General features: G+C 37.7%; 4 protein-coding genes across 5 annotated transcripts; 2 read left to right on the top strand and 2 right to left on the bottom strand.

Annotated features, from left to right (window-relative positions):
- Window positions 1–1,296: 1,296 nt before the first annotated feature.
- Window positions 1,297–13,567, top strand: LOC590268. The gene is made up of 2 exons (XM_789877.5): window positions 1,297–1,789; window positions 9,845–13,567. The coding sequence occupies exons 1-2, from the start codon at window positions 1,756–1,758 to the stop codon at window positions 11,623–11,625; spliced, it is 1,815 nt and encodes a 604-aa protein (XP_794970.2). The 5' UTR covers window positions 1,297–1,755; the 3' UTR covers window positions 11,626–13,567.
- A 1,639-nt stretch (window positions 13,568–15,206) lies between these two features.
- LOC100889820 lies at window positions 15,207–40,840 on the bottom strand. Of its 2 annotated transcripts, none has more exons than XM_030995216.1 (8): window positions 40,604–40,840; window positions 26,146–26,401; window positions 24,869–25,002; window positions 23,144–23,337; window positions 22,237–22,411; window positions 20,346–21,144; window positions 19,616–19,819; window positions 15,207–19,096 (listed from the first exon to the last, which is right to left on the bottom strand). In XM_030995216.1, the coding sequence occupies exons 1-8, from the start codon at window positions 40,643–40,645 to the stop codon at window positions 17,355–17,357; spliced, it is 3,546 nt and encodes a 1,181-aa protein (XP_030851076.1). In that variant the 5' UTR covers window positions 40,646–40,840; the 3' UTR covers window positions 15,207–17,354. The 2 variants fall into 2 exon arrangements, with proteins under 2 accessions (XP_030851076.1, XP_011673912.2); XM_011675610.2 differs by lacking the exon at window positions 40,604–40,840 and adding an exon at window positions 28,608–28,874.
- Window positions 40,841–45,657: 4,817 nt separating this feature from the next.
- Window positions 45,658–58,065, top strand: LOC105442931. The gene is made up of 3 exons (XM_011675605.2): window positions 45,658–45,746; window positions 46,632–47,575; window positions 58,039–58,065. Exons 2-3 carry the CDS (start codon window positions 46,715–46,717, stop codon window positions 58,063–58,065), a joined length of 888 nt encoding a protein of 295 aa, XP_011673907.2. The 5' UTR covers window positions 45,658–45,746; window positions 46,632–46,714.
- A 1,323-nt stretch (window positions 58,066–59,388) lies between these two features.
- LOC100889961 (leucine-rich repeat transmembrane neuronal protein 4) lies at window positions 59,389–63,110 on the bottom strand. Its single transcript, XM_003726682.3, has 3 exons — window positions 62,987–63,110; window positions 60,448–62,215; window positions 59,389–59,996 (listed from the first exon to the last, which is right to left on the bottom strand). Exons 1-3 carry the CDS (start codon window positions 63,019–63,021, stop codon window positions 59,736–59,738), a joined length of 2,064 nt encoding a protein of 687 aa, XP_003726730.3. The 5' UTR covers window positions 63,022–63,110; the 3' UTR covers window positions 59,389–59,735.
- Between the last annotated feature and the right edge of the window lie 1,895 nt (window positions 63,111–65,005).

Genomic DNA, 65,005 nt, shown 5'->3' on the forward strand with positions numbered 1-65,005 from the left:
CCGCCCTGCCCCCCCCCCCTCCTTGGACCCGCCCCTGAAATCATGGTTTAGCCGCAGACATCTAGCCTGATACTAAATAGGCATATGCGCTATTTAGAGTAATTAATAGCCAATACTTGGCTTAAAATGTGAATGTTATTTCTATTACAGTTCAACATAAGAATTGTTGTCTGCTCTAATTCTGTATACGATGGTGTTGGGGTAGTAAACTTGCAAGAACATGGTTATTCAAGTATAGTCCACTCATTAATATAAACAAAGTGTTGCCCTAAAGTAAATAACAGAGGATATCGGATTTGGTTTCATGTATATGGCCAGAAGTGGTTTATTTGTGACACACGTACAATGAAGTAACATCACGTCCTACAGTCCATACATATAGCTAGGCCTTGTGGATTTGTATAATGCAATGATAACGATCACAAATTACTTTTCACCTCTTCCCAGAACTCAACCTTCTCTTTAAGTCTATTCGTCTTATTATATAGATCCATACCATTGAGTCTATTACATTGTGGACTAGTGTAAACTGGCAAAATGATCTGAACCTTTTTGATGCATATATATATATAATCTAAGAGGGAAAGAACATCGACCTAACTTATCTATTTTCTTTTATTTATTCATTGTGCGTGGGTCGTTCGGATTCTCCACTCCAATGCTATGCTGTGTTTTATCTACTCACCTCTATAACAATGATTTGAATTAGTCATTTCTTTTTGGGAATCAAAAAGGTGTTTTCCCAAACTTTTATTTTTGGGTCGGTTCTATATTATTCGGGGGTGCTATTTCAACACCTCTGTCATGACGCCACATCTTTTAGTGGAAGCTTTACGACAGTGGACTAAATATAATTCGGACATCGGTCTGGTGGATGGATCTTCCGGAAACCTTATCCTTCCGGATACTGTACTCATTACGATAGTCCTGCAGAACGTTTGACCTTTACGTTAAAAAAAAAAAAATCTAATTCACATTTCACATTTCAAAGCTAAATTTCCCCCTCAAAAACATGTCGGGGCTATACTTGTCACCCCTAGATCGGTATATCCCTGTGTAACCCCCCCCCCCCCCCCCTCCCACCTCTCTTCGCTCCGCCCTTTCTCTCTCAACGTACACACGCTCACTCGAGTTGTATTTAAAAACAAATTGTTTATAATAAAATCCGGGTGAAGCTATATAGTGAAGATCCAGCTGACGCTATGTACGTCATCTATTATCTTTTGTTCATGAACAATACATCGCAATTTATTGCCGAATGACTCTTTTCAGAGAGTGAGAGAGAGAGTGAGAACTGGAGGGAGAGCGAGAGAAAAAGACCTCATGTTGTTATAGCAAGAAAAATGTAGGTCCACTGCTTATGTTCAGTGAAGGTAAATCCTTCATTTCTGGCTTTGTGTCCGGGTTCCACTCCCAATCTTGTTATAAATACATGCATGACGTATAAAGTATAGTATGGGACCAAGCAGATTCAGATAGTAGCACACCAACATCGAAGCCGTGTAAGTGAGCACACAAAAACTAGTCCGGTGAAACACCAACGCGGTACTTGCAGTGCAGTCTTCCGGATCCGGCCGCCTAACATTTCCGAGCCAATGCAACGGGCAGCTATATAGACTCGGAATCTGCTCAATCAATATCATTATCGCTTAGAGTTATCATCAACATAACACCGTTTCTGGATACACGTTTTTTTATCATCATCAAGCTATCACTCATACGTTTCATCATCAAGACGGATTGAGAGTTGTTATAATGGGAAATCATGGCAGCAGAGACGAGCCCGATGGTAAGAAATATTTTGGATCCCTTTCTTGATTTGTGTCAACCGCGAGTTCAAGTTCAACATGCAGGCTTACAGTTAAACCTGGCATTGTTGTCTGTTTCCTCGAGTACGAGTATCGATGGAAATCGATTTTAGGCCATACGTACCAGATATTAATCTGTTGATAATTATCTGACTATATCATTACGTCATACTCATACATGCATGGGAGGAAGCATTTTCCCGGTAGACGTATACGATAATATTACATTATTGTATAGCGCATTAGTTTGATTTGTCGCTTTAAAAGTAACCGCAAATTCAAGTTCAGTATGCGGTTCAACTTTGTATGCATTCAAGCATTTATGTCTAAGAAATTCAAGTCGTATTTATGGGAAGGAACCTACTTTGTTATGCATGAAACTTAGATATACAATACTCTTCCATTAGGCATAGTACATTATCACGTTATAATTTATTACGGATTTGTTTTCGATTTGGTAAATGCAAGTTAAAGTCTAAAGTACAGGTCTATTTGGCATGAATGTGTTCATATGAGGTGTGTAAATGAACAGAACGTTTAAGCTTGGTCGATCGAAGCTTCGACAATATTGTTCTCTTCTTGTCATAGTAATCATAACTTAACGTCACTGTGCGTTATAAAAGAGCTTTACATTATGTTTAGTCGGCTGTGACTTAGGCAACAGATTGTGTTCTAGCCCACTTTGACTGAGCACGTTGATGAATACTCCGTACTACAACAGTGTCGAGAGTGGCAGATATTGATTAATGTTTTGTCAAAGGGCGTTGTAGAAGGTGGCAGAGACTTGAACCCCGAACCGTGTGGTCATCAGTTCGCTATCTTATCCACTAGAACATAACACCCTCATGACAGACCACGACACCCATTCAACATGACAAAAAATAAATAGAGACGACAGAGGGAGAGAGACACAGAGACATAGACAGACAGACAGACAGAGAGAGCCAGAGAGAGAGAGAGAGAGAGAAGAGGGGGCGGATAGAGGGAAAACTAAGCTAGACGTGATTGACAATTTAGATAACCCTTTAATCATTATTATTACTTATACCGCGCTTTCCTAATAAGGCCCAAAGCGCTTACAATTACATAAATACATGTAATTAGAAATACAATCTTACAACTACAAATTGCAAAACAGACGTGTTTTCAAGGTATTTCTGAAGGTAATAACTGATAAAGACTGTATAATTCTAAGTGGTAGATCATTCCAGTATTTTGAAGCAGATACAGTAAATGTCCTTTCATCGGCTAATGTGTGAGTAAGTGAGTGTGTGAGACGAAGAGGGTCACTGGCTGACCTCAATGCCCTGGTAGGTGTATATGAATACAAACAGGTATTTCATATTGTGGAACTTGATTATTGAGTATTTTGTAGACAAACAAGAGTAGCTTCAAAACTATTCTTTGCTTCAATGGAAGCCACTGTAATAAGCTCAAGGGTGACTGATATGGATGGTCCCTAGAAACCTGAAATATCAATCGGGCTGCCCAATTTAGTAGCCGTTGCACACGATCCAATTTAGTCGAGGGAATCGTGGAAAGAAGCCCATTACAATAATCAATACGGGATAGAATTAAAGAACGCACAGCATTGTGACAGGCAAAGTAGTCAATAATAACCCAAGTTGTGGTTTGGCCAAATCTTCTGGTCTTCTTTCACTATTATCTGAATACTCATGACCTCATATACTATCACATTGTACAAGAGAGAAGATCTGCACAGTAACTTTATCCACCACCTGTAATATTACTTCACTTATCCAGTTGATATTTTTCGATGGTTTCTAGAATAACTTTGATTTTCATTATGTGAACATTATTTTGCGCATTTGAAAAAAAAAGAAAGAGAGCATTTGCTTCTTAAGAAAACCTTTTAACAAAATTTTCTTTATTTCACATTTAGGGTATAAAGGCATTAAACTGCAGTTGAAATACTTGGAATAACACAATAATATAGGTCCGCTAAATTTTCATTTTCTTTTGATTTTTTTAATCATGTGACTTCAAACGAGGGAAGTACATCGTTTCAAGAATGTATACTGGATACCTTACTGTTTGCTACTACCATTCCACGTAACACTAGGAACGGACACATCACAGCATTTATCAATTTTAAGAGCAATCAACCCCCGTACAGAACAAACATGTTAAATGCCTAGGCGTTCATGTTTATGGACCTTTAAAATGGAAAATTATCTGTTCGCTTGATTTTTGGTGATGATAAACGCACTCTATACCACAAGTTGTTAGATAGAAAATCATTGCACCAAGTTTTGTAACAGATCTATAACATGTATAATATAGGGCAAGAACTCTTGGAAGTTCATTGTGAAATAATGACTAATTGCTGATGACCCAGATATTCTAAATAATCAATAAGTATATCGGGCAAAGTTCATGGGACAATAGACTCACATTTGTTTTCTAATCAAACGAAGGCGTTGCAGCAAAATTCTTTTCAAAGTCTGGTTCACTAACATATTCACATTTTATGCACACTGTTTAAGTTGCTCTTCAGAACCCCGTATGTTTGCCTCATGCTTGCCCGACGTAGCAACAAGTAATGTATGCAGACTAATATCCAACTATTGTAGTTCATTGATTAATACATGTAACGGGTTAATGAAATACCTAATCACTAGGTCCCCAGCAAAGAAATTTGAATATGTTAATATACCGGTCTATTCAGACGGTCTTATAAGGAATCCTTGAAATAGAAGTGAATTATATTGTTTAGGATGTGTGTCTTTGCAAATCATGGAACATATACATTATGCAGTGCAGTGTCTTGGGTTACAATTGCATTGTTTCATCTCATGTTCAGCTGCTCTTGACCCATGTGCAGTCAAGTTAGATTTGTGCGAATCATTAATCACTTTGTGGGGGTAAAGCTGTCAAATGATAGTGCATATACCTTTTTCAGTGTATATACGTTTCCAGGGCCTTGTCTTATAAAGTCTCCTATCTCTTATGTACATAAGAGATAGGAGACTGCAAACTTGCGATTTATTGGAGGACTTACGATTGATTTGGATCTATCGTAATTCTTTATAAGGCGGGGCCCGGGCCACATATCATATTCCTCATTGTAGTCATTGAGTTATCTATAGTTAAGATATTTTAAGAAACGATTCTCATAATAAATAATACGTAAATTTGATATACTCAATAGACCGTATTGATGACGATCATTACGGATATCATATCAATGGTCATTTCTATTTTTATTCGGGGGGACCGTTATGACGAATATTATGATAATTGTATCCGTTATCCCGATTCTCGGAATCCTTTTGTAAGTTTACAGTTACCATTGTGGAAATATTGTAAAAGATAGAAATAGATCCGTTTTCAACTGGATTTCCGTAGGCTAGCTATAGGCTATCCCAACATCATTATTAATATCACTGGTGATAATCTTCAGTGGCGTAGCTAATTAGGTCCAGCCATTGAGTGTGGAACAGATATCCGAGTGGAGGGAAATCGGTCTTACCCCTACCCTCCCCCTCCCCGCAGTCACACCGATTAGGCCTACTCAAGACCGACCAAAGACCGACTGCAGACCGGACACAAAATATGTACATTACACCGAATTACCAAGAGGTGGTTGGTATGGAATTGTTTAAATATTCTGTCGGTTTGTGAATGAGGTATTAATACTAGGTGGATAAATACAATTAAGAAGGTCATAAATTAATCAAACAAGGTCATTGATTACCGGGAGGGTGTATGAGGAGTCTTTTTCGCAACCCCGTTTTCCCCCTGTTTTCTCTCGTTTTTCTAGTCATCTTGTTGTTTTACCATTTAAGGAGGGGCACTTTTCCCCAGTGTTCCCTGTAGCTACGCCTCATATTTATATAGACCCCCGCTCCGTTAATCGCATTTATTGCCAACCAAATCGTAATTAATTGGCACCCTGTCCTTGCATTAGGTTATTGTTATTGTCTTTCTTTCTGCCGCTCTTACAATGTTAACAAAAAGCGGAGATTTCGGTTCAATTTCCTTGTGCTACATGTATGACTTTTTTTTTCAAATGACTTTTACATGGTATAGCATGATAAACTGTCTGACCATTTAAGGATTTCTAGCCGGACGAATCCTTATATGGACTGCCTTTAGTGCTGTCTAATATTCTGATCGGAGCAGATTACATTTCCTTTTATGTATATGAAGGAGTGCCTCTGTATTGAATAATTTATGCCTCAGTGGGCTATTTTTTACTGAAATTATGCATTCCAAAATGTAAATTTATAAGGAGATCGGTGTTAATTGAGCGAAAACAAATGCGGAAATTGATTATATGACATAAGTAAAACAGGAACAGAATATATGCATCAATGATATATGTTCAAAACTTTCCGAAACGGAAAGTTACGTTTAATAGTTCAGATTTCACATCACGCTTTCTGCTTAAATATATGAATAGATTATTCATCACAAGTGTTCTTAACATCCTTGATTGTGACATTTTCTGATGGAACTGGTTGTGTTTTGGAATATGAAACATGATACATGTCCCTGCATGTAGTATTAATTAGTGAACTAGTTGTTTTATGTTAGATTATTTAAAAGCAAGATAATCTCCAAACTATTGATTATGGTTGCATATTATCAGATAATGAAAGATACAGTCTGATATCAAACAAGGAAATACTTTGTTCCCTCGACATGTAATTTTGATCCTTTTTGTTTGTTTGGTTTCTACGAAACATTCGTTACTGGGTTGTGACTTATGTTGTTAAAGTTCCTCGTATTACAGGTCAAGTTCTGCTTAAACTTACGTTTATTTTTAGAAGGGAAAATTTCAGGAAACATACAAGGAAATAGGCAAGTTTGTTATTGTTCAGAGAATCCGTGCATCTATTCTTTTTTTTTTATACCAAAGAAGTAGTTTGAATTGCCTGTCTATATAACAGCAAAGTAAATTGATATTTTAAAAAAATGCCTATATGCATTACCATAGGAAATGAATTCAACACTATCAATATTAACAAAAAGGTGATTTAAAAAAAATGGTATTTGACAATTGTTATTACTTGAAACATACATCAGATATTCGGTCTTGGGAGAGTTTACCAGAGTTGAAAATCACAAAGTCACAGATTATATGAAACACACGGTGGCCCATATTAAACATTTGAATAAATTTTCCTGCCAGTACTTTTTTCATGAATTGATTGTGACGTGACAATATGATTTATTCTTGAAAGATAGCTTTCACATCTTCTCAAACTGTTTCGATTGATCAATAAAGCTTTGAGAAGATATAATCCTTATCTATCAAGAACGAATCACATTGTCACAATCAAGTCATGAATAGAAATTTTATTGCAACGCTGTGGGCAACCAACGGTGTATGGTATAGTATGTTTTTATTCAGAAGCTCCAACGATTTCCTTATATAGATATCGACTGTGTTTTTGAAGGAAAAAAAGTGGTATTTATTTCCGCCTCGCCTGATCAAGAGCACGATCTTTTCTATACCCAAATAAGCCTACATGGTATTAAGGAACGGTGTATTGTATTCCTCCATTGTAGCAACGATTAGAGTGTACGTTAGACACACATAAGAGAATAAAAAGAATTCACATCTAAGTGTTATTGTTGCTCGGAACCTATGTCATTCTATGGTTTTATTCGAGAATTGCAGCTTTTAGACACCGATCAACAGTGCATCAGAAGATTATATGAACCAAAGGTCAAAACAAGTGCTTTTCTTTGTGAAAATCTATCGACGTACACGAAAACTTTGTTTTCACCGTAGGTACTGTATATGCCATGTCTCTATTCGCGGAATTCAGAATATATAGGCCTATGGTTGTACAGTCTATAGCGGCCGCCCAAGGGAAACTGAAGACAGAATATGGTCTTTGTAGACAGGTTCCTTTAGTACATGTTTCAATGAGAAACCATTTTCAAGGGAAACCAAAAATGTGGTCTTTGTAGACGGGTGGTCACTAAAGCAGGTGTGATTGTGCTACGATTTTGTTATGACACCTTTTATACACAATAAACAATGCATTGGAAGATTCTATCATCATAGGCCAAAACCAGGCATATCTCTTACTGAAAATGTATCGACATTTAATACGATTTACGAAAACCTTTATCCATCGTACTCGTATATCATTTCGTTATTCGCGGTAATAAAAAGAATGGTTTTCCTGATATTTTGTTATGATGCAGTACCAGGGTCCTTAACTGCAGGTTACCGGGTTATATAGGGTGTAGAACAAAAGGAAAAAGAGTGCGAATTTTCAGAGTTAGGGAGTAGAATTATGATATTTGAGGGAGTAAATAATGATGATAAAAAGAGTGGATTTCAAGATAAGACGCAAGCAAGTACAAGGTCATAGGAATTGGTGAGAAATTTTGATTGATTCGGTGGCGTATGCGGCAAAGGAGTAGAGTTAAGATATGCCTCTACCCCTGTTTGTAGGCCCATAAACTATCAAACAAATTTTTCTCCCGTGGAACTTTGGACTTGAAATTGCAAGTGAATATTTAGATATCTCGTTTTTTTTAATAATAAGCATACCACAAGGCCCATTTCCTTTCCTTTACAGAGGTACAATTTTTCACAATACACCCATGCACCTCTATAGCGAATAGACCTATACGCCATTTGTTAGAAAGTACTACCCCCCCCCCCCCCCCCCACTTTGTTTCCCCCTTTTCACTTGAACAATGGACGATTTAACCAGGGCATGTGAGTTCACCTCCCTGATTTAACACAAAAACGCCTATGGGGATATGCCTCTCTTAAACTTATTTGAGTTAATTTTGCATTCCCTTACAAAAAAACAGCACGATCCAAGCTCATGTTTTGAATGGTACTGGAACATGTTTGCCTTCCTCCACAACCTGGTTCTATGATTTCACACTTGATCGCATACATCTCGTCTGTCTAAAGTCGAACTTTGGAACCATTTATTCAATGGTCTGCGTATCATACATAAAGGAAAGAGAGAGAGACAGAGAGGGGGGGGGGGGGGGAGATAGAGAGAGAGAGAGAGAGAGAGAGGTGGAGGGAAGGATCGAGAGAATATAATGTTACCCGTTAATTGTTACCTTCTTTCCGTTTATCTTTCTCTCTCTCTCTTTCTCTTGTTTCGTTTTTCCTTCTTTCACTTTATAAACAGTTCTGAAACTGGTGTGAAAATGATTTTTAGACTCACAGGCCTGTCCAGGGTAGAGTCGACATCCACTACCCCAATTCCGTTTGTAGCTCCCCCCCCCCCCCCCCTAAAAAAAAAAAAAAAGAAAAGAAGTTAGATTGTCCACTAAACGCTCGCTCCAGTTTGCCAGCTGCAGGGAATTTGCAACGATATATAAACTTTTGCGCTTTTAAAGTTAAGGTATTTTGCTCTAATTTTTGCCTTTCCACTCCTCGCACCTCTACCTCTTTCCTCTCCCCTTTCCAACCCGTCTGCCATTGTCTGGATAAGTAAGTAATAATACCCATGAAATCCCGCTAGGATTTTTAGGCAGAGAATTAAAACCATGCACGTATCAAGTGAAAGAATGCCATGCTTTTTGCCATTGTGTCATCCAACACTAATCTCATAGGCACTTTTGAACATAGAAAATATAACAGCGTCACCGAGGCTTTATCATTGAGAAGTTATTGTAAAATTCGGGACACTTTCTGCCTCATGATTCTTTTAACTTTGTTGATATTCAAAAGATTATCAGATTTAGGCAGAAGGAAAGAGAGAGAGAGAAAGAGGAGGGGAGGACATAGGGGATTTGTAAATGTTTTGAAAAGTGTGAAGAAAATCATAACACATTCAAGTATTTTGGTCATAATCACCATCCCCGTTGCTTTTCTCCCTCTTTTAAGTTTCCCAATGAAATTTTTGATCATAGGCGCAAAAGTCGAAGAAATTCTAACTTGTACCAATTATTTATTTCTGTTAACAAAGGAAAGGTATCATTTGTCAAATATGGGATATAATTTTACACGCTTTTATAAAGGATTTTATTGTTATTTCTTTTAGACTAATCTTGATTTTTTGTCGTTGTCTGTTGAACAGGAAAAGGCAACGAGGGAACTAAACTCAGAGGGCGCTACACAAGTCACATGACTGGGTTCGTGAATAAAGGTGGTTCCAAGCATCCATGCGACCTCACAGTCACCATTGAGACAGATGACGTCATCCATATGATAGAGAAATCTCCTCGTCATGAGGCTGCGATCAGCGGTGAGCTCAACTGTGCAGTGTTATCCAAGGATCCGGTCCCATTTTCGGGTGGCAAGTTCTACGTTCAACGCTCCTGCCAAACCAATTTGGAGTTCAAAAGCATGGTCTACGAGACGCTGTTGCCTTTCGGAGAGAAGGACTTCTTCTTTAAAGGCATTAGAGTGGCCCACGAGGACACGTTTGTCGGAAATAGTGCAACCGACGTCTCTTCAATGGGTATTGTCATCAAGAAAGGGCCCAATTTTAAAGCCGAGACCTTAACTACTGGCGATGTCTCCACGAAACTGGCGGATGTTGCCAAAGAGCTTGCAGACATTGAGATCACAGGACCGGGGGATGACGAGAAACTGGAGGTGGAGTGGAAGGCCAAGTTGGGATTCTTTCTTGGTGGTGTTCTCATCGATACCTGCGATATGTTCTCTCCTACACAGTTCTGTCCCAAATCTTCGGCGCGTGAGAGGCGCCCTCTAAATCTGAAAGGCATCAAGCCTGAGGTGTACCATATCACGGCCAAAGACGGTGTGCCTCTGGTGATGACTCGCTACAAATGTGGTAACAAGGGACCAATCCTGTTCCTTCATGGACTCTGTGTCACAAGCAGGATTTTCTCATTAGATACCATAGACAAGAGTGTCGTAGAGTTCTTCTGCGAGCATGGGTACGATATGTGGGTTCTAGAGCTTCGGTTCTCGGTAGCCCTTCCTTCACATCGGAAGCCTACTCAAATGCAAGACTCTGCAGAGAAAGACCTCCCACCTGTTGTAGACTTTATCCTGAAGGAAACCGAGTCGCCCGACCTCCAGGTCTACGCACATTGCATCGGCTCTCTCACGATGCACATCGCTTTGTTTGGCGGTCATATTGACAAGAGGAGGATCCGATGCTTCGTTGCGTCACAGTCCGGATTCTGCATGATCTCATCAGCCATGAACCATGCAAAAGCCAATACCAGGCTTGATGGCGTCGCTGTTGCATTCGGATTCTCAGGGCTCAATGCGTATACAGACAAAAACGATCACGTGCGAGAAAAAATAATGTCTGTAATGGCCAATGCTCTTGCGCGATCTACACTCGACGATAAGAACCAGTGCAGTGATATCGTGTGCCACAGGATAACCTCAATGTTTGGACTCATGTGGGAACATCGCAACCTGAATGACAAAACTCATAATACCTTGACCGAATGGTTCGGCTTCGGACACGCCGTGTACTATCACCATCTCGCGGTCACCTTCCGGAAGGGTCGGTTAACCGACTTCAAGGGCAACGACATCTACATACCGGATTTCAACTCGAAGAACCGCCTCCAATCACCACAGTATCGGAAGGCCATGAAAAAGCTGGACATACCCGTTTTATATTACGTCGGATCGTTGAACAAAGGTTGGGATATCGATGCAACGAGGCAGAGCTACGTCAGATGCAAGGAAGCGAACCCTGATCAGCACTATGAGTGGTTCCAGGTGCCTGAGTATGGACACCTGGATTGCGTCATGGGAAAGGATGCCTCCAAAGATGTGTACCCTCGTATCTTGCCATTCCTTGAGAAGTACGCCACACCCGAAAAGGTATGGCAAGGACAGGATGATGGTGATTATTGCTACAGACCGTAATAGGAAAGAAAACATAGACTTAGTCACCAATGTGATTTCAAAACAACATCGTCGTTTGTACTACTGGGCCAGAAGGGATTAGACCACACAGCGAGGTCACTGACAGGTGGCTATCTCATTAACTCAGCTCTCAACTAACATATAAAGAAAAAGAGGATCATGGGGGACCAACAGGCACCGATTGGGGAAGTTTTCTATATAGAGGGAGCAAGTAGCTACAAGTAGGACAGTGTGGCTTTAAGGATTATGCAATGATAATGTTTCACGATTTTTCTAAGTTTGTGCCATTTACCATTAACAGACATGCTCGTGGTTTTGCGTCGTCTCACCCAGCTTAAATCCTTTTTTTCGAATATTAGCATTCAGGAACCTCCCGTTACAAACCGCTGAAATTGATATCTGCACATAAAAAACCAACAACATAATTTGTCCGTCCAGTAAAATGCCATTTCTATAGTCCTCGTTTAAAGCAAAGCGTTTTGCTTGGTGCCGTGGCCTTAATTGTAGCAATATTTTCTTAAATATCATGAAGAAATGTGTGTGAAATTCCCATAATTTCTAACCAATAAGATCTTTTTAGGTACACAATTTAAGATTTATTTTTGTATAATGTTATTTCTTCTCAAATGCCCTACTCTGTAAGCCTGAAACAGCTCTCCAACACCGATTTACTGTGTCATGTTATTCTTAATGGATGTAGAATGTATTACTTCCTGTTCATTCAAATGTTTGAAAAAAATAATATTCAATGATCATTATGTATTTGACATCTTGTTGCATGCATTTTCAACGTTCATTTTCAACAATATTTTGTTGCGTATTGTACAGATGGATATGTTAGTAAACTAAATCATTTAAATTTTGTTTGTATTGATGATTAGTTTACGTGACTGTTGGAAGCAACTGCTTGTAGATAAAGCAACAATGAACATTTGGCTAGTATTCCGTACTAAGTGACTTGGTAATTCAGGATATAAAGCAAAGGTCTACCAAAGCTCACTAGCTTATCGATATGGTTCGAACCCTGGATCCACCGGTTACAAGACTACTGCTTTACTACTGAACCATCACGCATACATTGTCTACACTACTCGTAATCCGTCTCAACTCTATCTGGAAATTGTATCGTCATGCTGGAAAAAACGTTATAATAATTCATAACGTCTTAAAGTGACATTTGCGAATATTGATGTATCTTTAGCAAAAACATGCTTGTAGATAGCAACCAGAGAACCTACAATATAAAGTCTTATCCGAAGGACTTTGTAATCGAGGATCAATGCCATGCCAAAGTTTACAAGCTCATCAGTTTGGTTCAAATCCGGGATCTAACAATTTAATACACGACCACTATTGTACCACTGAGCCACCATTCACATTTTTGGTAATAATTATCTGTTATAAAGTTAATTTTGAGATTATTCTGCATTTCAATTCATATCAGTTCTCAAACACCAACACACCACTAAATTTTATCTTGGGAGTACTAAGCGACAATTATCGCAGGGGTCATTTCCTATCGGGAAAAGGATATTACAGATGCATTGATAATCAAAATAGATCTACACTAGATTTCCTAGAGGCCAGTTTAATAAACAAAACACTCGACGCGTTCACTTCCTTTTGACAATCCTTTTGCAATCAATGAGACCACGGATTTGAACAAAAGTCAAGGTTGTTGATTGATAACTGCTGCGCAATTGTACAAAGTGCATAGTTATTTATTATATTATCATATTACAAATATATTCTCGCTCTACTATTATTATAACTATTGTGTACTTGCATATGTACAATCAGCTGCAAATTTACGTTTTTTTTGTATCCAAAGCATTTGCATTTTGTGCATCTGCGTTAATATTGTAAATAATTTGTTATTGATAATTCTAATTCAATACCATTTTTGATCATCATTACAATAATAAAGAAAATAAATCCTGTATTCGAGTTGTGATGTCTGTCATTATTTATCTCATTATGGTACTGATGGGTACACCCTGGTTTATATGATTACTGACTTGTTTTTGTTCCCATTTAAATTAATTGAATAGTGGTGAATAGATTGAGAAGCAGTTTCGATTGACCGAGTGTTATGAAAGTCAATTTCGCCATTGAACTGTTGTTTTGTAAATGATGAAATGGTGCGTTGTGGATTTATTCAATTGGATTGATTGATTTGTGAGATATTTATTTTGGTTTTAATTAAAATTTTATTATATTTCAAAAATACGTAGGCTCACAAAATCACAATAACAAACAAATTAATACAATGAATATAAATATTATTTGTCTAAAGTTTTATCTTAAAAATCACATCCATATGTATACTTGCGAAGTACACGGGACAAGCTGTTTCTAAAGCTACCTCACACAATAACAAAAGTAATTCTCAGTTACGTCGCTCCAAAGCTTTGGAATAACCTACCAATAGACCTACATGTACGTCTTCAAAGTTCTTTTGAAGACGTACTTGCATATCTTTTAAATAGTTTGTTATTGTGTTTGTAGGGTAGAACTATTGGGAGTTTTCTTTTCATCACAGTTGTAGAGTATATTTACATTGTAGCTGCGCTATATAAATTAATCTAATTATGTAGATAGATAGATGCTCGTATTGGTTGATTATTGGTTATTGGTGGTTATTTTACCTGACTGCTAAGAAAGCACAAATGCTTGTAAGTAAGCAACCAGACGGCCGTATATACATATAGTTAGAGAACGTCACTTCAAGCTTATGATAAAGACGACCACTTTTTGGTATATATACCATGTCTTTATCATACATCTAAAGTTATAGGATTTTAAATGTAAATATGTTTATCTATATAACAAATAGACACACAATCAAATCAAATCAAATATATATATGCTTGTACGATTGATAGATATATAGATAGAAAAGTGTATGATTAAAACGGTTTCATGTCTCTCATATACTTACAGGATAGTTAAATGGGATAATATGCTCAGTTGGTTGTTGATTAAGGCGATTAGTGAGCTGTTTGCTCGGATATTTGTATAGTTTGTTTAATGTCTGGTATTATTGGTGTTGATTATTTTGGCCCCCCCCCCCCCCTCCGAACTCCCCCATCTCTCTCTCATCTCTTTTACCGTCTCCCTCCCTCTCTGTTTGTTGCAATCTCTTTCGGTATGTCTGCCTCACTGATCCACTCTCTTTCTCTCTCTCTCTCTCTCTCTCTCTCTGTCTCTCTCTCTCTCCATCTCTCTCTGCCTCCCCTTCCTATATCTCTCATTTATATTATATTTTTAGGTTTTTTCTTGGGTTATTTAAATATCTGTCTTCTACATCCCCGAAGGGTTTTTCTCACATAATGATAACCAGAACTATCTGACGGTGTACAAGTATAATCTATGACCCCCTCTCTTTATCTCTATATTCATTTACTAGGACAATTAATGCCACAGAAACGAATGCTAATGCGGATTCAATGTTGTGTGTTTTTTTTTACAGATAAGTAACATTTTGATATGGGACTCTGGCTGGCGCTCTTCAAAAACACATATGTATACAGTTGAAGGTGATAAAAACCAAATACAGAAACAAAATAAGAAACACGTCCTACGTATGAATAGATATGATTTATGTTGATCTCATTTAATTGTTTTCATTCATATATGATAACATGCACTTAAACAGTAAACATAGAACAACATACTACATTCGTATGTCAAATACAATTTTAAAATAACGGACCATGTTCCCCCCTAAACGTTAAAAAACACACGAAGAAGTATGCTAAAACAAGCGATGTGTGCTCTAAGACTTACGTACATGTATGTAACATATGTTATAGTTTAGGTCAACGAAAGTAATAATTGTGAAAGTAAAACAAAACATACATGCGGTATGTCTGTGTTCATATTTAGTAAGAGAGAAAGAGAGAGAGATATATAAATATAGAGAGAGAGAGAGAGAGAGAGAGAGAGAGAGAGTGAGAGAGAGAGAGAGAGAGATAGGGGGACGTACAATAATTGAAGAGACGGGAAAAAGAAAGGTGACATGAACTTGAAAATTTGAAGTAGAAGCAAATGGGGTTGGTAAGCAAGAAAAATTGATAAATGTAGTTATGTTGTTGTTATTATTTCTTAGGCTATACGAGTATGAGTTGATAAGTGGTATCGGCTGAGCAGATTCGTTTGCGTTTAAAATAACTTAATATATACATTGCATTCTCCACTCATAAATTCATATAACGTTCATGTGTTAATCAATTATATCATGACAGATTAATGCAATATTAAAAATGAATATAAGCGAACAATGTGAAATACAGTAATAATCGGCAAAGGTTTAATGGATTGAAAACTTGTAATTTACGTAAAGTATAAAACTAGTTAACTAAACAAATATACAATTCATTGGATTTTCAAACAAAGCATGCTATATAAGCTGTCTTTTCTTGACTTTTAAGGTGTCACGAAATGAACCACAACAGACCGATCAAACATATTATATTCCTTTCAGTGGTTAAGAATCAGTCGGCTTGGAGTTGGGAAGGGTTCGGTTTGGCAGTGTGACCAAGGTATTAGTCACACCGACCAGACCGGCGACACCATGCAACAGACCGATCAAACATACTGTGTTACTTTCAATTACTAAGAATCAGTCGTTTTGGAGTTGGGAAGGGGTCGGTTTGGCAGTGTGACCGGGTCGGTTTGGCAGTGTGACCAAGGTTTCAGTCACACCGACCAGGCCGACACAATGCAGTCCGACAAGAGACCGATCAAACATAATTGTGTTAATACTTTCAATTGCTAAGAATCATTCGGTTTGGAGTTGGGAAGGCGTCGGTTTGGCAGTGTGACCGGGTCGGTTTAGCAGTGTGACCAAGGTATAAGTCACACCGACAAGACCGGCGACACCATGCAGACCGACAACAGACTGAACTCAACATTACTAAACCGAATTGCTAAGAGTCGATCGGTCTGATGTCGGTTTTGTTTGTGTGACGGAAGGAAACGGACTACATGAACTGTTCAATAATCAATGTTTTATCATCCACTTCATAAAAAACAACAACATAGAAATCAGGTACTGACAGCAACGTACAATTCAGCCTAGTATTTTAAATAAATATACCATCAAATGCTTTACCCTACCCATGTGCTCTTGTTTCACATTGCATTTTGTTTCCCAATCATGAATTTCAGACAAATCTGCATATATATATATATATATATACCTTGTAGACATTATGTTACATTGCTTTTGCCGAAGATGTAGAGTACCTTTAATCTAGATACATGTGATTGATATTACACTTTAATGAAGAGAATATATATATATATCTATACACTCTGTAAATGAAAAAAGAGGATCTTTTATCCAAGAAACTTTGCCATGTCGCTTTGTATAAAACTATGAAAGGGATCAGTGGCGCAGCCTGAGTTCAACCATAGATAGGGGCACTGGAAGGAGGGGGCACCGGTCTTTATTACTCAGCAAATGAATACAATTATTTACAGGACACTGATTAGATGAGGGTGCGAGAAGAGGTCCAGGCGTCCTTTTTTTCTCATCCTCCAACTAATTTCCTTTCCCTTTCTATCTTTTTTTTTTCTTTTTCTTTCTTTTCACTTTTGCATCATTCGATTGGGGACACATCTGTGCCATTTCTACCCCCTGCAGTTACGCCACTGTGAAAATGCTTTAGCCAGATAAGTGCTACCAAGTTTGCTTCATGTTGACCTTTGCCACTCACCATCGTCTACTTGGGGTGAGCATACTGCTCAAGGAAGGGCATGAACCTTGGGAAAACATCTTGAGCAGCCACGGATCCCATGATGCAATCCAAATGCATGTAGTTCTCAACTTCAAATCGTTCATAATGCTGATTTGGGTTGACTTCCTGACACCGTTTAAAACTGTCCAGAGTGGTCTCTGGATCCCAGCAGACATTCTTGGCACCACTGAAGTAAAGAATCGGGAGGTCCAGGTGCTTTATGGCCGCCAGATACCTTTCGGAGTCTAGTCTGTGCTTTGAGTTGAAGTCGGGTAGGTACTTGTCATGTCCGTCCTTGTCCACGAGTCGTCCCTTGCGCATACTCAACGAATAGTGCTTGAGTCGGGTAGCATGCACGAAGCCGTTCCATTCTTGTAGCGTGTCGTGTGTGAGCTCGTTGACATTTCTGTGAGACCATAGTAGACTGTATGTGAAGGTTACGCGATGACAGACGTCACTGTCACAGTGTTCCCTTATGTTGGTTGTCAAAGTCGCTACCTTTTCGACGAAGAAGTCGACAATGCGCTGGTTCCATGCACTGGGGTTATCCGGGTAGGCAGTTATGCCCTGTACACCAAGGCCGTATAGGACAGTTGGAAGACGTGCTCGCGACTTTGCACAGTTTATAGCACCAACGGTCAGACTGAAACCTGCCTGTGATGACACGAGGCATCGGATCTTGCCTTGAAGGTGACCGCCAAGTAGAGAGGCATGTGCTGTCACGCCTCCAGCACAATGTGCTAGTAGCTCGAGATCCAGGTGTCCTGTCTTCTCTAGGATGTAGTCTACAACTGGTGGAAGGTCCTTCTCCGCTGCATCACCGATGTACCCTGGCTCTTTGTGTAAAGGTAGCATGACCGAGTAACGCATATCAACAACCCAAACATCAAACTCCTTGGCAACAAGGAATTCAACCATATTGGTATCTACGGTATCTAGGGTGAAGATCCGACTCGACACACCCAGTCCGTGAAGAAGTAGAAGCGGACCTTTAGATCCTCCCTGGAATCGAACCAGGGGAAGTTGGACACCATCGGTGGCTTGGATCCTGTGGACTTCTGGAATTGTCCCGCCAAGATTGAGTTGCCGTTGCTCCCTCGGTTCATTCTTGTGGTGGAATGGAACGCCTAAATCAGATGGATTAAAGGTGCCGTATATGTCCAACAGAACGCCGCTGAAGAAACGTCCGAACCTGATCTTCCACTTTGCCTTCTCTAGATGGCTGTCTGTCTGTGTCACCTCCAAAGTCGTAAGCTGTTGCAAGAAATCAGTGAGCTTAATTTTCAGAGTCCCCGTGCCAACATGCTCACCCTCATCATCAGGTTTGCGAACAGTGACCGCGAGTGTCGTGGTATCTCCAACGCCAATCTCTAAGAAGCAGTTCTTATCGACAATCTTGATGCCTCTGAAGTGGTAAGTCTTCTCATGGTCGTGGAGGTCCATCTCGTAGACCATTTCCCTGATGTCAGGACTCTCGTCGCTCTCTCTGAAAAGACGGAACCTGCCATTGGAAACGGTCATTGGATACTCGGACAATCCCTTGCAAGACACCGTACCATGAAGTGCAGCCCGGTGCTCGTTGTCCACAATGAGCATATGCTCAACGTCATTACTTACAATAGTGAGGACGAACTCACATGGATGATCTACGCCGTCTACGGTCAGATGACCGGCCATACGTTCGGTGAAGCGCAGTCCAGGTTTATTCTTATCCTTAACAGATGATTCTGAAATAAAGATCAATTTTGAAATATTTGTATGGTTGGATGCATCCCATTTGACCAATGTGACTATTGTAAAGCAATCTTTAACAAAACATATGCATTTGTCAGTTTATGCAAGATATGCAATCAATAATGTGATTTATTGTTGATACATCTTTCTGTTAGTAAAGCAGTCTTTGTATCCATATCCTTCCAAAGCCACAAACTAAAGCTATTACCTTTCTGTATGATAGGCATTATCGATATGCGTGTATGATTAATTGTGCCCTTAATTTGTGTATGATGCAGTAATTGAACAGGTAATCCTCATTTTATAATTTAGGCCAAGAAAATACGTAACATTCTTCTTCTAGTTTGCACTCACTCAAATACATATTTTTCGCTCGACAATAAATGACCTAGAAGTGTTCGTATGTTTTATAATTGTGGCTTAATGGACTGTTTAGTCCCTAACATAGTTCCTTATACCATTTTGATCACATCTAAGTGAATTATAATTTTAAAAAATCGTTCAATTCTCACCTATTTCCTTGGTGCTTTCGTAATTGATTGTCCATCCATTCCTGTCAGCCAGGAGCCGAACGCACCTCTCTGCAATGGTCCCAATGGTAAGGGTGGGGTTGACACCCACGCTTCTGGGCATGACTGCACCATCAACTACCAGGAGATTGGGGTAGACACCCACGCCCTCTCCTCTGAAAACTGCTCCAGTGTGGTCAACAACACCTGCAAATTATAAGGGGGAAATTATTTTTAGAGGGATGTGACTCATTCGAATCAAGAGGGAAATATCAGAGTTCATGTTTTTCAGGTGTTTAGCACACCGTACATAAAGTCATTCAATTTTGATCACACAATTCGACAACACAACCCCCCCCCCCCCCCCACCGCAAATATTTTACAATTATATTTTCTTCCCGCTTTTTTAAGTGGATATATTTTCTTTTCGTCGTTTAAGGGTTAAAAGTAAAAGTTTAAAGTACAGGTGTGATAGAACTGAAGATAACATGGGCTCAAAATTAATAGGTGACCGGAACAAATCCGGACCCCAAAATGTTACAACTTTGATAGGAGGCTCATGCACCATGCATGCAAGCAGACTACCCCCCCCCCCCTCCACACACACACACAACAAAAAATATCGAAATCTGGGCCCTTGCCATTTGTGTATGTGTATGCGTTAGCCCTGGATACAAAATCAAATAGATACTCGCATCGTAATTTAAAAGCTTCTCAAATCAAATAAACTTGCCAGTTTTCCCGGACTCGCCCATGCCGCAGCCTCCCAGTGGATGAACAGTGACGATACCCTTTTTGTTCTTCAATTGAGGAATCACGCCATTCCAGAATGGGTTTGCCATCAGCTCGCCTTCTAATGTTGTCGCGGCTTTCCTCGCTGCCTCGTAGATAGCCTGAAAATTATCTTCATCTCCGACACCCGGGTAGTCAACCCAGACGTTTCCGGAAGCCTGATCCTGAACGATACGACCATTGGCCGAGTCGTGGCTCATCGACAGGAATGTAAGCGTGTTCTCATATGCTTTCCCAGTGATGGAGCGGATGAACTCTGCAATTTCGTTCTCGTTTGGGGTTGTGTCTATACCGTTGTTAAGCTTGAGCAGGAGCTTGAAGATATGATCCATCGAAGAGGGCGGGGTGCCATCTTCCAGGAGGTACCCGTCGTCGAGCGATGCATTTGGTTTCCTGCGCACATCGAGGATGCTGGTTATACAAGGTCCTGGACCTTGGGTCGGTGACTTGAGGTCTTCCAACTTGATGCCAACAGGTCGAATCTTTTTTTTCCCGTTGTATGAAAATGTCAGGTGATCACCATTGGTTGTGAAGCGTTGGCCGACTTGGTTTGAGAGGGAGAGACCTCGAGACGCGGAGTTAAGAAGGATCCTGGTGGATCCAAGTGATCCAGCGCCGAAGATGACTGTATGGGCCTTGACGATGCGCTCCTTCTTCTCAAATTTCTTCTGATCAAGACTCTGGTAAAAGACCACCCAATTACCTCCTTCATCATGTCGCATCACAGCATTTACTTGGATCTGTATGGGGTCAGGATAAAAATTGGATTTCATTCCATTAGTCTTCATAATCTATGAATCAGTTCGTAAGCTTTTCATCAAATTCTATTCTCAATCATAGTTACAAATTTTGCCTAGCTCCCTCTGCCTCTGTCTCCTCCACCGTTAATCTCACACTTCTATTTCCGCCCCCTCCTCTCCCTATTACGACCGTGTGTATGACTATGACGTTTGTTTTATCTAATCTTATCCTTTTACTCTAGCCACACCAACGAGACCACCACACCACAAAACTGACAACAGGCCGAGAAAACAATTACTTCATCGACACAAGTCACTAATCAATCTGGGGTCGGTGTGGAGTTGGTGTGGCAGTGCATGTGAGTGAGGTATTAATTTAATGTACAGGGCGTATCATAATAAAGGATATTGAAGTTTAATGACGATTTATATGAAAACTACTGATTTCATAATCAAGCATTTTATGTCTGTTGTAAAGGACAGAATGTCCTCTTTTTAATGACACCCCGATCATACTACTACTGTCACAGTTGACTGAATAACAAAGCATTGCTGTCCACCATGTGAAAGGTGCACTGTGCCAAGTTTGATAACATTTCCTTCTTAGACACATAATCCACTCATTGTTCAGCATTTCAATATGTCTGGGCTGACACAAGCACTAATCTTTAGAATTTATCTGTGAATGCTAACTTGTCACGGTGCACCTTTCACATGGTGGACAGCAATGCTTTGTTATTCAGTCAACTGTGACAGTAGAAGTATGATTGGGGTGTTATTAAAAAGAGGACATTCTGTCCTTTACAACAGACATAAAATGCTTGATTATGAAATCAGTAGTTTTCATATAAATCGTCATTAAACTTCAATATCCTTTATTATGATACGCCCTGTATATTAGAAAGTATTCAAAGTCACCAGGCATGTACCAAACCCAAAATATAAATCACCGTTGGGGTTTCCTGCACGCACACCCCCCTTCTCCCGCCACGCCCCTTCATCTTAAACGCTGGTTTCATATAATGACATAATATTGGCTTTGAGTCGGGTTCAATCACTGTTTTTCAATTGTTATTTAAAGCTTCAGTTTACCTCCGTGAAAATTCTAGCACCGTGAGCATGGGCATCAGGAAGAAAGTTCATGTTGAGAGTATTCTTGGCTCCCGTATTGCAGCCACCAACACAGTTGCCGCAGTTGTTGCAGGCTGGTTGTGGGATACCAGCGACGTTGCTCTTCGTTGTCTTGAAGTTGACGTAGAGAGGTGTCCTAAACGTAAAACAGAAAGGGGAACATCGTTTGTGTATCAGGTTGTCTTAGTGGATACGCCTGCCATGGTGGCCATGAGCACTTTATGCACGTCTGTAAAGAGCTAGAAGGGCGTTAACTTAAAGTAAGTGAGTTAACCCTCCTCTGGCTCCAAACAGACTGGATGCAATATGAAAGTCGAAAAATTGGTGTTTGAGGCAATATAACAAAGGACTATTAAAACAACTGATATTTAATTGCTTGAGTTTGAAATGATATTTTTGTTGGTTTAATAAAGTGAACGTCTATTCATTTTTGAGAGTATTCAACCATCCCAATCCCTAGGTTTGTCTATCCCAGCTGTCTATTCTGTTAATTACGTGCAGTGCACAGTAGTACGGGGGAGAGGAGGCTCTAACCCCCTCCCCTTGAAAATCTGAATACAATTACTAATATTTAGGAAAACGTCACCTCGTACTATCGCTAGAAGGTGATGAATTTGTATTCTGTGTATCTCATGTAGAATATTTTCTGGAATTAGCTATTAAAAAATGTGTGTCATTATCTATCAGATACCTTTACTTGAAAGTTGACATCCATGCAAGAAACGTCAACCTGCTCAAGAAATTGCACCCATAGCCTATGTTGATTCCCTTCACGATCTTAAGAGCTATCACAATGTGAACTTCAGGTCTATCGTAATAGAAGTGTTTTAAAATCTATACTTTGCAGGAACTTTTGATTAGCACTCACTTATAGAAGACATCGTTCACTTTCAGATCCTCGATGTCGGTGACGAAGCCGTGAGCGACCTCCTTCATGGCATCGAGCTTGGGAAGCGACGGATAAGCTTCGGGGTATTCTTGAGGATTCATCATCGCCATGAAGTGCTTGCGATCAACTGAGTTTAGGGTCTCGATGTCGTCCCGTAAAGCCTTTGGCCAAGCCTGAGACAAACAAGATATATTTTTGAGTTAAATTATTATATATATAATACCCTGATTAGTCATTTTTAATTCAATCATCATGAATATCAATGTAGCCTAAAAATCCACACCATCTTACATGTATATTCGTAACAGCCCGAGACGATTGCACAGATTACCAGGCCATTATTGACTGCTATGGATAATAGTCCCTTAGAGCGTAATTGTCAGAGGGTTATTGTCTTAGGGGTTATTGTCAAGGAGGGTACTTGTCTTAGTGGGTACTTGTCCTGGGGGTGATTGTCCTAGGAGGGTGGGGGACTTTTCAAAGAGCCTTGTCTTTGGGGTTAATTTTGCTATAGGTAAATGTGTTAAGGCTTAATTGTCGTAGGAAGTAATAATTGTCCGGGGTGATATTGTCCTAAGGGGTTATTGTCCAAAGGATATTTGTCCTAGGATATGATAGATGTCCTGATGGAATCGCTCTGAGGGGTATTGTACTAGGAGTTAATAATTATGCTACGGTAATTATGCAAGGGGTTAATAATTTTCCGGGGGGGGGGGTCATTCTCCTAGAAGGTAATGATTGTGCCAGGGGGTATTGTCAAAGGGGAAGTCGGTCCATTGAAAATCGAAACTGTATAACTTAATACATTACACGCGTTACATCGAAAAATAAGGCCGTGCAAATATATATTAGATTCAATATTTGTATATAATGTCGTCTCGAGTAAACAATATCCTGAACAGAGTAAACAAATGTATTTTTTCGAGTTAGCAATTACCTCAAAACAATTATTTATTTTGAAGGCCCTTGCCAGGGTAATAGCGTACTGTACTCCGAACAACTTCCTGGCATACCTTTCCTGGTTTGAATGGGAGTGTCATGGTCTAATAGTGGTCTAGAATGCAGTGGTTATACATGACGCACTTGAATAGAAGGTTGGGTTAATTGTTTTAGGTTTGGTTCAGGGCGAAACTAATTTTGCATTTTTGTCATTCTCTGAAGTCTTGTGTGGGAGAATGCTGTTAACCATGTTAACCATTTTACGAAAAATATGATTCATCTTCTTTGGAAATCCTTGAATTTCAAATATGTATGAACTAATAGTAGGCTACTGGTGATGACCCCCCCCCCCCCTCCCTCACGTGTCATGCCTTATTGTAAAATGATGTATTGTGATTTTGTTTAATGCCATACAATTATATTACTCCATGTCAGAATGTTATCGCATCTGCATCATGCATATACACGTTATGTGATTAACCATACAAAAACAAATCAATGTAAGAATGCTGTGAATGAATAAATGAATGCATGAATTAATTTTGAGTATTATCACTTTGAATGTACGAATAAGTATGCTAATAATGTAATCAAGTAACACTTTTAATATTACTCAAAGAGTTGACATGTATTGTAATTGTAGACTATACTGTGTAGTGTGCATTGTCATGATCTCGTGCTTGTCCAAATTGAAATCATCAAATCGTGACAAAAAGATAAAAAACCATGATTAGATATGAAGACAAATACATATTTAGTCCTTACTTTGTCTTCAAAAACTCTTGGATCGGCTTCAAGGCAAACGTTGGCGTTGATGAGCGACGTTCCGCCGAGCCCGACCCCCTGTACCACGGCGACGTCGGGACCAACAACGATATCATAAAGATTTGTAGGTTTGCCTTTAAAAAGAAGGAGAACAATTCTACGTCATCAAGAAAGTTGAATATTTCATGTTTGTTCTGTTTATTTGCTCTAAACTGAGATCATCATGGAGATTTTCCCATTTCTGTAGCTAATTTTGCTATAGAGATATATTCTTTGAACAGAAGATACAAGTAACGCGTGACTTTTAGCAGGATAGCACGATTTTGAAAGCTTTAACAATATAAATACACAGGGGCGGATCTACAGAGGGGGGTTAGGGGGTTTAGCCCCCCCCCCTTAGGCTGCCACGTGAAAATGTGATGTGCACTAACACAATAACATTGTGTTAGTAGATGCCAGTAAAACATCACTTACGGGAGTTCAAAATATACTGGGTACTGAGGAACGATTAAAAGGGAAAGAGATAGGCTTAAGTGGAGAAAGGGTCCAAAGACGTAATATCAACAGGCACGTAGCCACGGGGGGGGGGGGGGGGGGGGGGGGTGACACGTGCCCCCCCCCCCCCAAAAAAGAAGATCGCCGGTTGAACTTTTTTAGACCCATCCCCAGGACGTCGATCAATTACATGTATGTGCCCCCCCCCCCCCCCCCCCCCCAAAAAAAAAAAAAAAAAAAAAAAAAAATCAAACTCTGGCTACGGCCCTGAATATCAACTCATTTAAGAAGATGTTGATAAAGATAGGAAAATGCAACTATTGATTGATGATATATATATATTTTTTTTAACGATTAAAAATGATCACAACAATGCTTTATTAGCATATGCCTATTTGTATTATAAGCCAAGGGATTTAATAAGAAGCAAATGGATTACAAATGGAAAAACTCCCTTCCCGAATTTGAGCCGATGATTGTCATAATAGAGACGGTTACAGAATCCTCGGAGGCGAGTAGGGGGAGGGGGTAGTCGAGTTACAAACCCCAACCCCAACCCAACCTCTTGCCCCTGCCCCGTACATTCTTTGACCCCTTTGAAAAACAGCTTATAGCTGACAAGGGCAATCCATCCCATGAGTGGAGAATAAATAAATAAAAAAAATAAAAATAAAATAAAATAAAAGTACATCTTTGTTAAAGGGAGGGAGGGAGGGGGTGGTGTAGTTTAAAGTTATATATTCATATGAAAGAAGAAATTAATTTATATACATGTAGATTACCTATTTGAACGCATTCGCCATCCGAACTGTTATAAGTCATCTGCATATCTTTCGCTGCTCCCACGTCCTCTTCGAAATCGCCCGGCCACCATTCTCTTCCCTTTTCGAACAGGCACACCTTCTTCCCCGCTCGGGAGCAGCGGCTAGCAGCGATGGACCCGCCATAACCAGAGCCGATTACGATGACGTCATAATAAGGTTTTATGTCACTCAAAGGAGACGATAGGCTGTAATTTGAATAGTCAAATCGATCGTCCTGTGGAAAAAAGATTGGAAAGTGACAAGATAACAATCTTAAGTTGCCATTCAAGTTCCTTACAGAAAAGGGGTATTACAAAGGAAATTATAAATTATATGGAGTGAGTATAATAATGATCATTATTTTCACTTTCTTAGAAAAACACTATATGATAAAATGCTTCAAGGAAATTTATTTTACAAAATAGTTTACCTTCTTACCGAAACTCTCCAACTTTGTTTCATGTGATGATGAAAGTATGGAGCTTAGGATGCAAGCTTAAAATTTAAGATATTATTATCATTATCATAACGAAGTTGCTTTGTTTCCTTCTCCGCATAGTCTTTAAACTGAATGAAGTGATTGGGCTTCTCCCGTGATCTGTTACAAGTGCATATCGGTTGATTTACACTTACAATGATTTTCAGCGTTACTTTCCAGTCATTGCTACTTTTGAAAAGTACATGTAGAGCAAATTAAAAATACTATTTACTTTAAAAAGAGTTCATCAACAATCATAGCTGAATAGGAAAACAAGGAGTCTGCCCCTCCCCCACCCTCAGAATAGGAATATTTTAGCAAGATATAACAGCAAACCATGTGTGTGAGTGTGGGGGGGGGGGGGACTGGAGTGGCGCTTATTTTCAAAAGTCTGAGGGGGCATTTCCCCCTCATCGAGCCGTGCCTTTACTTTACGCTTTAACCTTTGACATTTGACCCTTGACAGCGAGAATGATAGCTATCAGTGGCATGTTCGAAAAGATGACTGCCTACGTCTACATTACCCAAAAGTAATTTATTATTCCTCAATTCTTTGGAACAACATCTCATGAAAACATAAAAATACAAAGGCAGACAAAACAAATTTTAAACGATTGAAGACATTGCAGCCGTTGGAACCATGAGTCCTGACATAAACTATTTAATTGTTTAATGTTTCCTCCTTTTATCTTCCTTTAATTCCCTCCTTAGTGTTATTTTGTGTATGGATTATTTTACGCTTTCTCGCTTTTAATTTTTGCATAGATCTGTTAAGGTGTTGTTCGTGCTTTCTATACGATCCGGTTACTCTCATCTACAGTGCAACAAGTGTCATTGATTTAATGCACGACATGTATTGTTTTTACAGTAGGCAATGAATTATATTTGATTTTAGTTTAAATATTTTTTCAGACAGTATTTTTTTCTTTCGGCCTACATTCCAGCCGTTTGTATTCATTCTATACAATCTAGGAGGTACCTTTGGAAGAGACGCAGATTGTGTGTCTGTACAATGCTATCATGAAAGCACAATTATCATACACAGTCGAATTCAATTCAATTTGATTCTTTTTTTATAAATTCAATTCGAACGCACGACAGCTATACGTACAGTGCGAATTCAACGTTGCATACAATTTGAACCTTGATACATGTTCCACATGTATTTGTACAGCATAGTATTCCTATGGACCTAGTACGTCCATGGTGACACAGTACTGTATTTAGGGCAGGATAATACTGGAGTACATACGAGAAGAAGGACTCAGACCGTCCTCGTCAAAACAGTGTTTCAATGATTAACAAAAACACTTTAATTTTGATATTTTCAGAAAGGTTCGGATATGACGTATGTAGTTTTACTGAATATTGAATGCTCATGTAGAGTAAAAGTTCAGTCTCCTATTATTTGCTAAAAAATATTATAACATCAAAATGTGTGTTTGGATAATAAGTATGATAATATACATGTAACGTATAGGAAATATAAGATTATTAGAACTTCATAGTATGCAGGCTTGAAATTCAATAACGGGAAATAACAAAATGTTAAAGCACTAACCAGCTGTACATCAGTATCATATTGTTATGGATTGTATATATCTGTATTTTCACAAGCTAGTACAAGATTTGGGAGTAAACCAATTTGCTTCGCGAATATCATTAAGGAACTGGAGACCATCAAAATTACGAAGTCGGATCTGGAGACCACCATACACACACGTAACTACAATCTAATTCTGTTTTAAGTAATGATATTTTCTCTCTCTATATATATACATGTATCTGCATTCAATTTGCAAGGCTGTTTTGTAAGGTTACTACTTTAGCATCGCGAAAGTGATATAAAGACCATCATACATTCCATTAACTATAGTCCATGATAAACAAGGCAACCTGAAATAAAAGAGACTCCAGTTTTGTATACATTATTACAGGTGGATGAGAAAAATGTCACACTTACCATAATAACAATCAGACGGAACACTGTGTTTTGATTTCTCTTTCCCCGATTATCAAAATGCTGTGTATATTTTCGATCCGCTATCAAAAACACAGATATAATATATGATAATAATAGTATTGTCTGGATATATACTCGTGAAGGTCCTGCCTCGCCTGCTGTCAGCAGGCTAAATCCTGTTCGGATTGATAGTTGCAGGTAGGAATATGATCTGACTTCACTACCACAACCACAATATCAAGGTTGATACACACTAGTGACCACGATTTGGCATCGTCATTAGCGTTTAGATTTTTCTTTGAATTCGTGTTTAGAGTAAACAATTGCAATGCACTCTATATCGGACCAGCATCCTAGAACACGACTGCATTATGCGAAAATACAGAAGAATTTATGAACAGGATTGGACGAGCTGTAAAACTTATACTAACTTTACCGTTTTTTGTTGGGGGGAGGGGTGAGGGTGAGGATGATGGGGAAGGGGGCGGGTGAGGACAAACAAAATCGAGAAATAACGAGATCAATGAAATATGTAATTAGCACGTACGAAATGTCAACGCATTCCAAGGGCAAACGGGCTGGGATTTCATTGTGGCTAAAAGGCGATTAATTTGGGTATGACGTTCATTGGCGTAGCACTTGGGGTGGGCAGTAAAGCTAACGCCCCCATTCGCATTGCCTAAAACAAGACAGGGAAGGAAACGGAGGTGGGAGGGGAATGGAGATAGAGAGAGAAAGAGAGAGAGAGAGAGAGACGGAGAGAAAAGGGAAGGGGTGAGGCGGGAAAAGAGAGAAAGACAAAGAGACAGAGAGAGAGAAAGAAGGAGTGAAAGAGATAGAAAGACAGAAAGAGAGGTGGAGAGAGAAGAGAGTAATTAGAGAGAGATTAAAGACAGGGATATGGGAGGGACAGGAAAAGGGGAGTGACTATAATCTAGATAGGAAATAACGTGAAATGCTCTCAGTCAATATTACCTTGCATTTCCCCCCCCCCCCTTCAATGGGCTTTTGAAAAGAAAAAAAATCTATTTTACGGGGCAAAAAACACAATACAGGCTCCTTGCATGGACTATTATGATACAACGTCAGTTGACAAATGTAAGGTTGAAGAGAATTAACTAAACGCAGTATACTTTGTGCAATACCTTAGTTTTTGTTCTCGTTATTTTGTTTGCCTTAGTTTAGTTCCGGTTGAAAATCAGCGACCGAAAAAAGATCGGGGTCATGATCCGAGCGATGTCTGACGTAGATAAATAAACGGGTTCGTAGTCCTTTATATATCTCTCTATATCTATTATTTTGATTACCCCCGCCAGATCTGTTCAATAAATAACTTCCTTTCCCTCACGTTATTTACGGTTATCATTTACCATAAATCGCTAACTTGTGTATATCTATTTCTCTCTCCTTAAACCACCTTTCTCTCTCTCTGTATCTCTCTCTCTCTCTCTCTCTCTCTCTCTCTAGCTCCCTCTCTCTCTCGATCATTCAAGGATTACCACCACCACCAATAAAAATGAACGCGTTTTAAAAGTAGTACGTATTGGATGGATAAACAGTTTACTTTAATACACGTCATTTTCGTTCTTGTTCGGGGTTTAACCTCGCATAGCTTATATTGATTAGTTCTTACTGACGATAAGGTTTCATGACGATATTTCCATTGTATCCGGTAATCCGTACTGGTACCGGATATAGATCACATATTTGGCATAATTCGTCCTTCGAAGTAATTTGACTGACAAACAAATATTATTAATCTCATTCTCGAACTTATCGCAATTAAAAATAGTTGTCACTGTTCCTCATAATTGAGTGTGTTTATAAAAGGACTTCAGATAATCACCTAAACTGCTGCATTCACACAAAAAAAGTGAAATGGGGGGAGGGGCGTCCATCCTTGTTCTAGAATCTAGAATGCTGTAATACTGTCGATTTAATATATAAATCTCTCTTTATTCTTCTACTTCTACTTTTTCTGTTCTTTCTTCTTCATCTTCTTCTTCTTCTTCAATCTGCTTCATCTTCTTCTTCTTCTTTTTCTTCTCCTTCTCCTGTTCCTTCTCCTTCTTTTTCTTCTTTCCCTTCTCATTTGCATGCATTCTGACTATTGAATTAGAATTATTCGTAACAGGTGAATGAAATAATTTGTAACGCGAAGCACGTAACAAAGATTTGTGCATTAAGTTTGATTACATTACGAAAATGGCGTATAAATAAAATCTAATGTGTACGTTCGTCTTCAGGAATGTTATGCAATCTATGCACCAACGGCGCGTTCCATTAAAAAGACAGGTGGAAGCTCAGGTCTCAGTCTCAGGTATGAAAACAAGACCTATTTATGAAGCATCTCCATCAATGCATTTCTGGAGTTTGGGCGATCATTCTAAAATGAAAGCAGCTTCTGTCGATGCTTAAAATCTCTGTGAATACATGTACTTGGGGTTGTGTGTACAATATCATGGTGACAAATTCGATTTTTCTCAGCTAGATTTGTGTTCTATATATGTCAAATAGTCCTGTAAGTATTTTTCTCCAGTTTATTTCAATTTGATTTGCCACTACTATACTATCAATCCGCTTCTAATATCAGTTATTCAAACAAGTTTGTTTCTTTAATACGTTATATATTCGACAGCGTCTAATACCATGGCTTGATCTGACTGTAGGCCTACTGCATGTGCGAGACATCTGTGAGAGGGACTTTGATGCGGTTGTCAGCGGCCCGCTTGTTGTGGCGCGGTACCGCGATTATTCAGTAGTTTAAGACGCATCGCACCTGCCCTACTCCACGGTTATCTGCACTGCGGTAACATGAACGAAAAGCCTAGGCGATCCAGGTGTGTACAACAAATATATGAAGATTGAAATTGATAAATTGATATATAGTGTGTATATTTTTATTCCTTTTCTTTTTGAAGTATGCCTATAAGCCCGTTAAATTGCAAGATGTGAACCGTAATCATTTAAAGGCCGTGTAGCTTTGCAAATACTGGTTAACGCCATCTACGTCTTCTTTTGGACAACTGCACGTAAACGAATAGATGGTCAACGTCCGCGAAACAGACCGAAGTTCTCCTCACGCTTGGGTTTCGCGTATGTTGTACGCACGTGATTGATGCGGTCGCCTCGTCCGTAGTCGTATTCGATTGGTCCCGAGTCAGGCCGAGGGAAAGACACGTAGTCTCGTCAGTCTACACTCCCTTTAATGTGCTGACACAGCAGACTCTCAATGAGAGTTGTTTTGGGTCAATCAAGTGGTTCACTGTCTCTTTTAAATATAACCAAATTAGTTCATTCAATAAAATTTACAAATAAATCTATGACCAAAACGAAATAAATAAAGTTTAAAAAAAACTGTCAGAACAAACATCACAAATGTTTTTAAAAAATCGGGACAGGCCGAGAAAAAAATAAAGGTAGGGCACGAAACACTAAACATTGTTCCTTTTTGGCCTAAAGCTGAAAGTCTATTTATTTCAAACGTTTTAAAAGCATATGTAATGCATATCAGAATACAGAACCATTTATGCCTAACTTTATTTCAATTTATTTAATTGATTTATCTCATTTGATTATTTTCATTTGTAGGATAGAACATCCTGATCAGAACGAATGTTGTTTTCAATAGGCTCCTTTCACATTAAAAACGCAAACATAGGCCTACAAAGGCGACTGATATTTATTCGTGTGAGGAGAAGCGCCCTCTCTTGTTCGTACATGTACCCATCATCTAAAACGGGGATTCCCACCTCTCACTGGCGCTGTGTAGAGCCATCCAGGCAGGGTATTTGACGATGACGTGTCAATTGAGCAGACGGTTGTTTACATCTCGCTATCTATTATTATTACGACATCATTGTATGCTTGATCCTCTGATTATCACATAGGTAAGTTGATTCATTATTATCTTGCATACATTGTCTTTCCCAAATTATGTTATTTTGATATACGTGTACTGTTTATCTCTAAACAATTACAGTTGATGAAGGGATAAGACTCAAGTCTAGATCAAATCAGGGTCTCGGGTAGAACAAATCCCGTGCAGGTGTCAATTTTTCAGCGGGACGTGTTCATCGGTTTCTAAAATGTGTCGAAGATGTGTCTGAGTAGTGAGAAGTGACAAGTATGAGCACGATTGATGATCAGATCCAGACAAGCATATTATTACTAGCCTGATGTGTAAGGTATTCATACTGACTAAAGGTCACATTAATCATTTGTATCAACGATTTGGGGATTGATAAAAATGCCAAATTGTAGTCGTGTTCTGCTCAAATCAGAATTATTATTTTTGACTTATCCTCACCAGTATTTGACCTCGTAGTTTAATGTTTATCATGATACGTTGGAACCCACATCATTGTGTATTCCAGTAGAACTAGAAGAGAGTAGTCAAGTGTTGGGTAGGGAGGGGTTTCTACAGAAGTATTTCCATGCTTACAAGTCAAGCAAAGAATATGGTAATTTAGGATTGTTAAAAATAAAATAATACTTATTTTTGTCCTTGCCATCCTGAACTGGTCGACCGCAATTAATGCATTAATGCCGTTGATTAGCCAATTTATCTTCCTATATGGTTTAATACCTACAATTTATTCCGGCTATTCTATGGCTCCGGGCTTTATTTCGTCAAAAGTGACGGGGTTAGGTTTGGAGTTGGATTTGGGGGTATGGGGTAAGAATCTGGTAGGCCTTCAGTTTTCGGTCTATGTCTGTAAATGTACTTCATGATATGTAAATCATTTTTTTATCTTGTGCAGGAAATAAACGTTTATTGAATTTAATTCGGCGGGTGAAGAAAATTACCTCGAAGTAATGAGGATCATGTGTCGAACATTCCACAAAACTTAAACGAAAGTAAGGAAAAATCTATAGATAAAAGCAATCGACAATCAGAGGGAAAGAGAGATAGAGAGAGAGGGCATTGTAGAGCCATGTTGTACTAAGATGGATCTGATCCGATACACATAGGTACAGAAAGAAAGAGAGAGAGAGCGAGAAGCAGAAGCGTTTTGAGAGAGATCATTGTATTCAATCATTTTGCTCCAAATAGTTCTCTCCCGCGTACAAAATCAATGGGAGGGAATTATTTTGGGGGATTCATGTAATGACTGACCAATAAGAAGAAACTTCCGGTGACGTATCTATTTCTCTCAATAAGCGAATGGAACAAGTTTAGATGATTGTTATTAAGATGCTTACGTAATGCTGTACTTCAAATTCATGTTTTCAATATGTTCCACTTACACTATGCTGCTCTTTGATTATCCTGAAAGTGATTTAATTGTGACAGGATTTGCGTAGTTATGTCTTTTGGAGGTTTTGTGTATAATTGTTATCCTCTTTCAAGAGACTTTATTTGTTTATATAATACAATATAACAATGATCTACAAGTATATTATAAACAAACTTACTGCAACTGTATCATAAACATAATATGGAATCCAACTAAGATGACATGAATCATAAACTAAAATATTTACAATCTTTCAGGTTTACTCTTGTAAATTATTTTAAAACTTATACACCTGTATTATGAGCTGTTTTTTAAATGGAAAACAAAAGACCAGATAATTGTATTGGATGTACATGTTTCATAATTAATCTTTCAATTCTTTACGGAATCAACAATCAATAACATTTGGGTGAGATAATGGACACAAATTGTTCATCTTGTAATCAAGTATGTTTTTTTGTTCGTTAGGTGACATCACAACTGGAAGTACCAACGGTGTTTGCTTGAATGTTCATTTGCACAACGGCCACAAGAACAGATCAGAGGAGAACAACTCGATATGGCATCAGCATTTTGTGATCCTTTGGCGCCCTCCCCGTGTGACCAATGCGGGAACGCCACCGAAGGCACCATGCGATGTTCTGTCCGAGACAGCAAGAACCTCTGCCAAGATTGCTTCCAAGGAGTGCCGCAGGCAAGACGAGAAGACATCGGCGATCCAGAATGGGTATGCAACATTCACTTAAACCGTAAGGTCGATATCTATTGCGAAACATGCCGGCTTGGCTGTTGCAAAGAATGCGCAGTCGATGTTCACAAAGGTCACAGCGTGGTCGATGTGTTAAAGCTTTTAGGAAAAATTCGACGCGACCTAACTAAGCAAATGATAGAGGTTGGCGTGAGGGCAGAGAGGCTGTCAGAACTACAACGTAAGATTGAAAGTTCCGTAGGAAAAATTGAAGAAGCCCCTAAATTAGTGGACAAAGTTGTTGATGAAATCAAGGACGAAATTGCACACAACCTACACTTAGATGTTCACATAATCCAATGGGAGACACATCTGAATATAATACAGCAGGAGAAAAGAAGGGACAACATGCTGAAACTTGCGAAAGAAAAGGCCGAGCTTGATATTCAGAGAATCCAGGAACTTCAGCGTGGTATTAGTACCGGTCTTTTAGAAGATGCAGAAAAGAGAAAATGTAAGATACAGAAGGCAGAATCGAAACTACTGGTCGGTCAGCAAGCTTGCGAAAGCGCCAATCTAGAGATTAAATTGTTGCTTGAGTCAACTCCAAAAGAGCTTGCATGCCGCGGAAGACGACTCGGTAGCTTGGTAGAGGCATCCTCGGAGTTTCAGTGCCAGAATGATGTCCTTGATTGCTGCAGAGAGGTTGAGGCTGATCTCCCCAAATTGGAAGTGGAGAAAGATAATTTTTTTCATGGCATCAGACCTTTTTCACCATTATTGAAGACTGTGCTCTGTATTTTTGTCGTATTCTACGTTGCAAATGAAGCAAGATGTGATTACAGATATGAGTACAATCGCTTGCTTTCATCTGAATCGATGACTAGCTTGATCATGTTATGTGCATACTTTACTCATTATTTTGTTGTCAAGTGTTTAGTGTTAATGTTGATACTAGATGGCAGTATGGGTGACCACCCAATTAAAAGGAAAGACAAGAAACTGAAATCTTGCTACAAGATGGCTCAACTGGGTATACAATTTTGGCTACTGACATTTGTTTTCCTCATTTTAGTGAGTTCCCCATTGTATCTATTCCAAGTGAAATCGGTGAGTGCAAACATTGTTTCTATTATGTCAATCTTGCATTCCTGCTCTTCCTTGTATGGTATGAGGAATTCAAAGACATTCAAAGACTTTTGGGATTATCTGAAGCTTTATAAAATTTAAAATTTATGTTTGTTTTACAAAATATCCGAGCAATGCACCTGCTTTGCGCATGATAACTATCAACACTTAACAACGCATGGATTGAGTGTGACATAAGTACAATTTTTTCTAGGCTTGAGGCAGATAATCGTAGCAAAAGAATAGCTTATTAAAAGTGACTTATGGTATCTCAAATTAAAATGCACAAGGTTATATACAAAATAGGGATTGTAATTCACTTGTTTCTGATTTCAGTAGCTTTGAGTGTATTTGTGTGTTAATGTAAACTAGTAGTTTTGTGTTTTTAAAATGATATTATGCGTTTAGATGTATACCCACCTTCGTATGCATATGTCAGAATGGTACGATATAATCCAATCATCGTTAAATCGTTATTCGGCCGTATCTAGATGTGTATACATGTAGCTATATCAGTAATGTGACGATGTTGTAACTTCATGGCACACTTATTGTTAAAATCAGGATAGCCTGTTTGACCATTAGAAAAATTGAAAGATATTAATGAAAAGTGGATTTAAACTAAAACACCGTGTAGAAAAGGAAAACGTACGAATTTAAAATAGTTATTTAAGTTGTCAATCTCACCAGCCTTGTGCTCTTCTTGATTTGCTATTTTTATGAACTTTTTTTATGTGTTGTGAAGTTATAATAACATAGTCTTTATAGATTGTATTCAGAATTTGAATTAATGAGAATGTATAACAATGATAACGTTGCTCAATTTTCCTTTACATTAAATTCCAAGGAAAGAAAATATGAGAGAAAAATAGAAAATCCACATGACATGGTAAAAAGAAAGAAACTTTGAGAAGATGTGTTAGCTTTAATAATGCTTCAGTTTAATGAAAACGGTGAATGATAATAAGAATCATTTATCATTTGTTCATCTGTGGATAGGAATTGTATATAGGTCGTACTCGAAATGTAATAACCAAGAAAAAAAGGTGAATATAATTGAGGAAATGTATGTATTCATGTACATAAATCTCGAGTGCATGCATTTTATATTTGTTGGTCAAGTCCGGGCTCTATAGTCCCATACGTGACCGGCCACATCTAAGATATCAGTGTATAGGATAACTGTATCAAGCTGATAGCCCTAATGGAGCTAGAATCAGACAAAACATCAAATATGATTATATGATTATATGTCAATCATGTTCATAATTTCATAATACAATTCACTATTTCTTGATAAAGTATAAGGCTTGCCTTGTAGTGGAATTGCAATACAACATTCAAACAAAACAACTCTCACTGATTTGGTGAGAAATGCAATCTAATATCTTTGACCTGAGTCAATATATTTGAGCTCTTAACACGATATCAATTCACGTTGACAATTCCATAATACAATTAAAAAATACATGGTAAAGTATGGGACGCACCTTGGCCTTGCCTTTGTACATACTGTATCTCATAGAGGAGAAGTGTTTGATGGCTGCAGCGAAGTTAGAGGAAATATATGATTGGATTGTGTACGACGAATAAAATGAACATTAATTTTAGCATGTTTAGGGGATGATAGGTAGGCCTACTGATCATCATATGAATCTTGATTTACTTGTAAAACAACTTAATGATTCGACCACATCTGTAGATCACATCTGTACATATATTCTTCATAATCCATATAGGATTTGTATAACATGTGTCGTTTTGAATCAAATGAAAATGCAGCAGCAAAAAAAATTAAGTGCTGTTTCTTTCTTCAGATTGTATTGCAGTATGGTAGATTCGTCATATATACCCATTGTAGGAATCTATATGATCATGATGAATATCTTCTTTTCTTCTGGTAAGGAGGTTATGTGCATGTACATAAACAGATCACTATTCGCGTAGTTTAGGCGGCGGAGAAAATTCCTCCTCTTGGGCGTCGGTGTATTATAATGAAACTATATGCTGTATAAAAAATTTAAACATAAAATAACAGGCTTACATAATAGGAAGATTGTTTTTATTAAGCAGTGGAGGAAAGGGTAATGAGTCGTGAGAGGGTTACACACAATTGGTAAGAAGACATAACCACCGACAACCATTGATCAAAAGTCTTTTAGCATAACTTGAAGTGAGCTGACAAGAAATTGTAAATGATTAAACTTTATGCTTTGCATCAACTACATTCATGAATATTATACAAGTGTAAGTACTAAGCTGTATAAGGGATTTTAGTCTTCCACTTTAAAGGCATGTAAATAATTACCAATAAAATAGACTTCCCAAAATATATATGTTTGTAATTTTTATTTTTTATTTTTCACGTACTGTCTGATGGAGACGTTTGAAAATGAGATGCAGAAAGACATTCAATTGAACAGGAGGGCAAACTAAAAGGACATACTTGATGCATGGAGAATGGAGTAAATACAAAAGAAAGAGATAGACAGATATAAAATGTTGGTGACAAATGGCAGTATTTATTTCATTGCTTGTGCCTGTATGTTGTGAAAGTGAAGGTATAGTAGTTTCGAAGAAGCCCCAAATGTACTGAGGTTGCCAGACAATTGAGTGCACTCACTCTTTTGTACCGTGATTTGGGGCCGCTCTAGCCCATAACTTTGCAAAAACTTTGCAGCTACAGAAGCCTATTATCATGGGTATTGAATTTAAGTATGATCATTTGAACAACTCACACACAAATAGATAAGTTGTGAGCTTACCCTTTTTCGAGGACGCCTCCTAGATCTCCATCTATTGAACATGACGATATTTTCTTTCTTCCAGAGCAAAAATAATTCAACAAAAAATACAAATATTCAATACCGGTTGAAAGTGGTCATCTATTCTTTTCCAAAACGCCAAGACTATAATGTCATCCCTAGATAGAAACATCTGAGTCAACGAATGTGGTTACCGTCTCAGTTTCTATAGTCGATAAAACTGTAGCTTTTGGCTTTTCGAGAACCAATGGTTATTATGTCACCCTTGCAGTCCTGCTTTTACATGTATGGTATGCGGAATGCAAATTCAGTCAAGGACTATTGTGATTATCTGAAGCTTTATAAATGTTGAAGTTTTTGTTTGTTATCCAACATATTCGAACAATGCACCTCTGTTATGCATAGTAACTTTCAAAACTTAACAATGCATGGATTAAGTGTGACATAAGCACACGTTTGTGTGGGCCCCAGGCAGATAATCGTAGCAAAGGAGTAGCTTAAAAAGGACTGGTCTAAAATAGTGGTTGTAATTCACTTGCTTCTGATTTCAGTAACTTTGATTGTATTCGTGTGTAAATGTAAATTCATGTAGTCTATTTTTGTCGAAAGGATATTATGCATGTAAATGTAGACCCACCTTCGTACGTTTATGTCACAATAATTATAATCCAATTATCGTTAAATCGTTACTCGGCCGTTTCAAGACGTTTGTAGCTATATTAATAATGGTATGATGTTGTAAATTCAACGTACACGTAATGTTAAAATCAGGATAACCTGTTTGGCCCTTAGCGAAATGGAAAGTGGAAAAAACAATGAATAAAAGGAAAACGTACACATTTAAAATAGTTATTTAAGTTGTCTATCTGGCCGTGATGTTTTGATATACGTTATGCTCTTCTTTATTTGCTAATTGACACATTTTTTTTTCATGGATTGTTTCATGTGTTGTGAAGTTATAATAATATAGTCTTTATTTTTAGATTGTAATCAAAATTTAAATAGATTAGAGTATACTAACAATGATCACGTTGCTAAACTGAAATTCCCTTAATATATTTCCAGGGAAACATAGTATTGGAGAAAACCAGATCATCCACATGTTTAATGTTTAATGAAAACGATGAATGGTAATACGAATCATTAACTATTTGTCCATCTGTGTATGTGAATTGTATATAGGTCGTACTTGTTATGTAATCACAAAACAAAAATGTGTAAATAATTGAAAAAAAGTATATATAATTGAGAAAATGTATATATCATGGAGAAAATGTATATATAATTGAGATAATTATTCATGTACATAAATCTCGACTGATGTATTTGATATGTATTTGTTGGTCAAGTCTATAGCTCTATGGTCCCATATGTTACCGATCACATCTAAGATATCAGTGTATATGATGACTGTATCAAACTGATAGCACTAATGGAGCTTCGATCAGACTAAACATCAAATATGATTATATCGTTTCATGTAAAGTAATGTTCACAATTTCATAATACAATTCACGAACACTTGGTAACGAACGAGGCTTGCCATGTAATGGAATTGCAATAGAACATTCAAACAAAACAACTGTCACTGATTTGGTGATAAATGCAATCTAATATCTTTGAGCTGACAAGAAATTGTAAATGAGTAAACTGTATGCTTTGCATCAACGACATTCAGTGTTAGCACTAAGCTGTATATTGGATTTTAGTCTTCCACTTTAAAGGCATGTAAATAATTACCAATAAAATAAACTTCCCAAAATATATATGTTTGTAATTTTTATTTTTTATTTTTCACGTACTGTCTGATGGAGACGTTTGAAAATGAGATGTAGAACAGGAGGACAAAATAAAAGGACATACTTGATGCATGGAGAATGGAGTAAATATAAAAGAAAGAGATAGACAGATATAAAATGTTGGTGATAAATGGCAGTATGTATTACATTGCTTGTGCTTGTATGTTGTGAAAGTGAAAATATAGTAGTTTCAAAGAAGCCCCAAGCGGCCCCAAATATACTGAGGTTGCTAGACAATCGATTGCCCTCACCTTTTTTACCGTGATTTGGAGCCGCTCTATAGCCCTATAAGTGCAGATGTCTAGTATCATGGTTATTGATTTAAAGCATGATAATTTGAACAACTCACACACAAATAAATAAGTTGTGAGCTTACCCTTTTTCGAGGACGCCTCCTAGATCTCCATCTCGCGAACATGACGAAATTTTCCTTCTTCCAGAGCACAAATAACTCAACAAAAAATATAAATATTCAATACCGGTTAAAAGTGGTCATCTATTTTTTCCAACCGCCAAGACTATAATGTCAACCCTAGATAGAAACATCTGAGTCAACGAATGTGGTTACCGTCTCAGTTTCTATAGTCGATAAAACTGTAGCTTTTGGCTTTTCGGGAACCAATGGCCACCAACGGTCTTAGCAAACGAGATTTATTTCGAAATGAAGCTAGAAGAAGTTTTTTTAAAAGTTGGATTAACCTGAGAGTTGCTAAGTACTGGCAGCCATTCTATGTTTTTATTACAGGGAGGTAGCCATGGCAACAGAATTGCCAGATGCGTTTTAAACCCGATTCAGTGAAAATGAAATTACATCAGTTCCTTGCTATTATTTTCTTTTTGCGTGATAAAACGTTGAAGTTTCACTGTTCCTCACACACCCCTTCTTCTTCTTCTCTCTCTCTCTCTCTCTCTCTCTCTCCCCCCCTCTCTCTCTCTCTCTCTCTCTCTCTCTCTGTTTTCCTCATCAGTATAAGTAATCAACATTATCATGACTGTCAGCAATGTACCGATCCAATATCACATGAAGTAAGTAAGTAGTAATATTTATATTCCAGAATACATAGATCATCAGCTGAATACGGACTTTTCTATTAATGAAACTGGAAGGGGAATCCCATGACGTTGATATATTATTATTATAATTATTATTATTACTCACTAAATACGCGTCCTAAATACTCCCTTCTGTCATTTTCTCTGTAAATAATCTTCATTGTGTTTTATTTTTTATGCATTGCGTTTTTGTTTTATTATTTCCTTTTCTTTTCACTCTCCTTTATTTCTCTTTCCTTCCCCTTCGCTGAAACTATAACATCGCATGAATATCCATTTCTTTCTTTCCTCACATTTTAATCAAACACTGCTTCACTTTTCTCTCGTACACACTTGCCATCCCCTCCACTCCACTATCTCCCTCTCCCTCCACCTCTCTCTCTCTCTCTCTCTTCTCTCTCTCTTCCTTCCTCCCCACCCCTCTCTATTCATAATTATCTTTGATTATTTTCTTGCTCCTCAATCACTGTATATCCACCCTTCAGTTTCCATGGTAATGTGCCCCCACATGGAAAGTTCTCAGTACAACATTAGTTGAGTTTAATAAACCTAATTTATGTTTCCTAAGAATTGACGTAATGATACCAACCACAAATTTCCGATTTAGAGTTGCAATGATTGAAGGCGATATTTATTTCACTAGCCAAGAATTACTAGCTTTATTATATCAAACGCCAGTGGCGTAGCATGGGTTCATTCATGGGGGGGGGGGGGCAATCGTCTTTAGTCTTCTAGATAAGCGTTTTTCAACCCCTTTTTTGCAAGTCACGGCACCCTTTTACGAGTTGAAAAGTGATCGCGTCACTTCCGTTCGATATTAACCAAAGAGGAATTGTTTTCCATCCCTCGTATACATACTTTATGATTAAATCGAAATTAACTCTAAGTTGTACTTAAGAACTATTGAGAGCCATTTGTAGCCTTAAACAAATATATATTCAAAAGTGAATATTCAAGTATTTTTAGACTTTGTATTAATTCCACATCAAGAACATGAAATCTCCTTAATAATAAGAAATATGAATGATTTGAATCAACATTTAATGCCTTTTAAAATAACTTTTACAAAATATTTTCATGGATGCTAACGGCTTTCCATAATCGTTAAGTTCAACTTAGGATCTTTGTGAAACACCCCCAGGATGAATGTCACATTTTTCTAGTAAGGAGATTATGTGCATGTAAATGTTATTCTTTATTTTTCACATGCTGTTTCATGGAGACGTTGAGAAATCTGATACGGAAATACATTCAATGGAACAGGAGAAGAAGTAAATAAAAGGGCATACATGATGCAGAGAGAATTGAGTAACTAATACAAGAAATTGATTGAAGGGAGAGACAGACAGACAGATATAGAGAGAGAGACAGAGGGTGGGAGAGAGAGAGAGACAGATAGCTAAAGAGGGACAGGGCAGGTAGAGAGGGAGAGAGACGGGAAGAAAAGGGAAAGGGTGAGGCGGGGAGAGACAAAGAGACAAAGGGAGAGAGAGAGAAAGATAGAAGGTGACAGAGATAGAAAGGCAGAAAAGGAGAAGGAGAGAGAAGAGAGAGATTAGAGACAGGGAGATGGGAGTGACAGGAAAAGGGGTTGGAGGCTAGGGGGATTAATATAATCTAGATGGGAAAATAACGTAAAATAACTTCAAGTTTACTATGCTCTCAGTTTATATTACCTTGCATTTCGTATTTCGTCCATGCCCCCTATTAGCTCTATAAAAATGTTTTTCTATTTTGCAAAAAGAAGAAAAAAGGTATTTTTGCATGGACTATTATGATACAACGTAAGTTGACAAAAGTAAGTTTGAAGAGAACGCGGCATGTTTCTTTTGAAAGTTAGCGACCGAAAAAAATATTGGGGTCATGATCTATTGTGATGAGCGATGAGTCTATATTTTGTAAGTCTGACGTAGACAAGTTTGTAATCATCTCTTTCTCTCTCTCTCTCTCTCTCTTTTTATCTCTCATTCCTTTCTTCCGCCTTTCTCTCTATATATATTATGTTTCCCCCCGCGCAGACCAGTCAATGTTCACTGAATACCCTCCATTACCTCATAATCTGTTCAGTTATCATTTATTGTAAATTGCACCTGATCCAAATATAATCTCCGAGGTAGAACTATGGATCTTTCCTGAAACCACCTTTCTCTCAATCTCTCTCTCTCTCTCTCTCTCTCTCTCTCTCTTTCTCTCTCTCTCTCTCTCTCTCTCTCTCTTTTCTTATTTTCTTTTTCTCTCCTCGCTCGTTCAAGAATTACCGCCACCAACGAAAACTGAACGCGTTTAACGAAGTACTTATCAACAAAACTTGGATGGATAAGCAGTATACTTACATGCTATTCTCATTTTCGTTCTTTTGGGGGGTTAAACCTCGCATAACTTATTAATACTGACTGGTATAACTTTGAGGTTACATGATGATATTACCATTGTAAACAATATTCCGTAACGGTACCGAAATTGGATCTTATATATTAGCATATTTCGTCCTCCAAAGTAATCTGAACTTATCGCAACTAGAAATAGTTGTTCCTGATCCTTTAAATTGGGTAGGTTAAAGAGGACTTTAGATAATAACCCAAACTGCTACATTCACAAACATGGTTCGGAGGGGGGGGGGGGGGGGGGTCGTCCATCCTTGATCTAGAATCTAGAATGGCTGTCATACTGTCGATTTCATATATTTTCTTTATTCTTCTTATTCTGTTCCTACTGCTTTCTTCTTCTTCTTCTCCATCTTCTTCTCCTTCTTCTGATACTTTTCCTGTTCTTTCTTCTTCATCTTCTTCTTCTTCTTCGTCTTCAATCTGCTTCTTCTTCTTTTTATTCTCCTTCTTCTGTTCCTTTTTCTTCTTCTTCTTCTTCTTCTTCTTCTTCTTCTTCTTCATCTTCTTCTTCTTCTCCTTCTCCTGTTCCTTCTCCTTCTTCTTCTTCTTTCTCTTCTCATTTGCATTCTGTCTATTGAATTACAATTATTCGTAACGGGTGAATGAAATAATATGTAACGAAGCACGTAACAGAGATTTGTGCATTAAGTTTAATTACATTACGAAAATGGCGTATATAAAAGCTAATGTGTACGTACGTCTTCAGGAATGTTATGCAATCTATGCACCAACGGCGCGTTCCATTAAAAAGACAGGTGGAAGCTCAAGTCTCAGTCTCAGGTGGGAAAACAAGAGCTATTTATGAAGCATCGCATCACTGCAATTTTGGAGTTTGGGCGATTATCCAAAAAAAGAAAGCAGCATCTGTCGATGCTTAAAATCTCAGTGAATACATGTATTTGGGGTTGTGTGTACATTATCCTGGCGACAAACTGGATATTTCTCGGCTTGATTTGTGTTCAATATGTCAACTAGTTCTGTAAGTATTTTCCTCCAGTTTATTTCAATTTAATATGCCACTACTATCAAATATCCGCTTTTAATATCAGTTAGTCATACAAATTTACAGGGTTTGATTATCTTTTAATACGTTCTACATTTGACAGCGTCTAAAACCACGGCTTGATCTGACTGCTGTAGGTCTACTGTGCGAGACACCGGGCGAGACATCAGTGAGAGAGACTTTGAAGCGGTTGTGCCCGCTTGTTGCTGGCGTAGCACCGCGATTATTCAGCAGTTTAAACCGCATTGCGCCTGCCCTACTCCACGCCGATCAGAACTGCGGTAACATGCCCGAAGAACCTAGGCGATCCAGGTGTGTACAAACAATGTATGATGATTGAAATTGAATGTCTGTGTAAAGCATAATATCCTACATGATATCGAATGTCCATTTGATTTACTTTTCTTTTTAAATTTACTTTTCTTTAAGTAGTCCTGTACACCCATATTCGTGTAATGTGCTGACACAGCAGATTCTCACTGAGAGTTGTTGTGGGTCAATCAAGTGATTCACTGTCTCTCAGAAGAATCACATTCAACTTAGGATTTAAAAACATATATATAACCGAAACGAAATAAACAAATGCAAACAAAAAAACAAGTGTTAGAACAAAAATTACAAATAAATAGAAAATCGGGGCAGGCCAATAAATAATCAAAAACTGATTTATTTTTTTCAATTTTTTTTAATAGCATATGTAACGCAAAATCAGAATACAGAAATATTTATGCATTACCTTATTTCAATTTATTCAATTGATTTATCTCATTTGATTATTTTAATTTGTAGGATAGAATATCCTGATCTGAAAAAATGTTTCAATAGGCTCCGCTCACATTAAAAACAAAACATAGACCTAAAAATGCGACTGCTATCTTTTCGTGTGAGGAGAAGCGCCCTCTCTTGTTTGTACATGTATCTAAAACGGGGATTCCCACCTCCCACTGGCGCTGTGTAGAGCCATCCAGGCAGGGTTATTTACGATGACGTGTACTTTGAGCAGACGGTTGTTTACATCTCGCTATATAGTATTACTACGACATCATTGTATGTTTGTTCTTCTGATCACCACATAGGTAAGTTGATTGATTCTTATCTTGCATATATTTCCTTTAAAAAATGATGTTATTTTATAATGTTCATCTTGAAACAATTAAAGTTGATGAATTTGAGACTCTCGAGTCTAGCTCGTATAACTATAGATCTAAGGGTCTCTGGTGAAATATATTCTAGAATGTTTCGGAAATGGGCCTAAGTATTAGAACTGACTAAGTATTAGCATGATTGATTGGCAGATCAAGAAAAGTCTAGTATACTACTAGAATACGCTCCGACTTCCTTCCCAATGTTATTACTTGTTGGGAAAAAACACCTACAAAAATGTATTAAACTCGTCCAACCACAACAATTTTTCTTGAATTTTTAAAGAAACACTGGTGTAGAAAGTGTTAATTAGCTACCTGAAACTTTCTGAAAATCTCATTTGCTGGAAAGCACAATTGACTTTCAGCATTGAGAACCTGTGTCGTGCACATGGTCGTACTACCAGCTCGTTTTCATTATCTCTCTGTGCTCATTATATATCAGTTTTACATTAATATGAAGGTGTATTTTCATATGAATTTTGTTTTCGACTTAAGGATAACTCAAGATTTCTTGAACGAAATTGAAGAATACCTATCTTTTAAAGGAATATGTCTGCGATATTATGAGGAAGATTAGTAACTCGTAGGCATATCATTTTAAAACTTATACAACTGTATTATCAGCCTTTTTTTCTTCTAATAGAAAACAAAGGACCAGAATTAATTTAATGAAGAGGTGTTTGTTAGGTTGTATCATGAGTTAATTTTTAATATGTCACGGAATTAGGAATCAATAACATTTTGATGAAATAATGGACAAAAGTGTTCATCTCGTAATCAAGTATGTTTTTTATTCTTCTTGTTTTTTTCTGTTAGGTGACATCACAACTGGAAGTACCAAATGTGTTTGCTTGAATGCTCATTTACACAACGACCAGATCAGAGGAGAATAGCTCGATATGGCGTCAGCATTTAGTGATCCTTTGGCGCCCTCCCCGTGTGAGCAATGCGGGAACGCCACCGAAGGCACCATGAGATGTTCTGTCCGAGACAGCAAGAACCTCTGCCAAGATTGCTTCCAAGACATACCGCAAGCAAGACGAGAAGACATCGGCGATCCAGAATGGGTTTGCGACATTCACTTAGACCGTAAGGCCGATATCTTTTGCGAAACGTGCCAGCGTGGTTGTTGCAACGAATGCGCAGTCGATGTTCACCAAGGTCACAAGGTGGTGGATGTGTTAAAGCTTGGAGAAGAAATTCGACGCGACCTAACAGAGCAACTGCAAGAGGTCGGCGTGAGGGCAGAGAGGCTGTCAGAACTACGACGGGATATTGAAAGTTCCCTAGGAAAAATTGAAGAAGCCCCTAAACTGGTGAATAAAGTTGTTGAAGAAATCAAGGAAGAAATCGCACAAAACCTGGAGAAAGAAATTAACAGAATCCAATGGGAGGCACAGCTGAATATAATAAATCATGAGAGAAAGAGGGACAACATGCTGAAACTTGTGAAAGAAAAAGCCGATCTTGATATTCAGAGGATCCAGGAAATTCAGCATTGTATTAGTACCGGTCTTCAAGAAGATGCAGTAAAGAGGAATCGTAAGATACAGAAGGCAGAATCGAAACTACTGGTCGGTCAACAAGCTTGCGAAAGCGCCAATCTAGAGATTAAATTGTTGCTTGAGTCAACTCCAAAAGAGCTTGCATGCCGCGGAAGACGACTCGGTAGCTTGGTAGAGGCATCCTCAGCGTTTCAGTGCCAGAATGATATCCTTGAATCCTGCAGAGAGGTTGAGGCTGATCTCCCCAAATTGGAAGTGGAGAAAGATAATTTTTTTCATGGCTTCAGACCTTTTTCACCATTATTGAAGACTGTGCTCTGTATTTTTGTCGTATTCTTCTTTGCAAATGGAGCAAGAGGTGATTACAGATATGAATACAATCGCTTGCTTTCATCTGAATCGATGACTAGCTTGATCATGTTATGTGCATACTTTACTCATTATTTTGTTGTCAAGTGTTTAGGGTTAATGTTGATACTAGATGGCAGTATGGGTGACCACCCAATTAAAAGGAAAGACAAGAAACTGAAATCTTGCTACAAGATGGCTCAACTGGGTATACAATTTTGGCTACTGACATTTTGTTTTCCTCATTTTAGTGAGTTCCCCATTGTATCTATTCCAAGTGAAATCGGTGAGTGCAAACATTGTTTCTATTATGTCAATCTTGCATTCCTGCTCTTCCTTGTATGGTATGAGGAATTCAAAGACATTCAAAGACTTTTGGGATTATCTGAAGCTTTATAAAATTTAAAATTTATGTTTGTTTTACAAAATATCCGAGCAATGCACCTGCTTTGCGCATGATAACTATCAACACTTAACAACGCATGGATTGAGTGTGACATAAGTACAATTTTTTCTAGGCTTGAGGCAGATAATCGTAGCAAAAGAATAGCTTATTAAAAGTGACTTATGGTATCTCAAATTAAAATGCACAAGGTTATATACAAAATAGGGATTGTAATTCACTTGTTTCTGATTTCAGTAGCTTTGAGTGTATTTGTGTGTTAATGTAAACTAGTAGTTTTGTGTTTTTAAAATGATATTATGCGTTCAGATGTATACCCACCTTCGTATGCATATGTCAGAATGGTACGATATAATCCAATCATCGTTAAATCGTTATTCGGCCGTATCTAGATGTGTATACATGTAGCTATATCAGTAATGTGACGATGTTGTAACTTCATGGCACACTTATTGTTAAAATCAGGATAGCCTGTTTGACCATTAGAAAAATTGAAAGATATTAATGAAAAGTGGATTTAAACTAAAACACCGTGTAGAAAAGGAAAACGTACGAATTTAAAATAGTTATTTAAGTTGTCAATCTCACCAGCCTTGTGCTCTTCTTGATTTGCTATTTTTATGAACTTTTTTTTATGTGTTGTGAAGTTATAATAACATAGTCTTTATAGATTGTATTCAGAATTTGAATTAATGAGAATGTATAACAATGATAACGTTGCTCAATTTTCCTTTACATTAAATTCCAAGGAAAGAAAATATGAGAGAAAAATAGAAAATCCACATGACATGGTAAAAAGAAAGAAACTTTGAGAAGATGTGTTAGCTTTAATAATGCTTCAGTTTAATGAAAACGGTGAATGATAATAAGAATCATTTATCATTTGTTCATCTGTGGATAGGAATTGTATATAGGTCGTACTCGAAATGTAATAACCAAGAAAAAAGGTGAATATAATTGAGGAAATGTATGTATTCATGTACATAAATCTCGAGTGCATGCATTTTATATTTGTTGGTCAAGTCCGGGCTCTATAGTCCCATACGTGACCGGCCACATCTAAGATATCAGTGTATAGGATAACTGTATCAAGCTGATAGCCCTAATGGAGCTAGAATCAGACAAAACATCAAATATGATTATATGATTATATGTCAAGTCATGTTCATAATTTCATAATACAATTCACTATTTCTTGATAAAGTATAAGGCTTGCCTTGTAGTGGAATTGCAATACAACATTCAAACAAAACAACTCTCACTGATTTGGTGAGAAATGCAATCTAATATCTTTGACCTGAGTCAATATATTTGAGCTCTTAACACGATATCAATTCACGTTGACAATTCCATAATACAATTAAAAAATACATGGTAAAGTATGGGACGCACCTTGGCCTTGCCTTTGTACATACTGTATCTCATAGAGGAGAAGTGTTTGATGGCTGCAGCGAAGTTAGAGGAAATATTATGATTGGATTGTGTACGACGAATAAAATGAACATTAATTTTAGCATGTTTAGGGGATGATAGGTAGGCCTACTGATCATCATATGAATCTTGATTTACTTGTAAAACAACTTAATGATTCGACCACATCTGTAGATCACATCTGTACATATATTCTTCATAATCCATATAGGATTTGTATAACATGTGTCGTTTTGAATCAAATGAAAATGCAGCAGCAAAAAAAATTAAGTGCTGTTTCTTTCTTCAGATTGTATTGCAGTATGGTAGATTCGTCATATATACCCATTGTAGGAATCTATATGATCATGATGAATATCTTCTTTTCTTCTGGTAAGGAGGTTATGTGCATGTACATAAACAGATCACTATTCGCGTAGTTTAGGCGGCGGAGAAAATTCCTCCTCTTGGGCGTCGGTGTATTATAATGAAACTATATGCTGTATAAAAAATTTAAACATAAAATAACAGGCTTACATAATAGGAAGATTGTTTTTATTAAGCAGTGGAGGAAAGGGTAATGAGTCGTGAGAGGGTTACACACAATTGGTAAGAAGACATAACCACCGACAACCAATGATCAAAAGTCTTTTAGCATAACTTGAAGTGAGCTGACAAGAAATTGTAAATGATTAAACTTTATGCTTTGCATCAACTACATTCATGAATATTATACAAGTGTAAGTACTAAGCTGTATAAGGGATTTTAGTCTTCCACTTTAAAGGCATGTAAATAATTACCAATAAAATAGACTTCCCAAAATATATATGTTTGTAATTTTTATTTTTTATTTTTCACGTACTGTCTGATGGAGACGTTTGAAAATGAGATGCAGAAAGACATTCAATTGAACAGGAGGGCAAACTAAAAGGACATACTTGATGCATGGAGAATGGAGTAAATACAAAAGAAAGAGATAGACAGATATAAAATGTTGGTGACAAATGGCAGTATTTATTTCATTGCTTGTGCCTGTATGTTGTGAAAGTGAAGGTATAGTAGTTTCGAAGAAGCCCCAAATGTACTGAGGTTGCCAGACAATTGAGTGCACTCACTCTTTTGTACCGTGATTTGGGGCCGCTCTAGCCCATAACTTTGCAAAAACTTTGCAGCTACAGAAGCCTATTATCATGGGTATTGAATTTAAGTATGATCATTTGAAAAACTCACACACAAATAGATAAGTTGTGAGCTTACCCTTTTTCGAGGACGCCTCCTAGATCTCCATCTATTGAACATGACGATATTTTCTTTCTTCCAGAGCAAAAATAATTCAACAAAAAATACAAATATTCAATACCGGTTGAAAGTGGTCATCTATTCTTTTCCAAAACGCCAAGACTATAATGTCATCCCTAGATAGAAACATCTGAGTCAACGAATGTGGTTACCGTCTCAGTTTCTATAGTCGATAAAACTGTAGCTTTTGGCTTTTCGAGAACCAATGGTTATTATGTCACCCTTGCAGTCCTGCTTTTACATGTATGGTATGCGGAATGCAAATTCAGTCAAGGACTATTGTGATTATCTGAAGCTTTATAAATGTTGAAGTTTTTGTTTGTTATCCAACATATTCGAACAATGCACCTCTGTTATGCATAGTAACTTTCAAAACTTAACAATGCATGGATTAAGTGTGACATAAGCACACGTTTGTGTGGGCCCCAGGCAGATAATCGTAGCAAAGGAGTAGCTTAAAAAGGACTGGTCTAAAATAGTGGTTGTAATTCACTTGCTTCTGATTTCAGTAACTTTGATTGTATTCGTGTGTAAATGTAAATTCATGTAGTCTATTTTTGTCGAAAGGATATTATGCATGTAAATGTAGACCCACCTTCGTACGTTTATGTCACAATAATTATAATCCAATTATCGTTAAATCGTTACTCGGCCGTTTCAAGACGTTTGTAGCTATATTAATAATGGTATGATGTTGTAAATTCAACGTACACGTAATGTTAAAATCAGGATAACCTGTTTGGCCCTTAGCGAAATGGAAAGTGGAAAAAACAATGAATAAAAGGAAAACGTACACATTTAAAATAGTTATTTAAGTTGTCTATCTGGCCGTGATGTTTTGATATACGTTATGCTCTTCTTTATTTGCTAATTGACACATTTTTTTTTCATGGATTGTTTCATGTGTTGTGAAGTTATAATAATATACGGTAGTCTTTATTTTTAGATTGTAATCAAAATTTAAATAGATTAGAGTATACTAACAATGATCACGTTGCTAAACTGAAATTCCCTTAATATATTTCCAGGGAAACATAGTATTGGAGAAAACCAGATCATCCACATGTTTAATGTTTAATGAAAACGATGAATGGTAATACGAATCATTAACTATTTGTCCATCTGTGTATGTGAATTGTATATAGGTCGTACTTGTTATGTAATCACAAAACAAAAATGTGTAAATAATTGAAAAAAAGTATATATAATTGAGAAAATGTATATATCATGGAGAAAATGTATATATAATTGAGATAATTATTCATGTACATAAATCTCGACTGATGTATTTGATATGTATTTGTTGGTCAAGTCTAAGCTCTATGGTCCCATATGTTACCGATCACATCTAAGATATCAGTGTATATGATGACTGTATCAAACTGATAGCACTAATGGAGCTTCGATCAGACTAAACATCAAATATGATTATATCGTTTCATGTAAAGTAATGTTCACAATTTCATAATACAATTCACGAACACTTGGTAACGAACGAGGCTTGCCATGTAATGGAATTGCAATAGAACATTCAAACAAAACAACTGTCACTGATTTGGTGATAAATGCAATCTAATATCTTTGAGCTGACAAGAAATTGTAAATGAGTAAACTGTATGCTTTGCATCAACGACATTCAGTGTTAGCACTAAGCTGTATATTGGATTTTAGTCTTCCACTTTAAAGGCATGTAAATAATTACCAATAAAATAAACTTCCCAAAATATATATGTTTGTAATTTTTATTTTTTATTTTTCACGTACTGTCTGATGGAGACGTTTGAAAATGAGATGTAGAACAGGAGGACAAAATAAAAGGACATACTTGATGCATGGAGAATGGAGTAAATATAAAAGAAAGAGATAGACAGATATAAAATGTTGGTGATAAATGGCAGTATGTATTACATTGCTTGTGCTTGTATGTTGTGAAAGTGAAAATATAGTAGTTTCAAAGAAGCCCCAAGCGGCCCCAAATATACTGAGGTTGCTAGACAATCGATTGCCCTCACCTTTTTTACCGTGATTTGGAGCCGCTCTATAGCCCTATAAGTGCAGATGTCTAGTATCATGGTTATTGATTTAAAGCATGATAATTTGAACAACTCACACACAAATAAATAAGTTGTGAGCTTACCCTTTTTCGAGGACGCCTCCTAGATCTCCATCTCGCGAACATGACGAAATTTTCCTTCTTCCAGAGCACAAATAACTCAACAAAAAATATAAATATTCAATACCGGTTAAAAGTGGTCATCTATTTTTTCCAACCGCCAAGACTATAATGTCAACCCTAGATAGAAACATCTGAGTCAACGAATGTGGTTACCGTCTCAGTTTCTATAGTCGATAAAACTGTAGCTTTTGGCTTTTCGGGAACCAATGGCCACCAACGGTCTTAGCAAACGAGATTTATTTCGAAATGAAGCTAGAAGAAGTTTTTTTAAAAGTTGGATTAACCTGAGAGTTGCTAAGTACTGGCAGCCATTTTATGTTTTTATTACAGGGAGGTAGCCATGGCAACAGAATTGCCAGATGCGTTTTAAACCCGATTCAGTGAAAATGAAATTACATCAGTTCCTTGCTATTATTTTCTTTTTGCGTGATAAAACGTTGAAGTTTCACTGTTCCTCACACACCCCTTCTTCTTCTTCTTCTCTCTCTCTCTCTCTCCCCCCCCCCCCTCTCTCTCTCTCTCTCTCTCTCTCTGTTTTCCTCATCAGTATAAGTAATCAACATTATCATGACTGTCAGCAATGTACCGATCCAATATCACATGAAGTAAGTAAGTAGTAATATTTATATTCCAGAATACATAGATCATCAGCTGAATACGGACTTTTCTATTAATGAAACTGGAAGGGGAATCCCATGACGTTGATATATTATTATTATAATTATTATTATTACTCACTAAATACGCGTCCTAAATACTCCCTTCTGTCATTTTCTCTGTAAATAATCTTCATTGTGTTTTATGATTTATGTATTGCATTTTTGTTTGATTATTTCCTTTTCTTTCCACTCTCCTTTATTTCTCTTTCCTCCCCCTTCGCTGTAACTATAAAATCGCATGAATATCCATCTTCTCTCTTTTCACTCCTTCACTTTTCTCTCGTACACACTTGCCATCCCCTCCACTCCACTGTCTCCCTCTCTCTCTCTCTCCCTCCACCTCTCTCTCTCTCTCTCTCTCTCTCCCTCCACCTCTCTCTCTCTCTCTCTCTCTCCCTATCTTCTTCCCCCTCTCTCTTTCTTCTCTCTCTAAGCTTCCTCCCTTACTATCCCTTCTCTCTTCATTATCTTTGATTATTTTCCTCAATCACTGTATATCCAGCCTTCAGTTACCATGGTAATGTGCCCCCACATGGAAAGTTCGGAGTACAACATTAGTTGAGTTTAGCCTAATTCATGTTTCCTAAGAATTGACGTAATGATACCAACCACGAATTTCCGATTTAGGGTTGCAATGATTGAAGGCGATATTTGTTTCACTAGCCAAGATATACTAATTATGTTATATCTAACGCCACTGGCGTAGCATGGGTTCGGTCATGGGGGGGGGGGGGTTGCAAGTCACGACACCATTTTACCAGTTCAAAAGTGATCGCGGCACCCCAATTAGATATTAAACAAAGAGGATTTTTTTTCCATCCCTCGTATACATACTTTGTAGCAAAAATCTTCTTTAGTCATCAGTATTAATAACATGTATGATTATATATTCGGTCATCTCGTTGCAAGGAATCATGAATCACATGAACTATAAGGACAGTACATGTATGTCAATTTGACAAGGAACACAGGACTGGAAAATCAGTTTGGGGAGCAAACAGTCTCGTCACCTTTAAGCACATGTTTTAGAAGGCCTGCGAGACTGATAATACCTCGGTGCGATTTGAACGTTATATTTATCATAACTAATTATATCTAAGACATTTTTCCGATACTGTATAGGTCATTGAAGAATAATGGAAATTCACGGTAATTAATCTCTTTTAATACATGTAAATGCGACTGAATAACCTCCTCTGCCTTTCCAATCAATTCTCATCATGTCAAGAAACTGACACACAAATAACCGTCAATAATATGTCGCTCATGTTTGTTTTTAACTGCTCTTTACCTAAGCTACAAAACTTTTGACCAATCACAGGACACACTGTGACGTCACCGCTACTGGATAGTGCGAACTTTTCGACTGAAAATAGTTTTGATTCTCCGTGACTATCTTGACTTAAAATAAGTTCTTGTGCGCTCCAATGTAAGCGATGAGGAGGGCGGACTATGTAGGCTATGATCGTATCACTTTGGCAATGATCATACGCCCCCACACGGTAACCATGTTTTTCCTTACTACATGTATTAGATCACTCCGCACTAATACATGTCCACCACAATTTAATAACTTTTGCTCTTTGCCAGGTCGTAACCACAAAATTAAATTAGTCAACTGTATGTGGTTTCTAAGGCGGTTTCTATTGACAGGTTTCGTTAAGATATTGCATTAAGAAATACCTTTTATTATTTCTCATGTATCATACGTAATGCAATGTGTTTTTGAAGAGGAAAAAAAGTGATATTCTGATAAGTTTTTATTTAAAATGAATAGCGATGAATACATAAACTCATCAAAAAATATTCCTCTACGTTATGAAAGAAACATCCTTTTTTTAAATACATATTTGTCCTCACTTTAACTTGTACAAAGGCACAAAGAAAACAAATTGGTGGGGAAAATGAGAAATTTATGTCTCAAAAATCATACACTGCAATAATAGGGGGCTTTATGACTTAACAGTTTCAGGACAGAGGTGTCAATATATCTGTCTATTAGACCTTCATTTCAATAAAACTTTGTAACTTACTGGCTAATCTTTGTCAAACCCTCTGTTTCTCTGATTTTTGTTGTTGATTTTTTAAAGCAACATATTTATTGATGACTGTTCCCGTGACTGTTTTCCTTTAAATCCCCACTGCACTACTAATGGCTACTTGCACCGTCTGTACAGCAAACAATACCTAAACGGTACACGTTGATCCCCGATGATGCCCTTTTTATTATGTTAATTGAGAGCTGATTTGATGAAATAACCACATGTCAGTGACCTTGCAGGGAGGTCTAATGCCCCCCTGGCCAAACTAGTACAGAGGGGCTTTAAGAGTTTCCTAGTGCCTTCAATAGTACTGAACCACCTTTGGTTTGACTTCAAAATATCACATATGATATTGTGGCTATTGATCAATAGTCACAGACGACCGATGCTGTATTAATTCTATAATATCTAGGCCCGTTGTAATAGTTCAAACACAGTCTCCGTGCATCCATTAATTATTGCCCATATGTTCGTCCAGTTTTGAAGAGTTCAAGAGCCTTCCATATCGATACTTTAATTAAGTACCCTCATTCACTCTAGTTTCAATTACAAATCTGAAGCTTTACTTATGATTGATACTATTTTGATAATGTTTACGTTCTGAAACAAGCGTCAAAGTTTCGACAAAATTATAAACTGATGATTAAAACCGCTGCTTTATTTTCTTAGACATGATTCTACGTCAAGGTCTTTTTAATGTATATACTAATAACTTGTTATTGCTATCATAGTTATGGTAGCATATCATAATTGCTATTCAAGTGATTTTTTTTTTAAATGTCAACCAAGTTTCTAATCCGACAATGGTGTTTTATGTGTATGATAAATTGTGCACCCTTTCCTTAATGATTTCTCCCGACCCCTCTTTTACTTCATTCTCCTCCTCTCCTCTCTCATCTCTCTCTCTCTCTCTCTCTCTCTCTCTTCTCTCTCTCTCTCTCTCTCTCTCTATCTATCTTTCTCTCTCAATTGCTACTCCTCTCTTTCTGCTTTTTACATTTCTTGTACAAATGTATTTTTTGTCCTGCATGTATAATACAGTATGTATAATCTTCTATCTTTAAGACATGTTAAACGTCATTTTCAAGTGAATGAAGAACAAATGAAATGGTATATTGTTTTCCATTGTTTATTTACAGATCCTTGTTACAGTAACTTTGTTCTATTTGAAATTGGCGAACACATGTTTCAAGGTGATATAACAGGTAGGTCTTTTGAGCCATCTTTATTGACTTCGAGAAACATGCACCATCTATACATTTTGATCCTTCGAATGTGTATTTACAACGGATATCCAACAACTAACAACAATAATGATACGATTCGTCATACAGGTGAAGATTTGTCACAGTGGCACTACAACTCGTCATGGGATTACAATAATGTCTCTTCATCGACCGAGCAAGTTAAAACTGACTTCTTCTCTTTTAGCAATACGATTCTTTGTTTGTTTGTTTTAATTTCCGACATCCATATCTATATATATATATACATACAAGTTTTAAAAACATACATATGAAACACATTGCAAATGATAAGAAAGAAAGTGAATGCGTAAGATATAGACAAACGGTTGGAAAAACCATTATAGGACCATTTTTTAAATAGTCCTGTTCTTCCATGGGGTCCAAAAGCAAAAAAGAACTCATATTAATTTACATACAACATCAATTTGCAAATGATAAGAAAGAAAGTAAATGCGTAAGATATAGACAAACGGTTGGAAAAACCATTATAGGACCATTTTTAATGGTCCTGTTCTTCCATGGGGTCCAAAAGCAACATTTTTTTTACATACAACATCAATTTTCAATCATAGTAATTTACCAATGCACTATCCCCCTTATCGACCCCCTCACCTGAACACTCCCCCCCCCCCCCCTCCCGCCACCTTCTCGATCCTGCCAACCCCTCCTGTCACCCCTCCCACGTCCTCCAGGGTATTTTACAAAGAGCAATAAACAACTATTTTACAACCATTATAAGGACAAATCTAGCACAGTATACGAATTGACCTGTGCACACTGTTATCTATTTTACACAAAATGAATGTTTTGAGACATGAAAAATTAAATGACAAATTTAGGCGGACGTTAAAACAATGTAATCGGTATAGGTGCGTACATCTTTGCCAAAAGCAAGTTTATCACAACGCCATTAAAAATACCCAAAAAACTTATTTATGTAAAGGCCCGTTTACACTTGCACATTTGTGTGATATTAAACATTCTAAAAGTACAACTATGGCCCTTTATGTCAAAAGGTCATTTTCAATCAAAAGACTAATGAAAAAAAAAAGGAAAAAGAAATCACATCTTTATGCTTAAAGACTTTATGAAATATCCTTCTTTTTCATATTTTCTATGTTTGCACTCCCAAGGAAGTGAACGATTTCAATCTTGGATGAGTCTTTGTTTATTTATTTTGTCTTCAAAAAATTGTTTTGCCTTGACGAATCCCGTGATATCATTACCTTGGTATCAAAGACACTCCTCTCTCAATTCCATTCGATAGTAATATGTACTATTTACATGTTTATTCCTTGCATAATATTTTTTTCAAAAAGAAAAAAAGACAACAAGTGTGGAATATCTTCTTTTAGTTCTGCTACACCCACAACAAAAAGTGAGTCACCCTTACTCAAATTGATGAGTCACTGGTTTGTCCGTACAGCGAAACACTTGAAGGATCATGTGAGTCACTATGACTCGATACAAATGAGTCTTATTTATCTAAGAGACTCATTTGTATCGAGTCATAGTGACTCACATGATCCTTCAAGTGTTTCGCTGTACGGACAAACCAGTGACTCATCAATTTGAGTAAGGGTGACTCACTTTTTGTTGTGGGTGCATCATGACATAACCCCCCTACTCCCTAGGCCTATCACACACATACCATACCATGCCAGAGTCACTGTCCACATTTGCAATGGAAAATATATCCTAAAATATCACATTTTAGCGATGTAATCGGTGGTCCCGCTACCCGAATCTGAAAAATCTACTTTGTACGCACTAAATTAAGCCTTAACTTGAGATTTATTTGTCACCCATACTGTCACGAAACAATCTTGAATTAATTCGTTTTACATCAAATAACAAGGATCTAGGAGTTTCGTTGTATAAAACAATGATGCAAGATCATGCATGTTTTCATTCGACACGGCTTCGTGCGATACAGTAGAATCTATAGTTAAGTTACACACAGCCTCATCAACTCGAGTGCGGATATCGTAAAATGAACGCATGCATCATTTGTATAATAATCAGAAGATTCAGCCCACGAATCCAGTCATAAAAATCATCGTTTAAAACCATATGAATAATTATGCGTACCAATTTTTCACTAGCTGCAGTCAAAACTCTTCTGAATCCAAGATATAAGATGGCGACGTCGCGTCGTCGATCGGGAATTCAAATATGGCTCGAGAATGCGCATTTTGGATGACGTCACGAAAGCATGCGCGCGCATGCATACAGCCTCACTTTCAAGTTGACTCACTTTTTTATTCTAAAATGCTCTTATGTCGATCTTGACTCATTTTTACGACCATGTGAGTCAGTCGAAGCATTTTGCAAATGCGTCAGCTCATGATTGACACACTGGTGAAATATAAATGAGTCAATAGAGACTCATTGGTTGTTACTAATGAGTCAATTTACACCTGACTCACGAAAATTATGCTTAAATGTGTCAAATGACTCACTTTTTGTTGTGGGTGTAAGGCACTGAATTTCGTGCGAATGAGGAACAAATTGTAGTTTCTCAAGCAATACATATGTAGTTTGTCCCTGCAAACGTATAAAGCCTCATAGCACGGTGCAGTGTCAGTTACTGCATTTTATGACGCTTTCTTTGTCGGCAATAATCTTTCCTGGCATGAATATAAAGCTATGTGCATTCACTATGAACTTCGCTCACCCAATAGTCTTCTGCAGTGTTGAATACTCAGAATTTTGGTCCATGAGAATGTTATTGTCCATAGTTCATATCAGGGTTATGCTGTAGCCCATATATGATGCTGTAGACACGGTACACATAATCGTGATTATATACGGCGGTTGTTCAAGGTTTTCAAGAAGAGAGAAACTCTCTTTCGTTTGCGTATTTAGGAATCTTCGAATCATACACGGGTTCCTTGATACCAAAGATGCAATAGTCGGACTCGCGTTCAGTTGCTGTTTTCTCGTGGTCGTCAATGGATTCGTAGTCTCTGTCAGGCAAACGGGGAGGGTCGTAGAGAACATATGTATCATTGAAGACCTCGAGGTAGGAAGGTGCTCTGTTGAGCATCTCAAAATCAGCACCATCGTGACCGTCTTTGTTGTGGATTTTCTGTTCATAATAGAATCATGAATTGCAATGATTAAAGAGGAGCATGAGGTATGCGTTAAGGACAGTACATGTATGACAATTTGACAAGGAACTCAGGACATGAAAATCAGTATGGGGAGCATTCGGTCTCGTCAACTTTCAATATAGTTTGTATAAGGCCTGAGAGAATGAAAATAACTCAGTGCGATGCGAACGTTATATTTATCATATATTTAAGACATTTTTCCGATTCTGTGTAGGCCATTGAAGAAGTATGGATATTCATGATAATTTATCTCTTTTAATTTATTCTTTTAATAGTCATGTAATGCGACAGACTAGGATAAACACACTACCATTTTTTTTTAATTGTGACCATGACTAACGTCTTCAAAGATAGTCATAATATATAGATCTGAACCTACAGAAACCATTTTGTACTTGATACTTTTGCTAAATTCATCATACTTACCGTTGGGAGGCGAGGGTAGTTAATCTTAGATTCGATCTCTGGAAACTCCTCGTAAAGTCCATCATCGTCTCCAATGCTGCCCATCTCATCACCTGCTACAACTGCGTTCAATCCATTAAACTGCGCTAAACTCGTTGATGGGCGCGCACCGATGAGCCCTAAATTAGGATTCTCTCCAGGTGACAAGGTGATACTGTTCTTTGACTTTCCTTTGGCTGTTGTCAGAATCTTGTGGCAACGGTACACGATGCCGACCAATATGACGATAAAAATAAGAGGGAGAACGATTGTGATCGCTACGACGATAGTGTTAGTCACGTTGGACATATTCAGTTTGTCTGTATTGGTGTTGTCTTGGCTGTGAGATGTCGGTACCAATGCTATGGCAGGAATGTCGGCCGTTGCGTCAGGTAGGCTAAGTGCTCGAATTTCGGTGAGACGAGAGTCATCAATAGAAGAACTTCTGGTTGACGTCGAATGAATACGGGCATGTCCCTCGCATAGATTTTGAAGGGAATTGTCTCCAGAATCGTTATATTCACTAAGGGTTGGAAAGACACACTCTGTCGCATATTCCACATTTCGGTCAAACCAATCTTCAAAGTCCAATATGGCACACTCACAGCGTAGTGGATTATTCTCGAGATTGACTAAATCTAGCCACGGTATCTCTTGGATCAAGTACGAAATTTTTGTTATACGATTTGAAGACAGTTTGATAGACTGAAGATTATGGAAGCCTGTGAAGACACCAGAATCTATTTGTGTGATTCTATTAGCCGACAAATCGATGATCTCCAAACACAGATTGCTTCGGAACAATTTGTCAGACACACGACCCAGAGCATTGTTGGACAGATTAAGATATGTGAGATTGAAGAGATTTTCGAAGGCATCATTTGGGAGATCAGCAAGTCCATTCCTTGCCAAAGAAAGATGTCGAAGTTGTGTGGTATTTCTAAATGAATTCCCTGAAAGCCGAATAAGATGCGTTTTCTCAAGGGATAACGTTTGCAAGTTGTCTAGTCCACTGAGACCTCGACCATTTCTGATTTCTGTTAGATTATTACCGTCTAGACTTAGTATCCTTAGAAGATGGAGCTCTGCGAAACAATAATCAGGCAACGAGCCGATCAGATTGTTTGCAAGTGTCAAGGACTGAAGAACATTCCCCGTACCAAATGCATCGCAAAGTGGTTCCCGAAGACGGTTTCCTCCCAATTCCAGTGTGCCAAGATTCGGCAAACTCTTGAAGGTCTCCGCGGCAACGTTTTCCAGACAGCCTTCCACAACCAACAAGAAAACGAGGTTGTCGAGACCGCGCAACATCTCATCATTCAAGTTGGTGAAACAGTTTCCTCCAAGTCTAAGGTACTCAAGTTCCTCAAGGCCCACAAATGCATTCAATGAGATATCACTCAATGTGTTGCTTCTTAGGTAAAGGTATCGGAGACTAGTAAAGTCCTGCAGGGCGTCGGGGTTTAAACGAGCAATATTGTTGTTGTTCAACTGCAATGTTTTCGCCGAGCTGCAAACATCTGGTATTGACGATAATTTCCGATTCGAGCAGTTGGCAAATTTCGTCCAGTCGTTGAAGTCACAGAGGTTCGAGCAGGAAGAGGGGTCAGGGTTCGAGTCTTGGGCGTGGGTTTCCATGGTTACGGAAGAAATAAGGATGATGATAAACAAGCTTGAGTAGATCATAACAAGCTTCTGTCGAAATTGACGACCGACTTGGAAAGATGCTGAAGCCATCTTTGTTGTGAACCTGAAAATGATTTTTAAAAACAAGAGGGCATTATAAATGTTATTTCAATAAGTTGGGGGTTCAGACAGAAGTGCTGAAAAACCATTATGCATAAAATGTCACTTTAAACGTTAGAAAGGAATAGGAAATTATGTTTCGACCTATTAAGCATGAAATCAGAAAATGTCCCAACTTGCCAATTACTTGGTAGTGCTTTATTCCTTGTTATTCCTTTAACAACCATTTTGAGTGTTGTGAGTAAAACTTGGTGTATGTCCCCCTTTCGATTTTGTGTGGGTCTGATCTCCTTTTTTTGGGGGGGGGCCTCTTTCCCTCTCTGACTCTTTATTTTTGGAAATTTTCAAATATTTATGCAAAATGAAAAGTGCAAATAATTATTCTAAAAAATGGCATATAATTAAAAACAAACATAAAAATCTGGGCGTTTCATGTTTATATAGCTACGATACGGAATAACATCTTATTATCACACTGGTCATCGGATTCATTCACGCACAAAATGTTCACCATTTCCACTCCCTGGGGAATATTCCTACCACCTAGGGTATAAGGAATCTTCTATCACATAGGATTTCATCATCATACCAGGTCCACATTTCTCTCCTGGGTATGGGTGTCAAATTTAGATTAATTTCTTGCCTAATGACATTAGTGCCCTCTCGGGGATCAAACCCACGAAATCTGCATTTTCATTCAAGTGGTTAAAGTACTCCAAAACGACACCTTTACAATCAGGCCTAATGTGCCACCAAACTACCGCTGTCTACTTACCCAGTCATCTCCTGCAAGTCCCGATGTGTCGGCATCAAATCTTTCAAATATGTCTAAGTACAAAGACATCTATTCGTTGAAGTGAGAACCAGTATGTTTGGTTGGTCGCATATCGAAGCATCTGCCAAAGGAGGAAGTTGTTGATAAAAAAGCATCATCTTACCGAATCCCCTTTGCTTCTAGTTTCGTATTTTAAATTAACGGGTCATGAAAAAAGGGTTATAGCAAATATAGGATCCCTTCGAAAGCGCCATGGACGGTGCTACTTCAAGTTGACATAAACGTTTTAATTAGGTTTCGATTAGTGTAGTCTATTCATGTTAGAAAAGCAACTTTTAACTGCTAGGCATTACCGTGCAGGACATTTAATTTGATCTACTTTTCTCTTGCCATTACGTTTACAATTTGTCAAGGAACAAAGGAAAATATACAAAACAGACGTACGAGGAGGATAAAGTAATTTTGAATGACGGATGGTATCAAACAAATATAACTATGATGTGAATACTTAATAATGATCACATAGCACCTCTAAAACTTGTTTGTCTAAATATGGCTGACAATAATGTATATTACTTCATTGGGTACACAAAATTGTTCTTTCTGCGATAGTTTTGAGCTAAAAACAATGCCCATCTCAATTTAAAAGTGGCTTCTTCCCATCCTTATTTTCTGACATATCACATCTTATAATTATCTTAAAGTCATATCTTTTGAGGACTGGTGATGAAACTACGCATTATTTACTCACTTTGGGCAGGTGCGATAAAAGGGAAAATCCCCTTGCAAATTAAAAATGAAAAGAAAAATTAAATGAATACGACAGTGGGGCCTTTTTCAAGCATGAGTGCCTTGTTAAAGTACTTTTGGATCCTAGTTCAACCTAGTCCAATATTGTTCTTCTACAGGGTCAACAATTTAGCTCTCTCTCTCTCTCTCTCTCTCTATTTCTCTTTCTCCCTCTCTCTCTCTCTTTCTATTTAACAATCATTTGTGGTGGTGGTTATTTTACCTGCCTGCTAAGGACGCATATCTGCTTGTAAATAAGCAACCAGACGGCCGACGGCTTTAGATCCTCTCCGAGGGACCTGGTAATGAGGATTAATGCCTTACCAAAGGGCGCTAGCGCATCGACTTGGTTTCAAACCCGGGTCATCGGATCACGAGACCACTGCTCTACCGACTGAGCTATCGCGCCTCCTCGTCTTTCTTTCTATCTCTCTCTCGCTCTCCCTCCCTCACGCCGATACTGCACTACACACTGATAAATATCAACCTGATTAATAGTCCGGTTCATTCTATTATCAAATAAATAAACAAATCCAAATTGTCATTGTCCCATTCCTTTTCATAATTTTAGCAGAAGAAAATATAGTGATATTCCCTCCTGTCTCGAAGTCGTCGTTTATTTCAACACTTCCGTCATGTGAATTGCTTTAATAACAAGTCACTGTAGTCTGTCGATTGATATATGCGTCACTGATTTCATTCTTTAAGATAATAACAGTTGAGATCTGGTCATGCGATCGTTTTGTGAAAGAAACGGTGTGGAATTGATCAGAAAAAAAATATCATGTAGCAAATAAGTATTGGTGGGTACTACAAGCTTCTGGAATCATCAAACTGATAAGAAATTTTGTCCAGGCTTGGTTAAAGTAACAAGCACTGTATATAGAAAGATGAATGTCAGACTACACAAACATGTGGCATCAAAATGAGGTCCTCATTCTTAAGCTGTTACATATTTAGAATATGAAGGCATTTAAAGAGCCTTGCTTTTCAGGGAACATTTTATTTTCTGATGTTCTTCCACATTTGAATTATAACAATGCAAACGTTCACACATCATTTGTAACCTCTCCCCAGAACTCAACCTTGGCTCTTAAAATTATTTCATAATACTTAGCGAGGCTAAAGGCTCTGATCTGGATTATCTTGTTTCACTTTGAAGTTACATATTATAATATTGATATTTCGAGCAGTTCGATGATGAAAGATAGCATTTTTGCTCGTCAGAAT

The sequence above is a fragment of the Strongylocentrotus purpuratus genome, unplaced genomic scaffold (assembly GCF_000002235.5).
Source record: "Strongylocentrotus purpuratus isolate Spur 01 unplaced genomic scaffold, Spur_5.0 spur5_scaffold_21, whole genome shotgun sequence".
Taxonomy (NCBI): domain Eukaryota; kingdom Metazoa; phylum Echinodermata; class Echinoidea; order Camarodonta; family Strongylocentrotidae; genus Strongylocentrotus; species Strongylocentrotus purpuratus.

Coding starts and splice junctions, on each gene's coding strand:
- LOC105442931 (XM_011675605.2), top strand. CDS start 46,715: ATGGCGTCAGCATTTAGTGATCCTTTGGCGCCCTCCCCGTGTGAGCAA. Junction 47,576..58,038: donor CTGATCTCCCCAAATTGGAA/GTGGAGAAAGAT, acceptor TGCACTCCCAAG/GAAGTGAACGATTTCAATCT.
- LOC590268 (XM_789877.5), top strand. CDS start 1,756: ATGGGAAATCATGGCAGCAGAGACGAGCCCGATG. Junction 1,790..9,844: donor CAGCAGAGACGAGCCCGATG/GTAAGAAATATT, acceptor TCTGTTGAACAG/GAAAAGGCAACGAGGGAACT.
- LOC100889961 (XM_003726682.3), bottom strand. CDS start 63,021: ATGCCGACACATCGGGACTTGCAGGAGATGACTGG. Junction 62,216..62,986: donor GACTTGCAGGAGATGACTGG/GTAAGTAGACAG, acceptor AATCATTTTCAG/GTTCACAACAAAGATGGCTT. Junction 59,997..60,447: donor ACTACCCTCGCCTCCCAACG/GTAAGTATGATG, acceptor TATTATGAACAG/AAAATCCACAACAAAGACGG.
- LOC100889820 (XM_030995216.1), bottom strand. CDS start 40,645: ATGTTCGCGAGATGGAGATCTAGGAGGCGTCCTCGAAAAAGG. Junction 25,003..26,145: donor TGGCGAATGCGTTCAAATAG/GTAATCTACATG, acceptor TTCTTTTTAAAG/GCAAACCTACAAATCTTTAT. Junction 22,412..23,143: donor GTGAACGATGTCTTCTATAA/GTGAGTGCTAAT, acceptor TTTTACGTTTAG/GACACCTCTCTACGTCAACT.